This window comes from Lolium perenne, chromosome 3 (assembly GCF_019359855.2).
Source record: "Lolium perenne isolate Kyuss_39 chromosome 3, Kyuss_2.0, whole genome shotgun sequence".
Taxonomy (NCBI): Eukaryota; Viridiplantae; Streptophyta; class Magnoliopsida; order Poales; family Poaceae; genus Lolium; species Lolium perenne.
In genome coordinates, this window is record NC_067246.2 from 96322016 (window position 1) to 96394104 (window position 72089).

General features: G+C 41.9%; 1 long non-coding RNA gene across 1 annotated transcript; it reads right to left on the reverse strand.

Annotated features, from left to right (window-relative positions):
• Window positions 1-10092: 10092 nt before the first annotated feature.
• On the reverse strand, window positions 10093-13929 carry LOC139837549 (uncharacterized). Its single transcript, XR_011754054.1, has 3 exons — window positions 13570-13929; window positions 11745-11804; window positions 10093-10662 (listed from the first exon to the last, which is right to left on the reverse strand). It is a non-coding gene; the product is annotated as an uncharacterized lncRNA (long non-coding RNA).
• Window positions 13930-72089: the final 58160 nt, after the last annotated feature.

A 72089-nucleotide genomic window follows, 5' to 3' on the forward strand; every position in this document is an offset into this window, starting at 1 on the left:
ATCACCAACAAACCAGCTTATGTGCTTCTTCTCTTCTCTGCTATATTTGACCTACTCTTGCAGATCTCTCGACCCCTCTGGATCTTTCTTCTGGCTGCACACGCAGCTTAGGTCTCTCCTCTGTCCTCTACTCGCACACGCAGAAATCAGCACCTTTGCTTCTCCCTCTTCACTGCAAGCCAGAAGCAGCTGCACCTCACCCAACTGCTCCCTTCACCACCACACCGAACTTTGCAAGATTCACCACCACTCCGAACGCTGCAGACGGTTGGCTCCGCACCTCTGCAGCAGCTCACATCAACACTTCTACCTGGGCAGCACTCTACTCCTCTTCCCATCTGTTGTATTTCCCCTGGATTTTGCGGAACTCCACCTCACTCCACCGAATCACCACAGGCAGCCCGTAGCACACACCATCACTGCCTCTAGCTCTGATACCATGTAGGCTTTTGGGGAAATTGTGGACGGGTTGATCAGACCCCTTCAGGTCCTCCACACCCTCATATATATATATAGCTGAACTAGGTACATGTTAACTAGTACAGTGGAATACTCTAGAATCTGGTAGGACACTAGCCTAGACTACAACATTCACTGGAATGCTCCAGGCACTCCTAGGACAGCACGAATATACTATTACTCCTTGGAATATTCGGGGCTCTCCTAGGTCAGTCTCCAACAGTATCCAAGTTAAACAGGATGCCGGAAAAAGGATGCTAATGCAGTATATGAGAAACCATCATTCCACTTCCTAAAATTGAATGATACTTCCGCCATAGGAGGCATCTATTTCTTAGAATCATTGGAAGCATTCTGCTGCAAAAGTGCCATCTTGATGCTCTGAGAAAAGTTTTTTGGGTCACAAGAAATATTGAGAACATAAATTCTGTTTACCAAGTTACCTGCCAAGACCCAATTATCATTATAATAATATTCTACATCCGCTCTTTATGCTTTCTGATAGTCTAATCAATCATTCCGGATAAATCAGCACAAATACAAACAGATTCTACATCCGCAGCTACAGCTCAAGCATGAAATATACATGTATGGTTGCCGTTTTAATATACAATCAATTTAACAAGAAATTTAGCATATACCATACAAAAAAACAGATATACATGGCCAATGTTTGTTACATGCTGCTGAAAAAACTCCCCAAACTATCTGTTAATTCAAAACATGTGTTAATATTCAAGTGAAATCTTCAGTTTTTGTTTCCTAATTTTTATCTTCTTCAAGCCTCACAATTCCATTCATACTTATGCAGAGTGCGGTCTATTTTCTCACTATTCTAATTTATCTAAGAAGCAAACAAGCACTGTCAACATGTTTTGAATACACACACCCACTTTTGCTGACAATTTTTTTGCATCTCTCATACTAATGGAATAATAAATCTCCGAAAAAAGAACTTTGCTTCTCTTACAACCGAGAATTGCTTCGAGGCCCAGTCCTAGAATGATTCCTTAATCGATTCATCTAGACGTTGACACCAAATTGGCTGGATAAAATTCAACTTCACAGTTGGTTGCTCTTGGTTTTCATCCCTCTGTATTATTAGAATCAGGTCTTATCTGAAGCCCACAAAAAGAACGAATTTTACCTGCTAGTTCATGGGGCTAATTCGCCTAATTCCAGGCAGTAGGGGATATTTTAGGCAAAAATTTGAGAAACCTCGATCACTGTAATCTTACTCGCCATGTTACTACAATGCCTGAAATACTTCTCCACAATTAAATACCGATTACGCACCTGTTGTTCCATTACCCCGGTGATGGTGGCTAATCGGAGAGAGGTGTAGCGGCATCTGAAGTCAAGGCATCGGAACTTCCGCTACCTCCGGGAAATCTGGCGCTGCCGCTGCTTCTAGAGCTCGCAGACTCGACGCTCCGGCTTGGCTGGTGCACTCATCCCGTCTGGTTTGCATCTGGTTGGTTGATCCAAGGCGAATCTAGGCATGGACAGTCTATGCTGGAGGGAGAATAGAGCTGTGGAATCAGAGAACACGCGGCGCTCGGCCCGTTTCGAACCGAGAAAACAGAGGTCGAGATCTGACCTGTACGAACTGAGTGAAACCTTGGGAGCGGCCATGGACCTGCATCGCCGGCGGCGTCGGGATCTAGAAGGAGAATCTGCTCTCGCCTCGGGACCATTTTGAACTGGTCGCTCAGGTCTCTGTCCAATAGCCCACGTCGGATGTGGGCCACCACCGTATACATACGAGCAGGACGCGTTGTGTATACGGCTTGCGGCTCGTATAGTCGAAATTGTCGGTCAAACCTTGCAGCACGTGGGCCCGGCGCGCGAATCTTACAGCGGCACGGATGGAGGCTGATATCAACAACGCTCCAGATCAGCTGCGCGAACGCATTTTCGCTCCGCTTCGTACAATTGGGCCTTGGGCCGAATGGCCGATCCTGTCGCTGTATTTCCCAGGCATCCGACCTGCAACCGTGAGATGGACGAGGAACGAACCACATTGATTGATGTCACTCTGCAGTTGTTGTCAATAGGTCAGAGGATCTCATTCCAACTTTGGGCCTATAGGCCTTTTCCTAGTGGTGTGAGTTGTGTAATGTTTTGGACGTAATCTCCAGAAAGTCGACCAGCTTGAAGTGTGTTGAAAGGCTAAAGGAAGAGAGCATTGTTATACTATGTGCGCTCCATATGTTGGTAACACGACCCGTTCGGATGAAAGAATCATCTAAGGATTTCTCACCGGCAAGTACATCTTGTTTTGCACGAATTATATGAAGGTCGATAAAATCTATTGGCCTGCCCATTAATAAGCACTTAGTAGGCTTGAAGAAATAGGTACATGTGAATATTGATACATCGAACAGACACAAGGACTTAAATAGAGCGCACAAAGCGGTGTTACAATCTTTACTATTAAATGGGAGTTGGTTGTTTGACACTCAACGCACTTTGGTGGTCGTCATTAAAACAATCCGGACCATCCAATCTAATCTCACGGTCTGGGCTTAACATCCACCGACGTGCACCATCCCTCAAATTACTTACCAAAATCTCCCTAATTGTCATTAATCTACTTACCAAAATCTCCCTAATTATCATTATTAATCTTTCCTAAATCTATCTCTTTGAGACTAAACACGGTATCATATCAAATCTCCCATGAGGACTCGCCGCACCACCGGATAGCAGGATCCGGATTGCCCATCTCCGCTTGCGCCGGTTCACTGCCTCCATATATTCCGTGCGCTGGCGACCTGACAAGGCATCCGAGGTGTGCCGCCTCCCCTCCAATTCCAAACCCATGCCACATCTCCCTCTTCCCTACCCTCGTGTCGTATCGCCACTGCGGCGGAGGTACAAGCTCGCCCGAGTAGAGAGATGGTTGGTCTGGGTTCCGGATTGATGAGGACACACACTATGCATCTGTGTCTGTGTGCACGGCCAGGTAGAAGGCGAGCAGCGGTGCAGGCGGCTGTGATGTTTGTGGCATCGACACTATGCTAACTGGTGGCTGTGCATTCTGGAGGTTGAGTCTGGGAGCAGGCTGTCCTCCAAGGTGAGACCATCCATCCCTATATTTGAGCATTTTATAAGTATTGAGTTTGCTATTCCGAATTCTGATACAAAAACGAGGGCGTGGCTTTTTGTTTCTATTGGGAATTGGGAGCGCATCATTTAGTGGCCCGGATATGGGCTGCTTCTACATAGCGAGCCATAGGCGGAATAGATGTGCATCCGTGTGAATTTTGTATTAGCTCGCTTCACCTAATCAAGATTTGGATTAATATATTAGGTGTTCTGTTTTGATCTGTTGTAAGTTTACAGGGTCATCAAATTTGGGCTCCTCCTCGGGGTTTGCCAAAAGAAATCGCATACTACGTATATTCTCTTGAAGAAGCTATGAGATGGGATGAGAAGGTTGATCTAGGCACATTTTTCTTATGATTTTTCAGAAATTATTCATTAGAATGATTGACATAACTATTGATCCAAGTCCCCATTTAGATTATGGCAGGTGTTTGTTTCCTTATTTGCATTGCCATTACCAAAAAGTTGGTGGTGATGCACTTCTTTGTGTTGGTATTGCATATCCAGAAGCTTATACTGATGAAATAGTTGTCTATTTTTTTGCATGGGAACGAGAACAAGATCTAGATCGTAGGAAATGGTGATGCTCTATGTATCTATGAACAGGTGTTTCAATCTAGACTTGTGCTATTATCTCCGGAAGCTGCCACTGATGATGATTATGTTACAGTTTTTGCTGTCATTGTACATGAGGTATTCGTGTAGAAGTTCTCAATTTTCCATTTCAATCTGGAGTATTATATGATCCTATATTTTTCTGAAGTTAGCTGTACGTTAGATGTTAACTAATTATTTATGCAGTATTTCCACTACTGGACTAAGAATATCTTTACAACACCATTACACTGGATTTATCTTTTGTTTAATATTGCCTTTACAAAACAACACCATTTGGGTGCTTTGTTGCTCTTTATGGTCTATATGTTCAAGCCAGTTGAGATGGTGCTGCTATTTTCTTCTTCTCCTATATGGTGGCGTTTTTTTATATCATTGAGGCATCTTACTATTTTGCAGTATTTTGTGATAGCCGTGGATGGTTCTGGGTTGTGAGCAGCTGCCAACGTCTCAGATGATGACGATGAGTCAGATTACTTCATGTTGCAAGCTGAACGCCTAAAAGAAGGTTTGTACCCTCTCCGTGCTGGTTAAGATTTGCTTCAGTAGTTCAGCTTTACTGCAGTTGGGTTGTTTGTGTTATCGGTTGCATTCTTTTTGTCTCGGTGATTTTTCTTGTATTTCCATCTAATCATCTCAAGGTAATTATTGATGCTTTAGTACAAGCTGCTTGTCTACCAGGTTTATGTATGCTTCGTAGCTGCTGAATAAATACTACTAGCAAACAACAACATCAGAATTGTTCTACGACTATAGGTACTACTCCCTCCTAAATTTCCGATGGTTATTATGGATTGGAGGGGTACAGTATTGGCATTAACCAAGATGATATTTCAAAAGAACAGTTGTATGAGATCTGCAAGGTACCCTACTATTGTTTATTGATCTGCCATTTTGTTGTGACATAGTATTAACATACTGAAACCTCCAGTTTATGAGACGAGGGACTCATCCAATTCATTCAAAACTTCTCTGCGAGGTTGCCGATGAAACTGATCTTCTCTGCGAATGTGTTCTTCATTTAGGCGATGGCGGGACCGTCATTTTAGTTACATAATATATAATGTTGAATTCCTCTCCAAGGTTGGCCAGATTTTGGTAGGTTTGTTGAATGACCAATACTTGTTCAACCATCTGAAAAGAAAGAATAATACTCCATGATACTACTCCTTCCGTCCAAAAATAAGTGGCTCATTTTTTCTAGAAACGGATGTATCCACGCACTAAAAACATGTCTGAATACAACCATATCTAGACAAAGTGAGACACTTATTTAATGACGGAAGTAGTATCTAATAAAAAAATTGGTCTCCTCCCTTAGGTTAAGTTCTAGCTCTAACACCCTAAGTTTGTTGAAATAACTTTGTGCTATGTCATTGCCACAGCCACACGATACATCGATACATCGATAGATAAGATGCATATGATTAAGCAATTGTAATGGTATGGATATGGAATTGGTACTTTACATATCTTGATTTGGTACTAGGTACTGATGCCTTTGTGTAGATCAAGGAAAGGAGGTAGTGATTTTTGGCAGTGAAGTTCCAATCGAGGAAAGAACATAGAGAGAACATGAAATGACACGGAAGTTGGTGTCGTTCATGGAGAATTCCTATGTGTAAATGATGGCTTTGATAAGATTCCATTATAACTTCAATGCTTGACATATCACACATTTTGTATACTAATAAGTGAGCAACATTTTATTATACATATTTTGTAACTGTTCTCTAAATGTTAGTGAGTTTTGTAAGAAAACACTATAAATAATATGTGTCAATCATAGTATGGTTTGGTGCTTTCTATCCACATGATGTCCAGTCATTTTTTTATTAAGTTATATTCTATCTAAAGTAGAATTTATTGTCTTAGAAGTTAGAATATACTATGTCTACATATCTTTTGACTGAGCCGTAGCAACGCACGGGCATTCAACTAGTACTTATAAGTGATCAATTCTTAGTTGAAGAAGCATAGAAGAATGATCAAGAATTTTCTCGCAAATTCTAGGCCTCAAAGAGGACACACCAGATCACAAAAGAGCACAACAACAAGCTCGCAGTTTGGTTTATAGAGGTAATTATAATGAAACCGGGTATGGGTTTAGATATGTGTCATGGATACCCAACAAATGATTTACCCGTGTGCCTCCATGGAGAGGGCGCCCTCCTCCTAGTGTTTATCCCTTGTTTCCTTGCATTCTTAATTTCTCATTGATTTTCCCTATTATTTGGCCTATTACATTTTACTCTCTCTATAATCTTTCCCAACTCTTTTTTTACTTATATTTTCCTTTCTATCTTGAAAAGTTTTATTATATTTCATTTTGTATGAATATTTTTTCCTCATATGGCTAAATGTTATTTTAAAATTCATAAAAGAATCAACTCCAGAATATAAGAATATTTCATTTAAAATACACGACTCTTTTATTTTAAAGTGTATGAGCATTTTCTTTTTTATGAACTCATATTTGATAATATATATATTAAATAAAAAATAGCTTAGTTTTCAAGTTTTATACAAGAATAAATTCCATACCTATTAGTGCGTGGTCTTGTCTTTCTCTCGTTATCTCCCCCTCTCACCTTTACATTTTCCTCTTATTTCTTTTCTGGGCTGAATTTGTAGGCCATCTCTCCCCTTCTATATTTCTTTTTCTGTTTTTCTTCTTGGGCTGAATTTCTCTAGCTCATTCCACTGTACCCTAGCCGTTGTCCTTTCGGCCTTCCTGAACGTGAGCATAAGGTTATGTTGCTTTGTGTTTTTTCTTTTTGTGAAATACGGTACAATCAACGATGCTTACACATACAGCCACACACTCATCCACTCATCCCTATGAATGCACGTACGCACATCCTACCCCTACGGTCACCTTCGAGAGAGTGCGTCCAAGAAACTTGTTCTGGTGAGTCTTGAGACTGAGGAAGGCACCACAGGCGCCTCACTATGGACGGAAACGTCCCCTCCCACTGAAGAATATTCCGTATTTATGAGACATCAAAGTGTTAAATCTAGGATTTGAACTCCGGTGAGCTAGGGGCGCCACTGCCCTCCCAACCATCCAACCACAGGTTGGTTTTCTCACAACTAGGAAAAGGCTTATCCCCGACGCACCAAAATCAGTTATCCCCGGCGCACTAGCGCCCGCCGGTGGGAACGAGCCGGTGGTAATGTCTTATTGCCGGCGCACCAGCACGTGCGCCGGTGGTAACACGAGTTATTGTCGGTGCACCAGCCTGGTGCGCCAGTGGTATTTTTTCCAGGATTTAAAAAAGGTCCGATCTAGATCTGGATCTAGATCTAGGTCAAGTTCTAGTTCGTGATTGTGGCACCTACATCACCGTGGTCGGCGTCGTCACCATGGTTGTCGCCGTGGCCGTGTCCATATGAGTGAAAGGAGATGGCCGTCGGAGTGAGGGGAGGTCGCCGGAGAACTTGCTGGAGGGACGCCACCGGAGGCTGAAGCTCATCGGAGGGAGGCCGGCCAGCCGGAGGTAGAAGCTCGTCGGAGGGAGGTCGAGGAGGTGGTCGCCGATGAGTATCTTGAGAAGGTTCTTGTCGGTGGGAGATGAAGAAGGTAGAAGAGGAGAAGGGAAAGTAGAGGGAGGAGAAGAGAAGGTGGCCGGAGGAGGAGGAGGAGAGGAGAAGTGAAGCAGGGGAGGAGGAGGAGGAGGAGGAGAAGTGAAGGAGGAGAGGAGAAGTGGAAGAGGGGTAGGAGGAGGAGCCGGCCGAGTTGTGCCTATATAGCATTGCTTACCGCTGACGCACCTAGATGGAACATTATATGCCGACTGAAGGACCAGGGGGTTTAGGGATTGAAGTTTTAGAGTTAAAAAATAGATGTCTCCTTAGTAAATGGTTGTTTAAATTAATAAACGAAGATGGGGTATGGTAGGAATTATTGCGAAACAAGTGAAAGAGCAAAGTCTAAACCCCGTTTTGTGTGTATGATGACAACACTCGAATAATCTCACCGTGTGCTTTGAGTATCTTTTCTAGATTTGCAAGTGCACGGTGACCTTGCCAGACACGTCAAGATCGGAGGACTGAAGCGTAGTTTATAGGTTTTCTGGTTTTGTGTGTGTTTCGCGAGGTGACATGGTTGGAGAGAAAAAGGGGAGAAAACCAGTTTTTGCCAGGCCGGTACTACCGGTACCAGTAGCGGTAGTACCGCTACCCCTACTGGTACCGCCCACGGTACCGCTCTGAGTTCTGCGCCTGATTTGCCCCACAGTACGAGTTACGGTACCGCTGCGGTACCTGGAGCGGTAGTACCGCTTGCGAGCGGTAGTACCGCTCACGGTACCGCTCAAGTACCGTAACGAGTTACGGCAGTACCGCTTCGGTACCGCTGTGGTACCGCTTTGAGTCCAGTAAGGTTTGGACCCCATTGCGGTACCTCAAGCGGTACCGCGAGCGGTAGTACCGCTCCGTGTCCACGTGGACCAGATCTGTGGGATTTCGAACTCAGAGCGGTAGTACCGCTTACCCCAAGCGGTAGTACCGCTTAGGCAAAAACTGGACATAACGTTTGGATTTGGGGGAGCCTATTTAAAGGGCCCTTCTTCCCCAACACGATTTTATCTCTCCTCTCTCTCTCTCCTCCATTGTTGCTGAGCTTAATCCTTGAGGATCTCCCCAACCATCCAACCAATCTTGCCCAAATTTTGAGGAGTGGTGGAGGAGACCCCGATCTATAGTTCTACCAAGAGAGATTTCACCAATTTGTTGTAGTCCTTAGTGGATCTTGGTGTTAGGGTTTCTATGGTGGGATCTTGGAGAAAGTGCTCCTATGGAGGCTAGCTTGGTGTTGTACTAGCTCCATAGGGTGTTGGGAGCCTCCTTGTGGTGTGGAGCTCGCCCCAACCTTGTGAAGGAATCACCGCCTCGACCGGTGACATAGTGGAGAAGGGGGAGCCCCTTTGTGGAGCTCTCTCGAGGAAGAAGGTGAGGCCTTCCTTCGTGGTGTGGCCACCTAGCCTCTTGTGTGAGGCTAGAACCTCCTCAACGCAGACGTACTCCCTTTTGTGGGAGGAACTGCGGGAAACAAACCTCGCTTCGTCTCCGCGCCATCCGGTTGTCCCGCTCCTTACTCTTACTATCTTGTTTGTTTCCTTTGCTTGTTGCACTTGTCTTGGATCATTGTAGGAACACCACCATCGCTAAAGCTATCACCTTTACCTTCCGCACCGCTGATGTCTACGCACGCTTCTATTCCTGTAGACAGTGTTGGACCTCCAAGAGCAGATGTTTGTAGAACAGCAGCAAGTTTCCCTTAAGTGAATCACCCAAGGTTTATCGAACTCAGGGAGGTAGAGGTCAAATATATCCCTCTCAAGCAACCCTGCAATTAAGATACAAGAAGTCTCTTGTGTCCCCAACACACCTAATACACTTGTCAGATGTATAGGCGCACTAGTTCGGCGAAGAGATAGTAAGATGCAAGTGATATGGATGAATATGAGTGGTAATAACGGCGCCAGAAAATAGCTTGCTGGCGTGCAGTTTGACGTGGGAGTTAGAAATCTTTGTGGTATAGATAGTGGTAATATTGCAGGAAGTAAAGATGCAGTAGAACAGTAAATAAACGGTGTTTGCAGTATTTGGAAACAAGGCCTAGGGATCATAGTTTCACTAGTGGACACTCTCAACATTGATCACATAACTGAATAAATAAATGCTACTTTCTCTACACTCTCTTGTTGGATGACAAACAACATTCATTGTGTAGGGCTACAACAGCTCCCTCAAGCCGGAGTTAACAAGCTCCACAACATTCGGAATTCATATTTAAGTAACCTTTAGAGTGCATGATAGACCATTGCAATTATACCGAGTACTAACATAGCATGCACACTGTCACCGTCAGGCTATGAAAGGGGGAATAGATCACATCAATACTATCATAGTAATAGTTAACTCCATAATCTACAAGAGATTACAATCATAACCTACATCAAGTACTACATGATGCACACACTGTCAACATTACATCATGGAGGAGGAATAGAGTACTTTAATAACATCACTAGAGTAGCACATAGATCGGTGGTGATACAAAGCTCATCATATGAATCTCAATCATGTAAGGCAGCTTATGAGATCATTGTATTGAAGTACATGGGAGAGAGATTAACCACATAGCTACCGGTACAGCCCATAGCCCCGGGGGAGAATGTAGCACCCTACCTTTTAATAAAGGTAAGATACCTGTGTATAGTGCTATTCCCGGGATCACTGATAGCACACACATTACAAAATATAGTAATCACTGCAATAGTATCAAATTACTACATCGTTGATCCAGAGGGTACAATAAAACCTTACCAATTGCATAGTCACATGGACTAGCTCAGAATAAACACAACGAAAAGTAAATCAGCAATGAGCCTTCATCATCTTCATGTGCCACAGGCAGTCATGTTGGAATGTAGACTCGAGATCCTACCACGTACTTCTCCTCAGAAAATCCTGCACGTTTGAATATGCAGCCCCACGAATGGAGGTCAGTACAATGATGTACTGGCAAATGACACTTATATGGTGGCAGTTTTGGGCATGACTATCTACATGATATTTGGCAAGTGGAGTTTAGGCAAATTTGCATAAAGCCAATTTTATCCTACATTTTATTTTAAAACAAAACTTTTGTAAAACTTGTAATGTTGTCATAAACAGTATCATGGTTACATCTCCCATGTACTATCCGACAGTTGCTACTCAAATTTTAACTCATTAAGAAAAAGTGATGAGATTCCTCCGTACATTCCCTGCCTAGAAAGCTCAAATTGTCCATAACCGGGGACACGGCTAAGATCTTAGGTTTAACTCTCGAGAGGTTGTGCACTTTCACCTTACGACCCACCCTTCCCAAGAGAAGAAATGAGACAAGATCTTTCAGAAGGAGGCTTCAACCATAACCAGCTAGACCCGTTCCCGTTTGGTTGCAAGCCACATCATCATGTCTAGCAACAAGTTTGACCTCACAACTTACTTAATCCCGGCAGAGCCCATAATACCATAAGGCTGCACTGGAAGCTATCTAAACATGGACGACATATTAATCTCTTTAATCCTGAGTGGCCATCCGCAAGTGCACCCTCAGGCGACGACAACCACGAAGTGGCCCTGAGTAGCCACTCAACTTATGCGTACCCTCAGGCGACGACAACCACAATGTGGCCCTGAGTAGCCACGTACCCTCAGGCGAAGACAACCATAATGTGGCCCTGAGTAGTCACGTACCCTCAGGCGATGACAACCACAATGCGGCCCTGAGTAGCCGCCCACCAAGCAATTACCAATCCACCCAGGTGTTTCATTTAGGGTTATTAATTTTAATTCCCAATACTCACAATCCAAATTGATCAAAACAGCAGTGGCACTTTGTTATTGCTAGGCAAACTAAGAATCCTAGCAAGGGTTCATGGTGACTACACACTACTGGGATTGTTAAGCATAGCATAACTTTCGAAATCAAAATCCTACCATGCATACTAGTTTGAAAAACACTAATGCATGTATAAAATAAGTAGGATTTGAATGTCACTTGCCTTTTGGTAGTTGAAGCGCGTTCACTTCTCTTAATCGAATTACGTGCCTCTCCGTACAAACTATAACATAGAATATAGCACAACATAAACACACCATTCAACAACAACATCATCATAATCAAACAAGACAACAATCGGAAATCGCTCTATGGTACTAAGGTGTGGCATGAGGTTTGGCTTGCAGAATATGACTGTGAGAGTTTGGATGGCAAGATATATGATTAGAAAGAATTGGATAATCTAAGATATAAATGAAGAATATTTATGCTTTGCGAAGGCATGAAAAGAATTTGGAACAACTCATGTGAATTGAATCACATAAGTGAAAAATAGTGCAACACAAATACTATTGAATAAGTGTGACAACAATTACTCAAAATAGTATAAATTACACATAGGCTTGGATATGGATTTGTGATATATGGAATTACTCAATTAACTCATTTGTAAATTGAATAGTTTTAAACTAAGTTAAAGGAGTAAATGAAAAACAATTTAGATAGACATGATATTGATTCAAGATAGAGTGTCTAGTGGTATTGGTGTGTGGATGTGATCATAAATTTCACCTTCACAGAAGAATCATGTTGAGAAATAATTATAGAAATCGATAATGGATATATACTCAAATTCTCATATTTGAATTTGAATATTTGCAAAATAATTCAATTATTTTGGACGGTGGTGCCATTGGATGGAGTACTGTAAAACAAGACTTATGCAATTGGGTTCACTCCAAAATCATTTTTCAAACTCAGGTTATGAACAGACTAGTGATTTAAACGAATTTGAATGCACCAAGTTTGTGCACATAACAACTCTGATGTTTTCTATTTTCATGATGTTCTGCATGTTCTAAGGATTCCAGAGACTACAAATTTGTTAAATTTGGACCAGTAGATTATTTGTCAAAGGGATCAACTATAATGATTTGTAGACTTTAAGTTATGCCAAAACTACTCAAATAACTCATTTGAAAGTTCAATAGTTCAAACTAAGTGGAAGGATTGAATGGCATGAGGTTGTATAGGCATGAATGATATCGGGGTTTGGTTTACGGAGCCTAATGAATAACAAAGGTTTATCACATATGATATGAGGTAGAGTATTTCCACCCTACTAAAGCAAGGTAGAATCTAAACTAGGACATATCGCACTTTACTCAAATAACTCAATTGTTATTTAAATAACATGAACTAGACAGCCAGGGGTAAGCTATGTATTATCTATGAATATGATGAAGAGTTATAACTGGTCTGAAAGATAGATATGATCATAAGAATCATTTTGGCTAAAGGAACTATGTTAAAACCAGTTATAGGACTACACATTTCGCGAAAAGTTATTAGAAGAAGTTTTCCGGATGGAAGAACTTTCTACACGGAAGTTGTACAGAATTCCATTACAGGCGTATCGCCAAAAGAATCTTTCGGATAAAGTTTGTAGGATTTATTTTACAGACGATGTTGCGGATTAAAGGGATACCGCGAGAATAAAGTGGGCGAAACTGCCACGTAATATGTCTAGGATAATCTACGTGATTTGCCGATTCCGACGGTATATGGTTTGTCGAAATCCGACGGATAGAACTTAAGATATGAATTTTACGAAACTAAACCTAAGTGGTTACAGTTTTAATGGTGTACGAAAAGTTGTCCGATCAAGTTGCTCGGATGGAAAAACTTTCTACATGAAAGTTGTAGAGGATCTAATTACAAACTTAACGGAAGAACCACTATTCTAAACGGAAGTGTAGATCTAAAGAAATAAAATTGTGATGTTACTAAAAATAATCTACGTAAAAGAGCGAAAATAGATTATTTACCGGGTAAGGGATGCGTCGAGTCGTGGCGTTTCCCAAATAGCGTTGTGGATGTTGCGTCGCGAAATAGCTGCGTCGCGAGTGTGCGCACCAAGGCAGCGGGAGAGAAGCAGCATTGGACGCATGTGTTTGTGCGAGGAGAGAGGAGGCGCCGGCCTGATGTACGGATTTGGGCTGCCCCTTGGAACCTTTATATAGGCTGTAGATTGGAGTAAATTTTCTGAGGAAAGCGATATGGGATTAATAAGGAAAGAAAAGGAATAGGGGGCTGATGCGTGCGTGCTGCGCCTGGGTGGTGCCGCGCGTTGGGCCGGGGCGGCCTGGGCGATTGGCCGTGGCGGCCTGTGCTGGCCTGGCCGGCCTCGCGCGTGAGCGTGGGCGCTGGCCTGGGCTGGCCAGCCACGCACGCCACATTTTTTTTTTGATTTTTGAAATTGTATATATATTTTGGAGGGTTAAAAATTATCAGAAAAATGCAAATAATATACTTTTGGATTCGTTATGAAAAATAATTTAATATGAGAATAAGTTTGGGACAAAAATATAAACTTTGAAAAATCAAAATTTGACAAACGCTTATATGTGGCTATAGTGCCTTTTAGGGTTTAAATTTTCTCAAATAAAATATTTTATAATCTTCAAAAACCTCAGAACAAAATGGAGTATGGTTGGAAAATCTTTCAAAAACAATAATTTATGAAAATTTCTCTACGGTATTGTTTTCTAAAACACCAATCCATTAAATATATGAAAACCTTGAAAACCAAGATAAGTTTAGTTTTGAAAATATTTTGAAACCAAAAGTATTTAAACACTATCTTGGGATTAACTTGTAAATAAATTTAAAAAGTTTTAATTCTTTGTTTATTTTTAATCAAGTTCAAAAAATCAAGCAATAAATTTATTTTTATTTCACATTCCAAAATTTGAAAAATTTCGGGATGTGACAGACTACCACCCTTAAAAGAAATCTCGTCCTCGAGATTGGAGAAAGGCGAGAAAGAAAAGGTTTTAGGTTCAGGTCTTCTAATAGGTTCATACTCACTATTGCTTCTTTTTCAAACATCTCCGAGGATATTTCGAAAGTTAACCTTGGGCTTTGAAAACTTGACACTAAACCGTATGCAGTCATACCATCAACTGTATCCATTCTTATGGGGGTACTCATTCCATGGGTATTATCTTTTACTTGAGTACTCTCATGGGGAACTCCTTGTGATTCCTTCTCGAAATACCATCTCGTGCGGCATTTGATGTAAAACCATAATCCAAGGGTACGGCTTCTACCACCCTTAAAAGATACTTTTGTTAGGTAGTCTTAGGTCTTGGGTTTAGGCTAAGCTCATCTTGGATATGACTTGACACATCCGAGGATATGACTTGACAACAGGTCATATTTGAAAAACATCTAGGGTTTCTGAGTTAATATCCAATAGGCGAATGTTTATTCACATATAGTGAACCACATATAATTTCAAGGTGACTTGACTAGGATTGTCCTCATGGATGGGTTTTTCTAAACCTTATGGGTTGGATGTTGAACTACTTTTGATACTAATGGGTCACTCCTTGGGGTCAATCAGAAAGCCAATATGAGAGCACTTCAAGGCATCCTTCATTTTCTTACTTGAAGTCTTCCACTATTTCCATCTAGTAGTTGGGTGTTCATTCTCACCGTAGTCCTACGGTTGGCAGAACTTGCCTACTATAAGGTCATAATATCTATTCACCCTATGGTTCAGGCTTAACAGCGACGTCTCTCTTGTAGGTACATGTCTCTAGATTTACCATTCCTCATACAAGAGTAAATAATATGAGTAGTCGTCATGGGGGCCAATCCATGTCGCACCCAATCATTTTCTTGTTTTCAGTTTGGTATATCTCGTATTCTAACTCTTGGTCAACCTCACAAGTTTGATAAAACTTACATGGAATGATTGAATCAATGTTTCGATCCCCATTATTGAATTGTTTTGAAAACACCTCTATCGATTCTTAACTACGGTTTTGCGTATCTCCCACTCTATGCATCTTCATCTTGATAGGAAACATCAAAGTTGGTTTCACTAATGATGTCTTCATGGCGAGTTGCCGAGAAAACATTATCTGGGTTGGGTATAGATGAGAAAAGATAGAAAGGTCTAAAGAAGATTTCCTACCCAAACACATCAGATCATGGCAAAAACATCTTACAAACAACATCTAACAAGCATCAAGCAATATGTTTCACACAAACAAACTAGCATGGTCATACCTCAATTTGTTAAGATCAATACTTTGTAATGCTAGCGTTGTTTTAATAAAAGGGAGTAATGGTGGTCTGGTATTTTTCTGCTTTGGATGTTTCAAGTTTCTATTCTACTCCTTCGGTGTACCTTCATGTGTTGCGTAGTCTGCATCGAAGTCTTTCTTCCAGTTCTTCATTGGTCTCCCATACAACACTTCCAGCAAGGTCGACGAATGTCACCTGAAGCAGCAGTCCCTCACTTCAGGCAGAGGGTCATCATCGGTCCTTGTTGATAGTTTTGATAAGGTGGTCATCTAAAGTGAGAGGAAAACAATTTTGAAGATGATATAGATGAGAATACAAGAGGTTCACAAAGCAAACATCTTTTTAATTGAAATAGGATTAGAAATTTTTTCATCCTAGGGTCTTCCTATTTCTAATCCAAACCTAGGGTCTCGATTCTACAGGCAACACTATGCTCTGATACCATTCTGTAGCACCCTACCTTTTAATAAAGGTAAGATACCTGTGTATAGTGCTATTCCCGGGATCACTGATAGCACACACATTACAAAATATAGTAATCATTGCAATAGTATCAAATTACTACATCGTTGATCCAGAGGGTACAATAAAACCTTACCAATTGCATAGTCACATGGACTAGCTCAGAATAAACACAGCGAAAAGTAAATCAGCAATGAGCCTTCATCATCTTCATGTGCCACAGGCAGTCATGTTGGAATGTAGACTCAAGATCCTACCACGTACTTCTCCTCATAAAATCCTGCACGTTTGAATATGCAGCCCCACGAATGGAGGTCAGTACAATGATGTACTGGCAAATGACACTTATATGGTGGCAGTTTTGGGCATGACTATCTACATGATATTTGGCAAGTGGAGTTTAGGCAAATTTGCATAAAGCCAATTTTATCCTATATTTTATTTTAAAACAAAACTTTTGTAAAACTTGTAATGTTGTCATAAACAGTATCATGGTTACATCTCCCATGTACTATCCGACAGTTGCTACTCAAATTTTAACTCATTAAGAAAAAGTGATGAGATTCCTCCGTACATTCCCTGCCTAGAAAGCTCAAATTGTCCATAACCGGGGACACGGCTAAGATCTTAGGTTTAACTCTCGAGAGGTTGTGCACTTTCACCTTACGACCCACCCTTCCCAAGAGAAGAAATGAGACAAGATCTTTCAGAAGGAGGCTTCAACCATAACCAGCTAGACCCGTTCCCGTTTGGTTGCAAGCCACATCATCATGTCTAGCAACAAGTTTGACCTCACAACTTACTTAATCCCGGCAGAGCCCATAATACCATAAGGCTGCACTGGAAGCTATCTAAACATGGACGACATATTAATCTCTTTAATCCTGAGTGGTCATCCGCAAGTGCACCCTCAGGCGACGACAACCACAAAGTGGCCCTGAGTAGCCACTCAACTTATGCGTACCCTCAGGCGACGACAACCACAATGTGGCCCTGAGTAGCCACGTACCCTCAGGCGACGACAACCACAATGTGGCCCTGAGTAGTCACGTACCCTCAGACGATGACAACCACAATGCGGCCCTGAGTAGCCGCCCACCAAGCAATTACCAATCCACCCAGGTGTTTCATTTAGGGTTATTAATTTTAATTCCCAATACTCACAATCCAAATTGATCAAAACAGCAGTGGCACTTTGTTATTGCTAGGCAAACTAAGAATCCTAGCAAGGGTTCATGGTGACTACACACTACTGGGATTGTTAAGCATAGCATAACTTTCGAAATCAAAATCCTACCATGCATACTAGTTTGAAAAACACTAATGCATGTATAAAATAAGTAGGATTTGAATGTCACTTGCCTTTTGGTATTTGAAGCGCGTTCACTTCTCTTAATCGAATTACGTGCCTCTCCGTTTAAACTATAACATAAAATATAGCACAACATAAACACACCATTCAACAACAACATCATCATAATCAAACAAGACAACAATCGGAAATCGCTCTATGGTACTAAGGTGTGGTATGAGGTTTGGCTTGCAGAATATGGCTGTGAGAGTTTGGATGGCAAGATATATGATTAGAAAGAATTGGATAATCTAAGATATAAATGAAGAATATTTATGCTTTGCGAAGGCATGAAAAGAATTTGGAACAACTCATGTGAATTGAATCACATAAGTGACAAATAGTGCAACACAAATACTATTGAATAAGTGTGACAACAATTACTCAAAATAGTATAAATTACACATAGGCTTGGATATGGATTTGTGATATATGGAATTACTCAATTAACTCATTTGTAAATTGAATAGTTTTAAACTAAGTTAAAGGAGTAAATGAAAAACAATTTAGATAGACACGATATTGATTCAAGATAGAGTGTCTAGTGGTATTGGTGTGTGGATGTGATCATAAATTTCACCTTCACAGAAGAATCATGTTGAGAAATGATTATAGAAATCGATAATGGATATATACTCAAATTCTCATATTTGAATTTGAATATTTGCAAAATAATTTAATTATTTTGGACGGTGGTGCCATTGGATGGAGTACTGTAAAACAAGACTTATGCAATTGGGTTCACTCCAAAATCATTTTTCAAACTCAGGTTATGAACAGACTAGTGATTTAAACGAATTTGAATGCACCAAGTTTGTGCACATAACAACTCTGATGTTTTCTATTTTCATGATGTTCTGCATGTTCTAAGGATTCCAGAGACTACAAATTTGTTAAATTTGGACCAGTAGATTATTTGTCAAAGGGATCAACTATAATGATTTGTAGACTTTAAGTTATGCCAAAACTACTCAAATAACTCATTTGAAAGTTCAATAGTTCAAACTAAGTGGAAGGATTGAATGGCATGAGGTTGTATAGGCATGAATGATATCGGAGTTTGGTTTACGGAGCCTAATGGATAACAAAGGTTTATCACATGTGATATGAGGTAGAGTATCTCCACCCTACTAAAGCAAGGTAGAATCTAAACTAGGACATGTCACACTTTACTCAAATAACTCAATTGTTATTTAAATAACATGAACTAGACAACCAGGGGTAAGCTATGCATTATCTATGAATATGATGAAGAGTTATAACTGGTCTGAAAGATGGATATGATCATAAGAATCATTTTGGCTAAAGGAACTATGTTAAAACCAGTTATAGGACTACACTTTTCGCGAAAAGTTATTAGAAGAAGTTTTCCGGATAGAAGAACTTTCTACACGGAAGTTGTACAGAATTCCATTACAGGCGTATCGCCAAAAGAATCTTTCGGATAAAGTTTGTAGGATTTATTTTACAGACGATGTTGCGGATTAACGGGATACCGCGAGAATAAAGTGGGCGAAACTGCCACGCAATATGTCTAAGATGATCTACGTGATTTGCCGATTCCGACGGTATATGGTTTGTCGAAATCCGACGGATAAAACTTAACATATGAATTTTACAAAACTAAACCTAAGTGGTTACAGTTTTAATGGTGTACGAAAAGTTGTCCGATCAAGTTGCTCGGATGGAAAAACTTCCTACATGAAAGTTGTAGAGGATCTAATTACAAGCTTAACGGAAGAACCACTATTCTAAACGAAAGTGTAGATCTAAAGAAATAAAATTGCGATGTTACTAAAAATAATCTACGTAAAAGAGCGAAAATAGATTATTTACCGGGTGAGGGATGCGTCGAGTCGCGGCGTTTCCCAAATAGCGTTGTGGATGCTGCGTCGCGAAATAGCTGCGTCGCGAGTGTGCACACCAAGGCAGCGGGAGAGAAGCAGCATTGGACGCATGTGTTTGTGCGAGGAGAGAGGAGGCGCCGGCCTGATGTACGGATTTGGGCTGTCCCTTGGAACCTTTATATAGGCTGTAGATTGGAGCAAATTTTCTGAGGAAAGCGATGTGGGATTAAGGAAAGACTAGCAAAAAAGCCCGTGCGTTGCACCGGGAGAAGATCGAATGATGCTCGAGCTGATTTTTATCAAATATTTTTTAAACTTGAAATTTTAATTAGTCAAAATTCCAATTTTTTTTGACTGGACTCATCTACAATAAAATTTGACATGGGTAATATTTCTTTATGATTTATTTATATTTATGTTTTAGTTAAAGCAGGAGTGTGTCATGGCTTGATGTTTTTTAAGTATCCATCAATTGACCACCATGAATTAAGAACCAACAGATCAATTACTGCTAAACATTTGTGTTACTCTGTTAATATGCCGCTCAAATATCCGGACACATGAACATATTACATTGACTATCGATCAGGAACAGAGCACTAAAAAGATGTAACAGCTGAAACTATCAGTTCTCACCTGCTACGTCTGCAGTCCCATGTGCTACCAAATCTACACAGATATAAGTAAGATGCTTGTAGAATAAAGTATTATCTTGCTATATAGTATAGAGATGTAAGCAGAAACTCTTTTTTGCATGGGGGATAATAATAAATCTTGCTATATAGATCTACAAAATCTGGAAAGTTGCTGATGCCAAATTTATATTGAAGTATTCAATTCAAAGTTTAGACATCATACCTTTTCTGAATTGCAAGAAAATATTAGAGCCCATGCAGTTAATCTGAAATTTATATTTATTCAGAAGAACAGCATGCAGCTGCCAAATCCCCTAGAGTAGACGAATTGTGTGTATGCGGTTACGTCATTGGCTTGGCTTTCGGGCAGGCGCTTGAAGGTCATCAGGTTGACCAGCTTGTGCTCGTTGTAGTCCTTCACAGCGAGCTTGTGGATCACTCGACGAAGGAATCTGATGTCGCAGAGAGCATGTCCTGCTCCTCTTGAGCCGGATGGCAGCCTGGTCAGGCTTCATCGCCGAGAGTACGAACTCCTGTGTTTTCCACCGTTGGGCAGCAGCAGAAGCTAAAGAAAAATTGCACAGGATTTCCTCCAAATCTCCTGGTCTCAGAGGCCACGACTCCCAGCTGCTCGGAGATCTGCCCACGACGACCTTGCCCCTCAATCCCTGTAGATGTGTTGCGTCATCACCCAGCTGCTCGGAGTGTAGCAAACTTCAGTGTCACCGCATTCGGCACACCCTCTACATTATGAAGAGAAGGCATGTGATGAATTAGACTCTTTTTTACCTGTGTTGTACCTGCTGAATCAATCGAAATACTGAGAAAACTCTGCTTCTTCAAGAAAGTTAGTGAGCTTAAATATTGAATCCATAACTGGAGTCTGGACATAGTCTCCTATAATTTCATCAATTTGGTAATTTGCGCGTCATGTAATATAACATTCCAGAACTATTTTGTAAAAGAAAATATAGCAAGATTTCATTGGTAGGCTAGCTTACCTGATCTGCAAAGTTCAACCTGATGCATCCACGTACAGGATCCCTTCGTGCTAGCTCATGTAGCTAAATTCTAATATATATCTCCAGTTCATTTTTATTAAATGTAAGTACGTGATAAATTCAGACATATGTCTCCACTTAAAAGTAAGTACTACATGACAATCAGCTTAGAGAAGAGCCGCATCCTGGAGGGAAATCTACATGGAAAACGAACAAGAAAAAATTCAGGGTTGTCTGATGATGCAACTGAAGCAACCATTTTTTGTTGGCTAAACTTGAGCAATCGCAAACAAGTAAGACTGCTAGCTGCAACGCCTACGTATGCTTGGTACTGCCAAACTTTGCATTGGAAGTGTGTGTAAGTCATACATCATACATGATGAGATAGTTGAAGCAGGTAAGTGACGTGCCTACTGCAGCAGCTAGGACGAACAAGCAGCAACACAATCAGGCCATCGGCACAAAAAGTAGCATGGCGTCATGGAATTCCGTCTTGGATGCGTAGCTAGAGAACCTGCACCGCCCGGATGGTGGCCAATGGCGACTCCAACGGCTGCCCGCTGACCAACTCTCTCTCCGGCAAGGAGCATGGCGAAGGTTATTACAGAGATGCCAAAGATCTGAAATACGGACAGGAAGCAGAGCTAGTCCTGGTCCAACGTCACCATGGTCGACACGAAGATGAAATTGCCCTGCATCATGATGAACCTATTCCACACCCCCATGGTGCCCGAAGAGTAGAGCAGCGCGGCTCGAATCATCCACCATAGTTCTTCTCAATCCCATCTGAAATCATCAAAATTCCAGGCCGTAACATCCTGCAGCTTACTTCAATAAATTCAAGAAAATCCTGTCCGAGCAAAAGATCACCAAGCAATCAATCACGATTGAAATCCTCTTCTAAATCCCATCTGAAATTCTCAAAATTCCAGGCTTTAACAACCTGCAGTTTACTTCAAATAAATCCAAGAAAATCCTCTCCGAGCAGAAGATCACCAAGCAATCAATGACGATTGAAATCCCAAAAATTGAGGAGTAAAATTCCGACCAAGAACTGCTCGGTGGAGGTGGTTCTGGTGGGTAGGCTACAGCGGTGGCATGTGGCGGCGGCGGGTAGTGGATGAACCCTAGAAAGAGAGAGATGGAGGTCGGCCCTCGCACGAAAAAATGTTTCGGCCTGGTGTAGAACGAGGGGTGGGAGCCTGCGGGATAGCTGACTAAGGCGGTGGCACTGCCCGTAAATTCCACAAAAAAACATGGGTAAAAGAAAAACGGACGAAAAATTGGGGAGAAACCTTACTTCCTTTATTAGTAGGTACTAGTACACATACCCGTGCGTTGCAACGGGAGAGAAAAATTTGTCATGTACAATTACAAAGTGACCGAGAAACATACAAGTCTCCAAAAATATTAGTTTCATTTCCTTTTTTTAAATATTGTTTTATTTATCTCGATATATATACATATATTTTTTCTCCGGTCACCTTCTCTTTTCATCTTTCATCTTTCAGGTTAATTTAATTTTTCTTTGTTTTGTTTCTTTTCTATTTAGTTCAAGAATTTCCATGCCAACAAAATTGTTCACTAACAATTGGTGGAACGAGTTATGACAAAATTAAGTAAGGATTTTGGCCGTTGGCAGTGATTCATCTCTGACGACTAAAATGCTTTTCTATTGGTTTGTTGAGCTAGTATAAATAAAACATTGTTTTCTTATCCTGATATGTTCTGTAATGAGTCGAGGAACATGGCATATTACAAAAAATGTATTTACAATCTAGAGAATCTGAGTAAATAAGATTCTTAATATTCTGTAGCTATACATTTTTTAGCAGTTACTCCATGGTATGACGTAATTACAAATATGTAGTGGTATGTACAAGTAAGAACCTAAGACAAATCAGTGACTAACGAAAGGAAAGACAAAAACATGATGAGTGGGTTACGTACCAAGTTAGTCAGTACAGTAGGCTAACTTCAACGAGTGACTTCAACGAGGGTTGGATATTTTGCATTTAGCTGTTGAATCTCCAGCAAGAATGGCCAATCTTCACATACATTTAGCATCCAAGCCATTATCTGGCCTGTTGTTCTTCACCTTTTTAAAAAGTATCAGCTTTTCTCCTGTGCATATTTTGCCAACTTTGAGGAAGTAGATCCACGAGCACTGGTAGCACTTATTTTCTCAGCTGTAATAAAACTAATCGTGTTTGCAATTCTGAAATCTGACGTGCTATTCTTGAGTTTAACTGCTCCACCCAACCCTTGAAATGTGATCTGCACCATTGCCTCGACTGTCAAACTACCAATAATATAGTGTCCTCGCTCCTGAGTGCAAAATCACCTCGCAAAAAGTTACTCTTCTAGTTGATATAATTAATCCTCTGTCTGTCCTCTAATCTGCTTCTCTCCAAAGTTTCGACCAAATGTCTAGTTGGTGTTTGGCAGATTACCTTGTTGCTGATAGAATTACCTCCCAGAGAAATCCTGTGTAAGCCTAACGCCTCTTATGCGGATCTAACTAAAATTCCCACGACCTCTATAGCAGAGGAAATCCCTTCCAGGATAGAATTCGACAGCGCCTCCTCCTGTCCTAGATCTCCTGCCCCTTCAATCGCACGTCCGCGCCTCCACGAGCTCCCAGTGCCGATGCCACCTCGAGCTTTGATTCCCCTTACCCTGAGTTGAGCAGCTGCTAACGGTCAACGCTGCGACCACGTACCACCCCGAGCTGAGGTCCAACAAGCCAGCAGGAGTAAGGCGGGCATTCGCCGGGCTCAGCAATCGCTCTAATTTTCTGACGATTGTTCATTGCTGGCTCTCGGAACGGGACGCATACACACCGATGCGTCAGGCAAGGATGGAGGCGCACACTGCCATGGCCGGCCCTCCATTCGGCGTCCCAGGCGGTCTTGGAGTGGGGGACGACGACGATGAAGTGGCAGGTGGCGGCGACGGCCGGTGGTTTCATCCAATGCTAAAAGATTCCCGATCTGGGATTTTTTTTTTCCAGAGCTATGCCAGGGCCGTTCGTGGGCATGCATCCGTCTTGGATTGAGGTTGCCGCCAGCCTCGACCTCCCTTCGCTGGTAGCGCTCAATGACGGCTGCGCCGCTCCGCTCCCGGCTTGTCGCCGAACGTCGCTGACCGCCATCCGCCGTCATGCGCAAGCAGTCGAGGGCTCGAGGCAGAGGGGATTTCTTGGCCTGTCCAAACGAACCATTACTTGACTTAGCGGTGGCAGTGGGCGTAAATTCAACTGAAAACTAAGGGTAATTTTAAAACGGACGAAAAAATGGGAAGAAACCTTCCTTCCTTTATTAGTAGGTATAGATATATATAGAAAAGGAATAGGGGGCTGATGCGTGCGTGCTGCGCCTGGGTGGTGCCGCGCGTTGGGCCGGGGCGGCCTGGGCGATTGGCCGTGGCGGCCTGTGCTGGCCTGGCCGGCCTCGCGCGTGAGCGTGGGCGCTGGCTTGGGCTGGCCAGCCACGCACGCCACATTTTTTTTTTGTTTTTGATTTTTGAAATTGTATATATATTTTGGAGGGTTAAAAATTATCAGAAAAATGCAAATAATATACTGTTGGATTCGTTATGAAAAATAATTTAATATGAGAATAAGTTTGGGACAAAAATATAAACTTTGAAAAATCAAAATTTGAGAAACGCTTATATGTGGCTATAGTGCCTTTTAGGGTTTAAAATTTCTCAAATAAAATATTTTATAAACTTCAAAAACCTCAGAACAAAATGGAGTATGGTTGGAAAATCTTTCAAAAACAATAATTTATGAAAATTTCTCTACGGTACTGTTTTCTAAAACACCAATCCATTAAATATTTGAAAACCTTGAAACCAAGATAAGTTTAGTTTTGAAAATATTTTGAAACCAAAAGTATTTAAACACTATCTTGGGACTAACTTGTAAATAAATTTAAAAGTTTTAATTATTTGTTTATTTTCAATCAAGTTCAAAAGATCAAGCAATAAATTTATTTTTATTTCACATTCCAAAATTTGAAAAATTTCGGGATGTGACAGAGAACTACTCCCTCCTCATCATAGGAGACAGCAGCGTCGATGAAGATGGCAGTGGTATCGATGGAGATGCCTTCCGGGGGCACTTCCCCGTCCCGGCGGCGTGCCGGAACAGAGACTTCTGTCCCCCGAATCTTGGCTTCGCGATGGCGACGGCTCTGAAACTTTTCTCGTCTCGTGGATTATTCTTTTAGGGTTTTCGCGACAGAGTCCTTAAGTAGGCGGAAGGGCAGCCTCGGAGGGGCCCTGGTGGGGCCACACAATAGGGGGCACGCCCCACCCCTTGGCCGCGCCGCCCTGGCGTGTGGGGCCCCCTGGCTCCCCTCTGGTCTCTCTCCGGTGTTCTGGAAGCTTCGTGGAAAAATAAGATACTGGGCGTTGATTTCGTCCAATTCCGAGAATATTTCCTTACTAGGATTTCTGAAACAAAAAACAGCAGAAAACAGGAACTGGCACTGCGGCATCTTGTTAATAGGTTAGTTCCGGAAAATGCATCAAAACGATATAAAGTGTGAACAAAACATGTAAGTATTGTCATAAAACTAGCATGGAACATAAGAAATTATAGATACGTTTGAGACGTATCAGCATCCCCAAGCTTAGTTCCTACTCGCCCTCGAGTAGGTAAACGATAAAAAAGAATAATTTCTGAAGTGACATGCTACCAACATAATCTTGATCCAATAATGATGTAAAGCATATGAACTGAGATCAAATCACTCAAAACAAATGTCTATATTGATATAAGAGATGATAATGCAAGAGTTAAACAAGCTAGAAGTTTTCATGAACTATTGCTTTAAAGACATGAAACCGTACAAAGTTCATTAAAGATGTTTTAAGTATCCAGCATAGAAGTTCTATCCTTCATTCCAAGCATCAAGTAAATTTTCACAACATAGAAGGATTCAGTCAAGTAAAAATAAACATGAACGTCATGAATCAACTGTTTCGAAGCTTACTCAACCGGTGAGCGCAAGCATTTGGCATTGGCACCAGGATGTTATGGCAAAAAGAACGTTAATGGGGGTTTGGAAGGCCAATGAAAGAAAGTCTCACAAAGCTATAAGTGATCATTAGACAAGAGGAAGTCTTATAATCGAAGCTATGCAAGGAGTAGTGATTGCCATGCAACGGATGCACATAGAGCTATATGTGTATGAAAGCTCTCCAATGGAACTAGTGGGGGTGCATCCAACTTGGTTGCTCACGAAGACCTAGAGCACTTTTGAGGAAGCTCATCATTGGAATATACAACCCAAGTTCTGTAGTGTAAATTCCCCACATAGTTATACTAGTAAATCATGAAAACTCTCTCACATGGAGTATAGGTGCTAAACATGAGCATAAATGATGACTATGAATACTGCAGGTGCTAAAACATGAGCACAAGTGTGGATAAAAGATAGTAATGCTGCCCCCTTTTTCTTTCTTTCTTCTTTCTCTCTTTTTTTTCTTTTTTTTTCTTTTTTTTTCTATTTTTTCCTTTTTCTGTTTCTCTTTTCGATGGCCTCCATGGCTCTTTTCACTTTTAGGGGCAACATCCTAATATGACAACACACTTTTTGGTACAAATAACTCATAATGAATAAAACATGATGTATAAAACTGTATGCCTCTGCCAGTGTAGCAGGATGTGCAATGATCTAGCGTAACATGTGTAAACCACACATTAGCTGTATAGAATCATGCAAAGCAATGTATAAATAATAAACGACAACAAGTCATGTAATATAAAATGGAAGTTGCATGGCAATATATCTCGGAACAGCTATGGAAATGTTGTGGGTAGGTAGGTATGGTGGCTGTTTTGAGGAGATGTATGGGCTTATGTGTAGGAGAACAAGAGAAAGTCCTCCCACGGGTTTGGATGTACTGGTGAAGTATGCACAATTCTCAATGTGAGAAAAAGGCAATGCACAGTACCGAAGAGGCTAGCAAATTTGGATGGTGGAAGTGCCGAAAACCGTAGCTTAACATTAGTCAAAAAGAACTCACAAGCTTATTGCAAACAACTAGCAGGTTCATCATTAAGAGCATGATTAAAATTCACTCCAAGGAGGGCCGTTCACGGCGGCAAAAGTACCCCGCTAGCTCCCTCGATCTTCAACACAACTTAGTTATTACGATGAACTCTTAGACATGGAAAGCTATCAAGTCCAACTACGCCTTCAACTATTTTAAGTAGAGTTTGTAGTACGGCACAAGCTTAAAGACAACAATCCACTACTAATTTTAACTTATTTAAACCGCAAGCTTTACCATCTAAATACCTCAAAACGTTTGCAAAGAATCAAGTTAACAAAGCTCAATGATCTACAAGATTATGCATGTGTTTCATTATACCACTACCACATGCAACATTTTCTGTTTCCAACCATATAACAATGAACGAAGCAGTTTCAATCTTCGCCATGAACACTAAAAGTAAAGCTAAGAACACATGTGTTCATATGCAACAGCGGAGCGTATCTCTCTCCCACACAAGTATGAATTTATTCAGAGAATGAAAATAACAAAACGAAAATAAAAGCACACAGACGCTCCAAGTAAAGCACATAAGATGTGACGGAATAAAAATATAGTTTCAATAGAAGAAACCTGATAAATTGTTGATGAAGAAGGGGATGCCTTGGGCATCCCCAAGCTTAGACGCTTGAGTCTTCTTGAAATATGCAGGGATGAACCACGGGGGCATCCCCAAGCTTAGAGTTTTCACTCTCCTTGATCATATTGTATCATCCTCCTCTCTTGATCCTTGAAAACTTCCTCCACACCAAACTCAAAACAAACTCATTAGAGGGTTAGTTCATAATCAAAAATTCACATGTTCAGAGGTGACATAATCATTCTTAATACTTCTGGACATTGCACAAAGCTACTGAAAGTTAATTGTCAACACCCGGATTTTTAAGTCCGGATGCCTATTATGTCCTTCATCGCAATCCCAGGAATAATGTTGTTGCGAGACATAACAGTTGATATCCTAAGTCATCATTCATTACAAGCCATAATCGTCTTACGAAAGTAGATCACATGATCCAATATTACAACCATAGTTGATCTATTGATCAACGAACATCACAAATATTACACAAAGCGGAAGCTTAGTAGTAGTAGTGGACTATCTAGTTCCACAGGCCAACGCTTGACGTTAGAAGAGCTCCTAGTTGTTGTAACCGTCCTGCTGGCCGTCATCTTCGTACTTCTGCTCCTCTTCATAGTCTGGCCATTGGAATAGCCAGGGACACAGCCGTGAGTACTTTCAAAGTATTCGCAAACTAATACTAAGGTAAAAACACTATTTTACTAAAGAGGGTTCTAAGCTCTAAGTTTGTTTGCATAAAGCCAATTTTAGTTCACAAGCATTTAGTAAAAGACTCAACATTTGCTAACTAACTCAAGTGGGAACATTAGTGTCATTCCCACAACTCAGTTGTGATTCAGGTCAAGTCACCATTCACCATTCAACCTTTTCAAGAATCTGACACCGGAAACTGTATGGCCTTTCCAACCGTCCGCAACCGTGGACACGGCTATTCGAATAGGTTTACACTCTGCAGAGGTTGCACACTTGTGCCACAACATTTGATTACATCCGTCGGGGATAACCCCGAATCAACCATAACCTTTCACTTATACATCCTAGTATAGTCTCCTCTCCCCATGAGCTTGGCCTCCCAGTGAAGACAAACCGTCAGCCTGGGAACTGCACAGGGCTTGGCCGGAAAATTCACCTCAATTCACATCATTTCACTTTCAACGGAGGCAGCCTCGGCATAACCCCTATGATGCTTGTTCAGAGGGAACCCATACTAAGACACATAAACTTCCAGTTAAGCCCTACCCATAATCAGGTATTGTGGGGGTACTCAAAAATTGGAAAGGTATCGCATCCAAACCAATATCAGTTTTTAATAAAAAATCACCATCTTCTCCAAGTCATATTCACCTTTCAAAAATCATTCAAAACACTTCACTTCACTAAGTTCCCATCTAGAGTAGTCAAGTTTTAGTTGTTAGCAATAGCACTAATCATGAGGGGTGCTAACTTAGCTTTGCTTCTTCTAGGCTAGTTTGGTACTCTTGTGCTATTCTAGACCAAGTGAAACATGAATCAAAAAGGTAACTTTGATAAATCAAAAGCAGTAAAACTTGCATAGTAAAAACTTGGGATAGGACCACTAAGCATAAGGTAAAAGAGGGTGATGCATTGCTCTTGAAGAGCTTTGCACTTTGCAAGTGTATTAGCTTGCCTTGGTTGTTGTACTGATCAAATTGGTCTTCTTCTCCTTGGAAGTAGGCCTCCTCCTCCTCTTGATACTCCTCCGTACTAGCGTCTAAAATATGAATACGAGGTACAATCACCACACCAATCTTAAGTACTATACTAAGCACACATAAGTCACACAAGCTAGGCTATCATCATATATTACTATTAAGTTGGTGGATTTGTTTTCTTATTTAAGAAAAATAATTTCCTCTCATACTAATTAAGGTGCTTCTTTTCCTTCTTTAGAGAAATAAATTCCTCTCATTATCTTATTAAGATTTAATTTCTTTCATGAATAATATATGACCTAGGTTGACCAAAGTCAACCTCTTCATACTTATCATTTAATAAAATGATTTAAATGAGGTGGAGCACCTCATACACTTTAATCCTAACATGGTGATGATTTAATATCATCAAACAAATCATATGAGAACTAAATGACCAGAGTCTCTATCTCATATTGAAATGTTTGTGACAAGATTTAAATGAGAGAAAAACTCCCATAAGATTTATAAATAGTTTTGGACAATATCTTTGACTAGAAATAGCCAAATAGTCCTCTAATTAAACTAGGCCATGATCATTCAAAGTAAGCATGGCATATTTTTGCAGAAACAATTAGTGCAAGTGAAATGTGGGTTATATGAGTTGGAATCAACTCAAAATCATTTTTGGTTGATTTTTAACAAATGTTTGAAGTCACAAAAGTCCCTGCCTTGTTTATTTTGCTAGTTTAATTCTACAACAGATCTAGGGTTCAAACCAGTGGCATTGTGTAGATAAAACTCTAAGCTTTCCATCAATACAAATTTCATAAATTTTGGCCCAGTGGTTTTGAAGCTATGCAATTTTCAAAACAGCATCAGCAAGCAAAACTGAAAAGATTTGATTTATTTGAATTCAAACGGTGGGCTCGCGCGGGAAAGGTTATTGGGCCTAATTGGTTTAAACGGCCCACAGGCTAGCCCACCACGCATCGGTGACACGCGGGCTGCCTGACAGGTGAGGGGCCACCTGTCAGCGGGACTTAGAAGGGCGAAGCGGTACGCGCAATGCGAGCCGTGCGATTAGAACGAGATCGCACGGTCGAGGGAGGTCTTCTTCTCCGGCGAGAAGGGAGTGCACTAGCGGCGCAGGTGGGGGGTCGACGGCTTACCGGAGGCGCGGCGAGGGTCGTCAACGTGCGGCGGCGACGTTGTCGAGGCAGAGGAAGCAGATGGTAGCAGTTGCGTTGTCTGGGGTGGCCTCCTTCTCCGGCGATTGTTGGCGATGAAGCGCGGCAGCGATCTTGCGATTAGAGCTCTCCGGTGGCTAATCGAGCAAGGTGAGGTGGCTAGGCGAGTCAGTGGGAGGAGGGGAAGTGCGAGGCGTGCTTGATTTGAGGAGAGGGGCGCTCCTTTTATAGCTGCGGGAGGTGACCGTGGTGCGGCGGAGGTGGCGATCATGGTGACGCGTCTACAACGACGATGATGGACTGGCGATGACACAGGCGTGCAGGCGATGCCATGGCGGTGACGCAGGGCTTGACGGCGGTGAAAACCATGCACAGGGGAGGACGGGAGAGTGACGCGAGCTCGCAGTACCCGCGGCGGAGGACGTCGACGAGGTCGTCGGCTACAGCGTTCCCGCGGGCCAATGGCGATGTCTGGGCAGTTCCTGGTGACGTTGCGGAGCTGGTGGCGCAGAGGAGAGAGGTCGAGGTGACGCAGGTGAGTGGGGCAAGGCGTGCTCTGGGCGTGTTCGTGGCGGTCGCTGTGCGCGCTCTGGCACGTGTGTGCGCGTCACTGGCACGTCTGGGCGCGTCGCGTTCTGGCGCGTCCAGTGCACCGTTGCGTCGACGAGCATGTCTAGCATGCTCAGGATGTTGAGAGGGAGTGAGTTGGCAAGGTGGTGCATGGCTGAGATGAGCAGAGAGAGAGATGGCATGATCATGTCCATGCCATGCCACGGCATGGCATGTCCTGGTCAAAATGGTGACGACTCACAGTACCATTCCTTGTCTGGTGTGTTTGGAAAAGTGCAGAGGGGTCAAGGGAGTACCAAGGATGACCTAGGGTTGAAGAGGAATGCCAAAATCTGCTGGACAAAGCAAGGTCACTTGTTGACAGGTTTGTGCTCACCAGGTGTTTGTTTAAATGGCCGCAAGAACAAAACTTTCAAATTTTGAAATGATTTTTGGTGGAGTGTAAAGATATAATATTTGCAGTAGAATGGTGGTGGTTTGGGTCAATTTGGAGTTGGTTTGCAAAATCACAAAATGGCATATGATCTAACATATGTCTCAAAGTCTCAACTTTGCTAGCTTGCCATTTGAAATAGAGAAAGAATTTGGGGTGGTGGTTGTGGGCAAAGTAGTTCTCCTTGATGTTGTCTTGGATGAGGTGCAAAGTTTGGGCAAAGTCTCGAAAGGAAATCTCTCAATAACAGGGCCCAAAGTAGGTACCAGATTAAAATTGGCACAAGTGACCATATTGCATGCAACTTGGAAATTGAATTTGATTTTGATTTGATTTGAGTTTCTTTGATTAAAAAAGTGTTTAAAAGGGTTTAGTAACCATTTACAACCAATGGTGCAAGCCAAAGTGGTCTAGGTTAAGAATTTGAAAAAATGGCATAAGCCATATGGGTGTGTTGAGATGAATTTTATCTTTTCTTTTCTAATTTCTTTTTCCTTGTATTTGGATGATCCAAAGATCAAGGTTAAGGTTTGGGGTAAGTGTAATCACACAAGCACATATCATGGTAAATTGCACACTCAAGTAATAAACAAAGTGATCTATATGCATAGCACTATATGATGAGAAAAAGTTTTTGTTGGTTCTCAAATTTGGGCTTTTGGAACTCTCTCTTTCTTCTTTATTGAAAAGTTGGGATGTTACAAACCCTTCCCCCTTACAAAAGATCTCGTCCCGAGATCTAAAGAAAATTAGGTACTAAAGAGATCTGGGTATTCCTTCTTCATGTCCTCTTCGCGCTCCCAAGTGGCTTCGTCTTCAGTGTGATTGCTCCACTGAATCTTCAGGAACTTGATACTCCTGGTGCGGGTGGTCCTGAAAGCTTCTTCAAGGATGCGAATAGGCACTTCACGGTATGTCAAGTCTGTGTTGATATCCACCGAGCGGTGATCGATGTTCTTGAATACTTCGGTCTTCTCCAGCACTTCTAGGCACTTCCGAAGTAGCGAGATGTGAAACACATTGTGCACAGCGGACATTTCTTCCGGTAGTTCAAGCTGATATGAAACTTCTCCTTGGCAACTCAGAACTTTGAAGGGTTCGACATATCTGGGGTCAAGCTTTCCTTTCAGCTGGAATCTCTGCATTCCTTTAAGGGGCGACACTTTAAGATAGACAAAGTCCCCGATCTCGAAGGTCATCTCTCGGCATCTCTTGTCGGCGTAACTCTTCTGTCTTGATTGAGCGGTCTTGAGGTACTCGCGGATCTTGTGCACCTTCTCTTCAGCTTCTCGGAGAACATCTGGTCCAAAAACTTGGCTCTCTCCGACTTCCGACCAATTCAGGGGGGTATGGCACTTCCTTCCATACAGGGCTTCAAAGGGGGCCATTTGCAAGCTGGCTTGATAACTGTTGTTGTACGAGAATTCTGCGTAAGGCAGGCAGTCTTCCCACTTGGATCCATACTCCAGGACAGAAGCTCTCAACATGTCTTCGAGTATCTGGTTGACTCTCTCGGTCTGTCCGTCAGTCTGCGGGTGATATGCCATGCTGAAATTCAGCCGGGTTCCAAGTCCTTCATGTACTTTCTGCCAGAATCTTGAGGTGAATTGTGATCCTCTATCTGACACAATTGACTTCAGGGTTCCGTGCAGGGCGACTATTCTGGAGATGTACAACTCAGCTAACTTGGGGCCTTGGTATGTGGTCTTGACGGCGATAAAATGGGCTACCTTGGTCAATCTGTCTACCACTACCCAGATGGAATCATTTCCTTTGCTTGATTTGGGCAGTCCAGTGATAAAATCCATTCCTACCGAGTCCCACTTCCATTCCGGAATCTGCAGGGGCTGTAGCAGTCCTGCGGGTCGCTGATGTTCTTCCTTGACTCTCTGACAGATATCACACTTGGCGATGTAGCTTCCGATCTCTCGCTTCATTCCGTACCACCAAAATTGTTCCTTCAAATCTTGATACATCTTGGTACCTCCAGGGTGGATGGAATACAAGGTGTCATGAGCTTCCTTCAGAATGACTTGCTTCAACTCTGAATCTGATGGCACACATAGGCGTCCGTTGTACCAAAGTACTCCTTCTTCATCTTCAGTGAATCCCGGTGCCTTTCCTGCAGCTATCTGACTCTTGATTCCGTCAATGCTGGCATTTCCCTTCTGGGCTTCCTTGATTTGACTCATCAAAGTAGGTTGAAGTTTGATGCTGGCTAGGTATCCTTCGCTAACTAGCTCTAGTCTGAACTGCTCAAACTCTTGATACAAACTAGGCTGTTCTATGGCGATCATGGAGTTTAACTGCATTGGCTGTCTACTCAGAGCATCCGCTACCACATTGGCCTTGTCGGGGTGATAGTGAATTTCCATATCATAGTCCTTAATCAACTCTATCCATCTGCGCTGCCTCATATTCAGCTCTTTCTGGGTGAAGATATACTTCAAGCTCTTGTGATCTGAATAGATCTCGCATCGATTACCCATGAGGTAATGACGCCAAACTTTCAAAGCTAAGACTACGGCTGCTAACTCCAGGTCATGTGTGGGGTAGTTCTGCTCATGCTGCTTCAGTTGTCTTGACAGGTATGATATCACCTTTCCTTCTTGCATCAACACACAGCCAAGACCAATCTTGGATGCGTCACAATAGACGTCAAATGGCTTGGTGATATCGGGCATGATCAGGATTGGGGTTGTGGTTAATCGGTGCTTGAGTTGTTGGAAACTTTCTTTGCACTTGTCGGTCCAGTCAAACTTCTTGTCCTTCTTCAACAGCTGGGTCATTGGCCTTGCGATGCTGGAAAATCCTTCAACGAACCTGCGGTAATATCCCGCTAATCCGAGAAATGCACGGACTTCAGTCTGAGTGGTTGGGGCTTTCCATTCCTCAACGGTTTTGATTTTTGCGGGATCTACGGCAATTCCTCCTGCAGACAAGATGTGTCCCAGGAATCCTACCTCCTTCAACCAAAACTCGCACTTGCTGAACTTGGCATACAACTTGTGCTGTCTAAGGGTTTCTAGGATAACTTCCAAATGCTATTCATGTTCTTCTTCGGATTTGGAATAGATAAGGATGTCGTCGATGAAGACAACGACAAACTTATCCAAAAAGTTCATGAAGATCTTATTCATGAGGTTCATGAAGTAAGCGGGGGCATTGGTTAATCCAAACGACATGACATTGTACTCATACAACCCATATCTGGTGGTGAAGGCAGTCTTCGGGATATCCGTTGCACGGATCTTCAGCTGATGATAACCAGTCCTAAGATCAATCTTAGAGAACACTTTGGCACCGATCAACTGGTCAAACAGGTCTTCTATCTTCGGCAAGGGGTACTTGTTCTTGATGGTGACATCGTTAAGCTTACGGTAATCCGTACATAAACGAGTGGCACCGTCTTTCTTATCGACAAACAAAACTGGGGATCTCCAAGGCGACGCACTCGGTTGAATCAGACCTTTGTACAGCATATCATCCAGTTGTTTCTTCAGTTCCACTAATTCTGCGGGGTTCATGCTATAGGCTCTCTGAGCTATAGGTCCTGTTCCAGGGATTAACTCGATGATAAACTCGATATCCCGATCTGGGGGCATACCGGGTAGATCATCCGGAAACACATCAGGGTATCGACAGACGACCCTGATTTGATCCAAAGTTGGCTTGGCTAAACTCTGGTTACAGGTGAATTTTCTGGGCAGTCTTTCAGACACATGTTCTACTACCACTCCGGTGCTACTAGTCATGGTGATGGCCTTCTCGGCACAATCAATCAATCCATGATGTTTCGACATCCAGTCCATACCAAGCACTACTTCCAAACCTTTGGCTCCCAGTACAATCAAATTTGCATAAAAATCTATCTCATGAATTCTGATGGGTACATCTTTGCAAAATTTTCTAGCTTTGGTTGTTGATCCGGGTATTTGAACTATCATGACATGCTTCAAACTGATTGGTTGAATTTTACTAGTGCATGCAAAATCTTCAGTAACAAACGAACGCGATGCTCCAGAATCAAACAACACTCTGGCAGGTACTGAGTTAACAGAAAACATACCCAGCACGACATCGGGTGCTTCCTGGGCTTCCTCGGCGTTCATGTGAAAGAGGCGGCCGGTGCAGTTGTTGGGGTTGTTGGGGGTGAACTTCTTGCCGGTGGATACTCGGCGTTGCTGCTGAGCTGGTGCAGCGGTGTTGGCGGCATTCTTGGCTAACCTTTTGGGGCACTCATTTGAGTAGTGTCCCACAACTCCACACTCGTAACAGGTGATGGTGGATTTGTCCTTGGGGGTGACGGGGATGGCATTGCTCCCGGTCCTTGGAGCGGTGTTGGTGTTGCTGTTGTTGTTGTTGGGGGCTCTTGGCGGAGCGGGGTTGAAATTGTTGTTGTGGTGGTTGTTGTAGTTGCTGTTGTTGTGGTGGCCTCCTGGCCTGGGGTTTCCTCCACTCTGGTTTTGAAAACCCGGACGTGACATAGGTGCATTGGGCTTGTTGTTCCTTGGGGCAAAGTCTCCGCTTGAGCTGGGGCGATACCTTGGGGTATTGCTGGGCCCACTCTGATGCATCATGCAACGCTTGCGGTTCTCATTGGCTTGGTGAAGTTTGCCTTCCATCTGGATGGCGGAATCCACCAGGGCTTCAAGGTCAGCAAAGGGGATATTGACTAAGACTGTCTGCATCTCATCATGCAGACCATTCAGGAACCTCTCCTTTCTCTTCTCAGTGGTGTCAGTTTCATCGGGGGCGTACCTTGACAGGCTGAGGAACCTGTCGCGGTATTCTACCACCGACATTCTGCCTTGCTTCAGTTCGCGGAACTCATCCCGCATCTTCTTTATCAAACCCGGGGGCACATGATACTTGCTAAACTTGAGCTTGAAATCTGCCCAAGTCATGATCTGTCCGGCGTTCATAGCACGGGTGCTTGTCCACCAAGCTCTTGCGGGTCCTGCTAAGTAGTGCGTGGCAAACAGCACTTTCTCATTCTCGTCCAGTCCAACCACTTCTAGGTTGTTTTCCATAGTCTGGAGCCAATCATCGGCGTCGAGGGGTTCTTCAGTCTTGCTGAAAACTGGTGGGTTGGTGTTTTGGAAGTTTTTGAGCTTTGACCCTGGGTGATCATGGTTCCCATGGCCATGGTTGTTGTTGGCAAGCTGTTGGAGTGCTGCTATGTTGGCCTGTCGTTCTGCTCATTCAGCTTCTCTATCTTCTAGCATGATTTGCAGCATCTGCATCATGGCATCTTGATTCGTGCTACGGGTTCGAGGGGCCATCTGAATATGGAAATAGATCATGAGATGAGAGGGAAATTTCTATGGCTTATTTTGAGTAAGTTCAAGAAGTTTAAAACTTAAATTCTTTGGATGATAACACAAACACACATTCATTCATTCATTCAACATATATTACAGACTACACCCAATGGTTTTAAGAACCATTTCACTCGCGCTACGATACAGTGGGACGGGATACAACTCACACCTACATAAGTGAACTAGTGCATCTACTCTTCATCATCATCCACATCGATCGGGATGATTCCATCCTCTCCGGCCTCCAGAAACTCGTAGTCCTCCTCCTCGGTGAACTCATCCTCCTCGAAGTCGTCGTCGTCACTCAGGAGGGCTTCTCCCCCTGAAGGTCTTCACCTTCTTCTTCCATCTCCTTCAGCTGGTCCTCTTGGGCCTTGACAGTGGCCTCCAAGGATGCTATCTTGGCGCGAAGGCGCGTGATGGTAGCGTCCTTCTTGGCACGCTGCAGGCGGAGGTTCTTGCGGTCCTTGTTGAGCATCTTGATTGCATCGGCATGATTTGCCAGTGCGAGGTGAGTCTGGTTGGCGTAGGCGCGGGCGTTGTCCAGATCCTGCTGAGTGTGGTACAGCATGAAGTCTAGGTGATCCACGTGGTGCCTCAACTGGGGGTGCAACGGCAGATCCACAGGTTCTCCAGCGGTGTTACGCCTTGCGAGATGCGCAAAGCGTTCCTCCTGAAGGGCTGTCACATTCTGACCGCACAAACGAGCAAGTGCTTCCTGAAGAGCACGTGCAAGTCCGTCGAGCCAGTTGCTTTCCCTGAAGGAGAAGAGGATCCTCTCGGAGGTGGGAGGCTCCATCTTGCCCCTCAAGTCAGCGGTGATGATCCACTGCAGCTCCCCTCCGGGCTGGTCGTTGATCTCAACTCCGTGGAACTCGGGGTGCGGGCGTCCGAGAAAGTCCGACAGGGCATCCAGGTCCTGCTCGAAGATCAGACATCCGCCATTCCCCAACTGGTAAAACTTGGTGTTGTTGGGCTCCATCTGAAAGTGGAAAGGATGAGTAAGTTAGAGAGGTGAACAAGTGTGGCAAAATTTTAAGTATATTCATAAGGAAGAGCATGGCTTTTTATTTCAACAAGATTTCAAAGAGAAGAAAGTGGCTAAGTTTTTCAAAAATATTCACTTTATTTGTTTTTTTTTGAACTCAAGTTTTTCAGAACGTCCATTCTAACTAGGGTCTCCTAAGGTCAAACAATGGCTCTGATACCAACTTGTCAACACCCGGATTTTTAAGTCCGGATGCCTATTATGTCCTTCATCGCAATCCCATGAATAATGTTGTTGCGAGACATAACAGTTGATATCCTAAGTCATCATTCATTACAAGCCATAATCGTCTTACGAAAGTAGATCACATGATCCAATATTACAGCCATAGTTGATCTATTGATCAACGAACATCACAAATATTACACAAAGCGGAAGCTTAGTAGTAGTAGTGGACTATCTAGTTCCACAGGCCAACGCTTGACGTTAGAAGAGCTCCTAGTTGTTGTAATCGTCCTGCTGGCCGTCATCTTCGTACTGCTGCTCCTCTTCATAGTCTGGCCATTGGAATAGCCAGGGACACAGCCGTGAGTACTTTCAAAGTACTCGCAAACTAATACTAAGGTAAAAACACTATTTTACTAAAGAGGGTTCTAAGCTCTAAGTTTGTTTGCATAAAGCCAATTTTAGTTCACAAGCATTTAGTAAAAGACTCAACATTTTCTAACTAACTCAGGTGGGAACATTAGTGTCATTCCCACAACTCAGTTGTGATTCAGGTCAAGTCACCATTCACCATTCAAACTTTTCAAGAATCTGACACCGGAAACTGTATGGCCTTTTGCTTGCGCACAGTTGATGTGGGCGTAGTAGCTTCCTTGTGATGTTGGGCACCCCAAGAGGAAGGTATGATGTGTACAGCAGCAAGTTTTCCCTCAGTAAGAAACCAAGGTTTATCGAACCAGTAGGAGCCAAGAAGCACGTTGAAGGTTGATGGCGGCGAGATGTAGTGCGGCGCAACACCAGAGATTCCGGCGCCAACGTGGAACCTGCACAACACAACCAAAGTACTTTGCCCCAACGAAACAGTGAGGTTGTCAATCTCACCGGCTTGCTGTAACAAAGGATTAGATGTATAGTGTGGATGATGATTGTTTGCAGAGAACAGTAAAACAAGTATTGGCAAGAGATTGTATTCGATGTAAAAGAATGGACCGGGGTCCACAGTTCACTAGAGGTGTCTCTCCCATAAGAAATAGCATATTGGGTAAACAAATTACAGTTGGGCAATTGACAAATAGAGAGGGCATGACAATGCACATACATGACATGATGAGTATTGTGAGATTCAATTGGGCATTACAACAAAGTACATAGACCGCTATCCAGCATGCATCTATGCCTAAAAAGTCCACTTTCAGGTTATCATCCGAACCCCTTCCGGTATTAAGTTGTAAACAACAGACAATTGCATTAAGTATGGTGCGTAATGTAATCAATAACTACATCCTCGGACATAGCATCAATGTTTTATCCCTAGTGGCAACAGCACATCCACAACCTTAGAACTTTCTGTCACATCGTCCTGCATTTAATGGAGGCATGAACCCACTATCGAGCATAAATACTCCCTCTTGGAGTTACAAGCAATGACTTGGCTAGAGCCTCTACTAGCAACGGAGAGCATGCAAGATCATAAACAACACATAGATAATAGATTGATAATCAACATAACATAGTATTCTCTATCCATCGGATCCCAACAAACGCACATGTAGCTTTACAGATAGATGATCTTGATCATGATAGGCAGCTCACAAGATCAGACAATGATAGCACAATGAGGATAAGACAACCATCTAGCTACTGCTATGGACCCATAGTCCAGGGGTGAACTACTCACACATCAATCCGGAGGCGACCATGGCGGTGTAGAGTCCTCCGGGAGATGATTCCCCTCTCCGGCAGGGTGCCAGAGGCGATCTCCTGAATCCCCCGAGATGGGATTGGCGGCGGCGGCGTCTCAGTAAGGTTTTCCGTATCGTGGCTCTCGGTACTGGGGGTTTCGCGACGAAGGCTTTAAGTAGGCGGAGGAGATAGGTCAGGGGGCCACCCGAGGGCCCCACACACCAGGGCCGCGCGGCCAAGACCTGGGCCGCGCCGCCCTGTTGTGGCGGTGCCTCGTGGCCCCACTTCCTTTCCCCCTCGGTCTTCTGGAAGCTTCGTGCAAAAATAGGACCCTGGGCGTTGATTTCGTCCAATTCCGAGAATATTTCCTTACTAGGATTTCTGAAACCAAAAACAGCAGAAAACAGCAACTGGCTCTTCGGCATCTCGTTAATAGGTTAGTGCCGGAAAATGCATAAATATGACATAAAATGTGTATAAAACATGTGAGTATCATCATAAAAGTAGCATGGAACATAAGAAATTATAGATACGTTTGAGACGTATCAAGCATCCCCAAGCTTAGTTCCTACTCGTCCCGAGTAGGTAAACGATAACAAAGATAATTTCTTAGTGACAATGCTACCAACATAATCTTGATCAATACTATTGTAAGCACATGTAATGAATGCAGCGATTTGAAACAATGGTAAATGACATGAGTAAACAATTGAATCATAAAGCAAAGACTTTTCATGAATAGTACTTCAAGACAAGCATCAATAAGTCTTGCATAAGAGTTAACTCATAAAGCAATAATTCAAAGTAGAGGTATTGAAGCAACACAAAGGAAGATTAAGTTTCAGCGGTTGCTTTCAACTTGTAACATGTATATCTCATGGATATTGTCAATGTAAAGTAATATAACAAGTGCAATATACAAGTATGTAGGAATCAATGCACAGTTCACACAAGTGTTTGCTTCTTGAGGTAGAGAGAGATAGGTGAACTGACTCAACATAAAAGTAAAAGAAAGGTCCTTCAAAGAGGAAAGCATTGATTGCTATATTTGTGCTAGAGCTTTGGTTTTTAAAACAAGAAACAATTTTGTCAACGGTAGTAATAAAGCATATGAGTTATGTAAATTATATCCTACAAGTTGCAAGCCTCATGCATAGTGTACTAATAGTGCCCGCACCTTGTCCTAATTAGCTTGGATTACCGGGATTATCATCGCAATGCACATGTTTTAACCAAGTGTCACAAAGGGGTACCTCTATGCCGCATGTACAAAGGTCTAAGGAGAAAGCTCGCATTGGATTTCTCGCTTTTGATTATTCTCAACTTAGACATCCATACCGGGACAACATAGACAACAGATAATGGACTCCTCTTTAATGCATAAGCATCTAGCAACAGTTAATGTTCTCATATGAGATTGAGGATATATGTCCAAAACTGAAACTTCCACCATGGATCATGGCTTTAGTTAGCGGCCCAATGTTCTTCTCTAACAATATGCATGCTCTAACCATTAAATGAGTGGTAAATCTCCCTTTCTTCAGACAAGACGAACATGCATAGCAACTCACATGATATTCAACAAAGAGTAGTTGATGGCGTCCCCAGGAACATGGTTATCGCACAACAAGCAACTTAATAAGAGATAAAGTGCATAAGTACATATTCAATACCACAATAGTTTTTAAGCTATTTGTCCCATGAGCTATATATTGCAAAGATAAAGAATGGAAATTTTAAAGGTAGCACTCAAGCAATTTACTTTGGAATGGCGGAGAAATACCATGTGGTAGGTAGGTATGGTGGACACAAATGGCATAGTGGTTGGCTCAAGGATTTTGGATGCATGAGAAGTATTCCCTCTCGATACAAGGTTTAGGCTAGCAAGGTTTATTTGAAACAAACACAAGGATGAAGCGGTGCAGCAAAACTCACATAAAAGACATATTGTAAACATTATAAGACTCTACACCGTCTTCCTTGTTGTTCAAACTCAATACTAGAAATTATCTAAACCTTAGAGAAACCAAACATGCAAATCAGATTTTAGCATGCTCTATGTATTTCTTCATTAATAGGTGCAAAGTATATGATGCAAGAGCTTAAACATGAGCACAACAATTGCCAAGTATCACATTATTCAAGATATTATACCAATTACCACATATATCATTTTCCAATTCCAACCATATAACAATTTAACGAAGAAGAAACTTTCGCCATGAATACTATGAGTAAAGCTAAGGACATATTTGTCCATATGCAACAGCGGAGCGTGTCTCTCTCCCACACAATGAATGCTAGGATCCATTTTATTCAAACAAAACAAAAACAAAAACAAACAAACGCTCCAAGTAAAGTACATAAGATGTGATGGAATAAAAATATAGTTTTAGGGGAGGAACCTGATAATGTTGTCGATGAAGAAGGGGATGCCTTCAGCATCCCCAAGCTTAGAAGCTTGAGTCTTCTTGATATATGCAGGGGTGAACCACCGGGGCATCCCCAAGCTTAGAGCTTTCACTCTCCTTGATAATGTTGTATCATCCTCCTCTCTTGATCCTTGAAAACTTCCTCCACACCAAACTCAAAGCAACTCATTAGAGGGTTAGTGCATAATCAAAATTCACATATTCAGAGGTGACACAATCATTCTTTACACTTCTGGACATTGCACAAAGCTACTGAAAGTCAATGGAATCGAAAAATCCATCAAGCATGGTAAAACAGGCAATGCAAAATAAAAGGCAGAATCTGTCAAAATAGAACAGTTCGTAAATACGTATTTTTAACATGCACCAGACTTGCTCAGATGAGAAAACTTAAAACTAATGAAAGTTGCGTACATATCTGAGGATCACTCACGTAAATTGGCATAATTTGCTGAGTTACCTACAGAGAATTAGACCCAGATTCGTGACAGCAAAGAAATATGTTTCTGCGCAGTAATCCAAATCTAGTATCATCCTTCTATTAGAGACTTTACTTGGCACAACAATGCAATAGAACTAAGATAAGGAGAGGTTGCTACAGTAGTAAACAAATTCCAAGACTCAAATGTAAAACAAAAAGTACTGTAGTAAAAACATGGGTTGTCTCCCATAAGCGCTTTTCTTTAACGCCTTTCAGCTAGGCGCAGAAAGTGTGTATCAAGTATTATCAAGAGATGAAGCATCAACATCATAATTTGTTCTAATAATAGAATCAAAAGGTAACTTCATTATCTTTCTAGGGAAGTGTTCCATACCTTTCTTGAGAGGAAATTGATATTTAATATTACCTTCCTTCATATCAATGATAGCACCAACAGTTCGAAGAAAAGGTCTTCCCAATATAATGGGACAAGATGCATTGCATTCAATATCCAAGACAACAAAATCAACGGGGACAAGGTTATTGTTAACCATAATACGAATATTATCAACTTTCCCCAAAGGTTTCTTCATAGAGTTATCAGCAAGATTAACATCCAAATAACAATTTTTCAATGGTGGCAAGTCAAGCATATTATAGATTTTCTTAGGCATAACGGAAATACTTGCACCAAGATCACATAAAGCATTACAACCAAAATCATTGACCTTCATTTTAATGATGGGCTCCCAACCATCCTCTAGTTTCCTAGGAATAGAAGTTTCGCGTTCTAGTTTCTCTTCTCTAGCTTTTATGAGAGCATTTGTAATATGTTTCGTGAAAGCCAAATTTATAGCACTAGCATTAGGACTCTTAGCAAGTTTTTGTAAGAACTTTATAACTTCAGAGATATGACAATCATCAAAATCCAAACCATTATAATCTAAGGCAATGGGATCATTATCCCCAATGTTGGAAAAAATTTCAGCAGTTTTATCACAGTTTCAAATAGCTTTAGCAGTTTCAGGCATTTTTTCGCGCTTTGCATTAGAAGTGGAAACATTGCCTACACCAATTCTTTTACCATTATTAGTAGGAGGTGCAGCAACATGTGTAGCATTAGCATTGCTAGTGGTGGTAATAGTCCAAACTTCAGCTACATTATTCTCTTTGGCTAGTTTTTCATTTTCTTCTCTTTCCCAATATCCCTATTAGGCATAACTTTCAATTTCAAAAGATCAACATCAGCAGCAAGACTATCAACTTTAGAAGCAAGTATATCAATTTTCCCAAGCTTTTCTTCAACAGATTTGTTAAAAGCAGTTTGTATACTAATAAATTCTTTAAGCATGGCTTCAAGTCCAGGGGGTGTATTCCTATTATTTTTGTAAGAATTCCCATAAGAATTACCATAACCGTTACCACTATTATAAGGATATGGCCTATAGTTGTTACTAGAATTGTTCCGATAAGCATTGTTGTTGAAATTATTATTTTTAATGAAGTTGACATCAACATGTTCTTCTTGGGCAACCAATGAAGCTAATGGAACATTATTAGGATCAAAATTTGTCCTATCATTCACAAGCATAGACATAATAGCATCAATCTTATCACTCAAGAAAGAGGTTTCTTCGACAGAATTTACCTTCTTACCTTGTGGAGCTCTTTCCGTGTGCCATTCAGAGTAATTAATCATCATATTATCAAGAAGCTTTGTTGCTTCACCAAGAGTGATGGACATAAAGGTACCTCCAGCAGCTGAATCCAATAGGTTCCGTGAAGAAAAATTCAGTCCTGCATAAAAGGTTTGGATGATCATCCAAGTAGTCAGTCCATGGGTTGGGCAATTTTTAACCAAAGATTTCATTCTTTCCCATGCTTGTGCAACATGCTCAGTATCCAATTGTTTAAAATTCATTATGCTACTCCTCAAAGATATAATTTTAGCAGGGGGATAATATCTACCAATAAAAGCATCCTTGCATTTAGTCCATGAATCAATACTATTCTTAGGCAGAGATAGCAACCAATCTTTAGCTCTTCCTCTTAGTGAGAAAGGGAACAATTTTAATTTTATTATGTCACCATCTACATCTTTATACTTTTGCATTTCACAAAGTTTAACAAAATTATTGAGATGGGCAGCAGCATCATCAGAACTAACACCAGAAAATTGCTCTCGCATAACAAGATTCAGTAAAGCAGGTTTAATTTCAAAGAATTCTGCTGTAGTAGCAGGTGGAGCAATAGGTGTGCATAAGAAATCATTATTATTTGTGGTTGTGAAGTCACACAACTTAGTATTTTCAGGAGTATTCATTTTAGCAATAGTAAATAAAGCAAACTAGATAAAGTAAATGCAAGTAACTAATTTTTTTTGTGTTTTTAATATAGCTAACAAGATAGTAAATAAAGTAAAACTAGCAACTAATTTTTTTTTGTGTTCTGTTTTAGTGCAGCAAACAAAGTAGTAAATAAAATAAAACAAGACAAAAACAAAGTAAAGAGATTGGATTGTGAAGACTCCCCTTGCAGCGTGTCTTGATCTCCCCGGCAACGGCGCCAGAAAATTAGCTGCTTGCGCAGAGTTGATGTGGGCGTAGTAGCTTCCTTGTGATGTTGAGCACCCCAAGAGGAAGGTATGATGTGTACAGCAGCAAGTTTTCCCTCAGTAAGAAACCAAGGTTTATCGAACCAGTAGGAGCCAAGAAGCACGTTGAAGGTTGATGGCGGCGAGATGTAGTGCGGCGCAACACCCGAGATTCCGGCGCCAACGTGGAACCTGCACAACACAACCAAAGTACTTTGCCCCAACGAAACAGTGAGGTTGTCAATCTCACCGGCTTGCTGTAACAAAGGATTATATGTATAGTGTGGATGATGATTGTTTGCAGAGAACAGTAAAACAAGTATTGCAGTAGATTGTATTCGATGTAAAAGAATGGACCGGGGTCCACAGTTCACTAGAGGTGTCTCTCCCATAAGAAATAGCATATTGGGTAAACAAATTACAGTTGGGCAATTGACAAATAGAGAGGGCATGACAATGCACATACATGACATGATGAGTATTGTGAGATTCAATTGGAAATTACGACAAAGTACATAGACCGCGATCCAGCATGCATCTATGCCTAAAAAGTCCACTTTCAGGTTATCATCCGAACCCCTTCCGGTATTAAGTTGTAAACAACAGACAATTGCATTAAGTATGGTGCGTAATGTAAGCAATAACTACATCCTCGGACATAGCATCAATGTTTTATCCCTAGTGGCAACAGCACATCCACAACCTTAGAACTTTCTGTCAATGTCCCAGATTTAATGGAGGCATGAACCCACTATCGAGCATAAATACTCCCTCTTGGAGTTACAAGCAATGACTTGGCCAGAGCCTCTACTAGCAACGGAGAGCATGCAAGATCATAAACAACACATAGATAATAGATTGATAATCAACATAACATAGTATTATCTATCCATCGGATCCCAACAAACGCACATGTAGCTTTACAGATAGATGATCTTGATCATGATAGGCAGCTCACAAGATCAGACAATGATAGCACAATGAGGAGAAGACAACCATCTAGCTACTGCTATGGACCCATAGTCCAGGGGTGAACTACTCACACATCAATCCGGAGGCGACCATGGCGGTGTAGAGTCCTCCGGGAGATGATTCCCCTCTCCGGCAGGGTGCCGGAGGCGATCTCCTGAATCCCCCGAGATGGGATTGGCGGCGGCGGCGTCTCAGTAAGGTTTTCCGTATCGTGGCTCTCGGTACTGGGGGTTTCGCGACGAAGGCTTTAAGTAGGCGGAGGAGATAGGTCAGGGGGCCACCCGAGGGCCCCACACACCAGGGCCACGCGGCCAAGACCTGGGCCGCACCGCCCTGTTGTGGCGGCGCCTCGTGGCCCCACTTCCTTTCCCCCTCGGTCTTCTGGAAGCTTCGTGCAAAAATAGGACCCTGGGCGTTGATTTCGTCCAATTCCGAGAATATTTCCTTACTAGGATTTCTGAAACCAAAAACAGCAGAAAAACAAGAATCGGCTCTTCGGCATCTCGTTAATAGGTTAGTGCCGGAAAATGCATAAATATGACATATAATGTGTATAAAACATGTGAGTATTATCATAAAAGTAGCATGGAACATAAGAAATTATAGATACGTTTGAGACGTATCACCTTTCCAACCGTCCGTAACCGTGGACACGGCTATTCGAATAGGTTTACACTCTGCAGAGGTTGCACACTTGTGCCACAACATTTGATTACATCCGTCGGGGATAACCCCGAATCATCGTAACTCGGTACGCGGATCATCAACCATAACCTTTCACTTATACATCCTAGTATAGGCACGTCTCCCCATGAGCTTGGCCTCCCAGTGAAGACAAACCGTCAGCCTGGGAACTGCACAGGGCTTGGCCGGACAATTCACCTCAATTCACATCATTTCGCTTTCAACGGAGGCAGCTGATAACCCACAAGTATAGGGGATCGCAGCAGTCTTCGAGGGTAGTATTACCCAATTTATTGATTCGACACAAGGGGAGACAAAGAATACTTGGAAGCCTTAACAGCGGAGTTGTCAATTCAGCTGCACCTGGAAACAGACTTGCTCGCAAGAGTTTATCAGTAGGAACAGTTTTATAGAAGTAGCAGTAGTGAAATAACAGCAGCAGAGTAGCAGAAACAGCAATAGTAATTATAGTAAACAGCAGGATTAAAAATACTGTAGGCACAGGGATGGATAACGGGCGTTGCATGGATGAGAGAAACTCATGTAACAATCATAGCAGGGCATTTGCAGATAATAATAAAACGGTGTCGAAGTACAAAGCAATCAATAGGCATGTGTTCCAATTATAGTCGTACGTGCTCGCAATGAGAAACTTGCACAACATCTTTTGTCCTACCAGCCGGTGGCAGCCGGGCCTCAAGGGAATCTACTGGATATTAAGGTACTCCTTTTAATAGAGTACCGGAGCAAAGCATTAACACTTCGTGAACACATGTGATCCTCACGTCACTACCATCCCCTCCGGTTGTCCCAATTCTTGTCACTTCGGGGCCATTGGTTCCGGACAGCGACATGTGTATACAACTTGCATGTAAGACCATAAACAATGAATATCATGATGAAATAATAACATGTTCAGATCTGAGATCATGGCACTCGGGCCCTAGTGACAAGCATTAAGCATAACAAGTTGCAACAATATCATCAAAGTACCAATTACGGACACTAGGCACTATGCCCTAACAATCTAATGCTATTACATGACCAATCTCATCCAATCCCTACCATCCCCTTCAGCCTACAGCGAGGGAATTACTCACACATGGATGGGGGAAACATTGCTGGTTGGTGGAGAGGCGTCGGTGGTGATGGCGGTGATGATCTCCTCCAATTCCCCGTCCCGGCGGAGTGCCAGAACGGAGACTTCTGGCTCCTGCGACGGAGTTTCGCGATGTGGCGGCGTTCTGGAGGCTTTCTGGCGACTTCGACTTCTCCCCCTGCGTTTTTAGGTCGAGGGCGATAAATAGTCCGAAGGAGGGCGTCGGAGGCCGGCCGAGGGGGCCACACCACACGGCCGCGCGGGCCCCCCTACGCCGCGCCGCCTCATGGTGTGGGGCCCTCGGGCCTCCACCTTACTTGTCCTTCTGGCTCCGTCAGTATTCTGGGAAAATAGGGCCTTCTGCATAAATTCCGAGGATTTTCCCGAAAGTTGGATTTCTGCACAAAAACGAGACACCAGAACAGTTCTGCTGAAAACAGCGTTAGTCCGTGTTAGTTGCATCCAAAATACACAAATTAGAGGCAAAACAATAGCAAAAGTGTTCGGGAAAGTAGATACGTTTTGGACGTATCAACTCCCCCCAAGCTTAGCTTATTGCTTGTCCTCAAGCAATTCAGTTAACAACTGAGCGATAAAAGAACTTTCACGAACACATTTGCTCATATGATGTATATATTCTCATGCTATGGCTAATACTTAAGCAGTTCATAATAAGGTACATGCCAATAAGATCATTTAACAGCTATGTCAATCATGTATATAAGCAGGATTGCAATGTTCATAAGAAAATATGATAAAGTGGTATCTCGCTTGCCTGTATTCGAACAGCAAAACATAAATGCCCAGGCACCTCTGAAGTTCATAGAAAGACTAGAAATAGAGATTGTCAAAGATAAAAGCATCAAAGTTATACCACAATTAATAATATTTTGAGACAAGCATATTATACTAAGAATGACAGTTGTGCTCTCAAGAAAGTGCTCAAAGAAAGGATGGAGACACAACATAAACGTAAAAGATTGACCCTTCACAGAGGGAAGCACGGATTAACATGCGCTAGAGCTTTTCATTTTTAAAGCAGGAGTAAAATTATTTTGAGAGGTGTTTGTTGTTGTCAACGAATGGTAATGGGTACACCAACTACCTTGCCAACCGGACTTTCAAGAGCGGCTCCCATGAATTATTTGCATGTTTATGTGGCACTCCTTCCAACCTTTCTTACACAAACCATGGCTAACCGAATCCTCGGGTGCCTGCCAACAATCACATACCATGAAGGAGTGCCTTTTTATTTTAGTTTTATTATGATGATGACACTCCCCCCAACCTTTGCTTACACAAGCCATGGCTAACCGAATCCTTCGGGTGCCGTCCATCAATCACAAACCATGGAGGAGTGTCTATTTAAGTTAATTATTTTGGGACTGGGAATCCCATTGCCAGCTCTTTTTGCAAAATTATTGGATAAGCGGATGTGCCACTAGTCCATATGAGAGTCCGTCAAAAGTAAATGACAAGGTTGAAAGCTAAACACCACATACTTCCTCATGAGCTATGAAACATAAACACAAATTGAGAAGCATTTTGAAGGTTTTAAAGGTAGCGCATGAGAATTTACTTGGAATGGTTTGAAATGCCATGCATAGGTATTTATGGTGGACACTTTTGAACAACTTGGTTTTCAGGTGTTTGGAAGCACGAGCAGCGTTCCCGCTCAGTACCAATGAAGGCTAGCAATAGACTGGGGAGCGACAAATCAAGAGAGCAGTAACTGTCATAATCATGCTTGCGGCAAAATAAATTAACGGAGGCATATAAGTGATACAAGAACTCTAAAGTAAATTAAATCATCGAGGCTTAGTTGACTTTTGTTCAGTCATATGCATGCGTGAGCATGTGCCAAGTCGATATAAATGAATTATTCAGAGGAGGATACCACAATGTCATATCTATTTATGAATAAAACAATGCAAGCAAACATCCATGACATGCTACTCATATTAATAAATTGGAGCTAAACATGAGAGATCATGAACTACTAGACTTTCTCAAATGACATATACCTCACATTAACCAACTAATCATGCTCACATGGATGAGTATATGTACAAAAATGAAAACAAATAGAGTTTATACCAGCCTCTCACCACAATCCAATTGTCGTAGATCGTCATTATTGCCTTTCACTTGTGTAGCTTGAATAATATGAAATGAAAACCACGCTCCAGCCACCGAAGACCATTGAACTCAAAATGAACTTTACAAACCAAAGAAGAACAGCAAATATTTTTGGTGTTTTCGATTTTTGAAACAAGCACAAAAGAAAACAAGCAAACAAAGCAAAATCTTTTTGGGTTTTCTTATAGCAACTAGTAATAGCAAATAAAGCGAAATAAATGCAAGAAACCAAGACAAACAAATGGTGAAGAGAAACAACAGAAATATTTTTGGTCTTTTTGTGTTCTGGGAAAGAAACAAAGCAAAAACAAGAAATAGCAAACTAGAAAAATCACATAAACACAAAGCAGCAGAAATTCGTCAAACTTGACAGCAGTACAGAAATCAATTTTTACAAAAATATTCCATTGCTCAGCTCGAAAAGTGTTCAACTAATGAAAGTTAGATAACAACCTGGGGAGCATGCAAAAAAAATTGGCTTCGCAAAATAACGTTCTGGCTGTTTTTGAGAATTTTTATGGTGACAGCCCAGAATCTGTTTTCAGGCAGCACTTCCCCAAATATCATCTCCCTCTCATTAGAAAACCACTCAAAGAAACTAAACAAGTATATACAAGTATCCAGCAACCATAATATGCAAAGAATGAGTGATGCTGGTATACCTCCCCCCAAGCTTAGGCTTTTGGCCCAAGTGGAGATCAACCCCAGCGAGGGTCAGGGTTCCACGCCGGTGGATCGTACATGGCGTAGTCATAGTAGGGCCACTGTGCAGAAGAAGAACGTGGAGGCTCCACATGTCCAAAATGTTGATGCGAAGAACTTGCTGCATCGGATGAGTCGAGGGGTTCCTCGGCCTCCTCCGTGTTGTCTCTTGCATGATGGCCTCCTCCCTCTATGTGTGCATTCAGTGCACCTTCTGTGACTGACCAATCATTCCTGGAATCAAGGTTAGATAGAACAGGCGCATGCAATTTTACTAGTTTTTCAGTTTTCTTAGTTAATCTCCAATTTTTCTTATAAAAAGTCATCTTTTACAGCAGGTTACCCAAGTTAGATGAATTAGAAACAAATTCATGTTTAATCATTGAAGCTATGTCAAGTTTCTCTACGGAGAAAGGAATATCAAGATGGTGAGGTTCTACACCATGCATAGCTAATAAACGAGATGCGATGAGACCTCCACAAATTCCTCCCTTCTCACGGTTAGTAGCAAGTCTATAGGCTATCAAAGCACCCAAGTTATAAGTCCTATCACCTTGTAATGCAGCAGCTAAGAAGGCTAAATCCGGGATAGATAACTTACTTCCATTCCTTCTGGCAAGAACGCACTTGGTAATGAAATAAGCAAAGTAACGAATGGCTGGGAGTTGAATACTACTAATTTTACCACTATCCTCTGAGAAGCTCCTTCCATGACAAATCATCTTGTAGAGATTCGAGAGCTCTTGCGGCGATCCCCTCATCTTCTCGCACGACCCCCATTGCGGCACTTTAATGGCTGCACAAAAATCACTGAATGGAAAGTTGATAGCTTTATTATAAATCTTATACTGAACCGTGGGGTTAGACCGCGACCAATTGAACTTAAAGTCCTGCACAACAGACATAGTTAATTTTGCATATTGGCTTGGCTCTCCATCAACAAAATTGCTCAACCCTGCACGAAGAATTAGACTTTGAACATCTTCCAATATTCCTGCGCTTCTCATGAAATCTGCGCACGGGTAGTAAGAGGGGTATACTCCCTCTTCGCGATTCACTCTCATGACTTGTTGTACCTCCAATTCTTGTTGATTCAATTGATATCTATTCCACTCCATTTTCTGAAATTTTTCAACAATCGATATAAAACTTGATTTGGTGACATATAATCAAGGGGAACTACTATAGGAACTTGCTAGAGTACTAATCATGCATCAAAACTAGTTTATTCAACTTAGAACAAGCATGCAAGCTCACCATACATGTTACCTACAGCAGCAAAATAATCAAGATATACTCAACCAAACGAAATTCTATTTGGATCATTGGAGGAGTCACATACCAAGGAGCAAATGTGCCAAATTTCAGCAGGAAATCTGGGCTGAGCAAAGAGATCGAAAAATCCTGAGCTCTTGAGCAAAAACGTGAGTGAGAGAAAGCTGGTTCGAGTTTTTTCGGGAGAGAGAAGATTCTAGGAGAAAGAGATGACAAAGTGGGGCAAGGAGGGGCCCACACCACAGGGTGGCGCGCCCCCCTCCTTGGCCGCGCCGGCTGGTGGGGTGGCCCCCTGGGGTGCCCCACTGGTCATCCTCTGGTGCTCCCAGGTGCCTCGTCGAAAAATAGGACCAACGGTATAATTTTTGTGAATTTTTGAAAACTTTGAAAAATGCACATTTCTGGGTATTAAGTTTATTATTACTGGCCAGGAAATTTTTTGAAATCTCTAATTAACTAAGGAACTTTGCAAATCAAAAGTGCTACAGCAAGTAGAACAAGTGGAGGAAGAAAGAGATGTTGTTTACCCCTCTATGCATATAAAAAGTATTTGTTAACAAGGTTGATCAAGTCTTGCCACCAAATAAATTTTACATAACATATGAAGAAATAAACCTCAAATCAATCATGTTACCTTTTATTGAATTGATATGGATCCAATCATAAGAGTTTGATATTCTTCTTTAGACTCATATATAGGACAATCAATAGTTCCAATTTTGATAGTTCTCACATTAGAGATAGTATTAACTCCACATGCTTTCTCAATCCTCTTGGGAAAATAAACGGTATGCTCCTTATCATCAACATTAAAAGTAACCTTTCCTTTATTGCAATCAATAACAGCCCCTGCGGTGTTAAGAAAAGGTCTCCCAAGAATAATAGACATATTATCATCTTCAGGCATTTCCAACACAACAAAATCAGTTAATATCAAGCAGTTAGTAGTCACTTGAACAGGAACATCCTCACATATACCAACAGGAATAGCAGTAGATTTATCAGCCATTTGCAAAGATATATCAGTAGGTATCAACTTATCTAGATAAAGTCTCTTATAAAGAGAAAAAGGCATAACACTAACACCGGCTCCCAAGTCACATAAAGCAGTTTTAACATAATTATTCTTAATAGAACAAGGAATAGTAGGTATACCTGGGTCGCCCAACTTCTTTGGAACTTTGCCATTGAAAGAGTAATTAGCAAGCATGGTGGAAATTTCCTCATTGGGGATTTTCCTTTTGTTAGTAACAATATCTTTCATATACTTTGAATAAGGAGGCAATTTAATAGCATCAGTCAAAGGGATTTGCAAGAATAAAGGTTTCATCCTATCACAGAATTTATTATAGTGTTCTTCTTCCTTTGATTTTAGTTTCTTAGCAGGAAAAGGCATTTGCTTTTGCACCCAAGGTTCTCTTTCATTACCATGTTTCTTAGCAATAAAATCTTCTTTAGTATACTTTTTATTTTTAGCATGCTTTTCAGGTTCATCTTCAACTTCTTCTTTATCAGAAGCGTCATTCTTATCATTATCATTACCATTATCATGTTCATTACCGCTGTCAGTTTCAGCATCGGAAATAGAAATACTATTAGGATCATTAACAGGTTCAGAGGATTCTACAATATTTTTATGTTTCTTATTCTTTTTCTTAGAAGGAGCACTAGGTTCAATTCGTTGAGAATCTTGTTCAATTCTTTTGGGATGCCCTTCAGGATATAGAGGATCCTGGGTAGAGACACCGCCTCTAGTTGTTACTTCATAAGCATGTTTCTCTTTAGAATTATTTTTTAACAAGTCATTTTGCACTTTAGTGAGTTGATCAATTTGAGTTTGAACCATTTGAAAATGTTTAACAAGCATCTTAACATCATTGGAGGTTCTCTCCACAATATCATGCAAATTGCTAATAGCTTGAGAATTTTCCATTAGATGATTCTCTACTCTCATATTAAAATTTTCTTGCTTAACAATATAATTATCAAACTCATCTAAGCATTGAGCAGGAGGTTTTGAATACGGAATATCTTCCCTAGTAAAGCGTTGAAGGGAGTTTACCTCGATCATGGATGAAGGGGGAATTGTCTCACATATATCTTCTATGGGAGGTAGATTCTTCACATCTTCGGATTTAATACCTTTCTCCTTGAGAGACTTCTTGGCTTCCCTCATATCTTCATCATTCAATTCAATTAAACCCCTCTTCTTCAATATTGGCGTTGGAGTTGATTCAGGTGTAGTCCAATCATCATAATTCTGGCTTATTCTAGCCAATAATTCTTCACTTAAATGCCTGGAGTTCTTTTCCTGAAAACACAATCAGCACAACTATCCAAATATGCTCTAGATTCAATGGTTAGTCCACTATAAAATATATCAAGTAGATCATTCTTTTCTAAATCATGTCCAGGTCGAGCTCTGATAAGAGAACAAAATCTTGTCCAAGCCTCAGGCAATTTCTCTTCATCTCCCTGGTCAAACCTATAAATTTTCTGTAAAGCAATATGCTGAGCACTAGCAGGAAAGTATTTTCGAAAGAAAACATCACGCAAATCAGTTGGATTTTTAATAGAACCAGGAGGCAAATTATTATACCAAGTTTTAGCATCATCCTTTAATGAGAAAGGAACAATTTTAGCGACAAAGTAAGTACGCATCTTGACATCATCAGAAAATAAGCTACTCATAGAAGAAAGCTCAATCATGTGTTCTACAGCACTTTCTTTTTCAGTACCACAAAAGGGTGTTTTCTCTACAATAGCTATATGAGATAAATCAAGAGAAAAATCATAATCTTTATCCTTAATGCATATAGGAGATGTGGCAAATTCAGGATCAGGAGATAACTTATGTCTAACAGTATATTGTGCGAGAAACTTTTTAATTTTTCTTGCATCAGTAATGGAATTGCATTTATCAATAAAATCATCATTAAGCTCCACATAATCTTCATCAGGATCATCACTAGAATAATCAAGTTCAGGTGAACTAACAGGTGTAGTAGCATTAGGAGTTTCAGCATTTTCAATTTGTCTAGACCTAGCAATTGTAGCATCTAGAAAAGATCCCAATGAACCACTATCATCAAGCACAGCAGAAACATTATCAATATTATGAGAGTTTTCAGATTCAGCAGAAGTACCAGCAAGTGAAGCTTGCGGCGGTGAAACAAGTTGACTTATCACAGATGGTGAATCAAGTGTAGCAGAGGTACTCAGAGTTGTACCTTTTCTTGTAGTGGATGGTAATATGGCGACTTTAGGATCGCGAGATTTACCCATGATGGAGAATTTGCAGCGAACAATATCAATCCAAGTGAACTTCCAAATAAAGCTATGCTCCCCGGCAACGGCGCCAGAAAACAGTCTTGATAACCCACAAGTATAGGGGATCGCAGCAGTCTTCGAGGGTAGTATTACCCAATTTATTGATTCGACACAAGGGGAGACAAAGAATACTTGGAAGCCTTAACAGCGGAGTTGTTAATTCAGCTGCACCTGGAAACAGACTTGCTCGCAAGAGTTTATCAGTAGTAACAGTTTTATAGCAGTAGCAGTAGTGAAATAACAGCAGCAGAGTAGCAGAAACAGCAGTAGTAATTATAGTAAACAACAGGATTAAAAATACTGTAGGCACAGGGATGGATAACGGGCGTTGCATGGATGAGAGAAACTCATGTAATAATCATAGCAGGGCATTTGCAGATAATAATAAAATGGTGTCGAAGTACAAAGCAATCAATAGGCATGTGTTCCAATTATAGTCGTACGTGCTCGCAATGAGAAACTTGCACAACATCTTTTGTCCTACCAGCCGGTGGCAGCCGGGCCTCAAGGGAATCTACTGGATATTAAGGTACTCCTTTTAATAGAGTACCGGAGCAAAGCATTAACACTCCGTGAACACATGTGATCCTCACGTCACTACCATCCCCTTCGGTTGTCCCAATTCTTGTCACTTCGGGGCCATTGGTTTCGGACAGCGACATGTGTATACAACTTGCAGGTAAGACCATAAACAATCAATATCATGATGAAATAATAACATGTTCAGATCTGAGATCATGGCACTCGGGCCCTAGTGACAAGCATTAAGCATAACAAGTTGCAACAATATCATCAAAGTACCAATTACGTACACTAGGCACTATGCCCTAACAATCTAATGCTATTACATGACCAATCTCATCCAATCCCTACCATCCCCTTCAGCCTACATCGAGGGAATTACTCACACATGGATGGGGGAAACATTGCTGGTTGGTGGAGAGGCGTCGGTGGTGATGGCGGTGATGATCTCCTCCAATTCCCCGTCCTGGCGGAGTGCCAGAACGGAGACTTCTGGCTCCTGCGACGGAGTTTCGCGATGTGGCGGCGTTCTGGAGGCTTTCTGGCGACTTCGACTTCTCCCCCTACGTTTTTAGGTCGAGGGCGATAAATAGTCCGAAGGAGGGCGTCGGAGGCCGGCCGAGGGGGCCACACCACACGGCCGCGCCGCCTCATGGTGTGGGGCCCTCGGGCCTCCACCTTACTTGTCCTTCTGGCTCCGTCAGTATTCTGGGAAAATAGGGCCTTCTGCATAAATTCCGAGGATTTTCCCGAAAGTTGGATTTCTGCACAAAAATGAGACACCAGAACAGTTCTACTGAAAACAGCGTTAGTCCGTGTTAGTTGCATCCAAAATACACAAATTAGAGGCAAAACAATAGCAAAAGTGTTCGGGAAAGTAGATACGTTTTGGACGTATCAGCAGCCTCGGCATAACCCCTATGATGCTTGTTCAGAGGGAACCCATACTAAGACACATAAACTTCCAGTTAAGCCCTACCCATAATCAGGTATTGTGGGGGTACTCAAAAATTGGAAAGGTATCGCATCCAAACCAATATCAGTTTTTAATAAAAAATCACCATCTTCTCCAAGTCATATTCACCTTTCAAAAATCATTCAAAACACTTCACTTCACTAAGTTCCCATCTAGAGTAGTCAAGTTTTAGTTGTTAGCAATAGCACTAATCATGAGGGGTGCTAACTTAGCTTTGCTTCTTCTAGGCTAGTTTGGTACTCTTGTGCTATTCTAGACCAAGTGAAACATGAATCAAAAAGGTAACTTTGATAAATCAAAAGCAGTAAAACTTGCATAGTAAAAACTTGGGATAGGACCACTAAGCATAAGATAAAAGAGGGTGATGCATTTCTCTTGAAGAGCTTTGCACTTTGCAAGTGTATTAGCTTGCCTTGGTTATTGTACTGATCAAATTGGTCTTCTTCTCCTTGGAAGTAGGCCTCCTCCTCCTCTTGATACTCCTCCGTACTAGCGTCTAAAATACGAATACGAGGTACAATCACCACACCAATCTTAAGTACTATACTAAGCACACATAAGTCACACAAGCTAGGCTATCATCATACATTACTATTAAGTTGGTGGATTTGTTTTCTTATTTAAGAAAAATAATTTACTCTCATACTAATTAAGGTGCTTCTTTTCCTTCTTTAGAGAAATAAATTCCTCTCATTATCTTATTAAGATTTAATTTCTTTCATGAATAATATATGACCTAGGTTGACCAAAGTCAACCTCTTCATACTTATCATTTAAGAAAATGATTTAAATGAGGTGGAGCACCTCATACACATTAATCCTAACATGGTGATGATTTAATATTATCAAACAAATCATATGAGAACTAAATGACCAGAGTCTCTATCTCATATTGAAATGTTTGTGACAAGATTTAAATGAGAGAAAAACTCCCATAAGATTTATAAATAGTTTTGGACAATATCTTTGACTAGAAATAGCCAAATAGTCCTCTAATTAAACTAGGCCATGATCATTCAAAGTAAGCATGGCATATTTTTGCAGAAACAATTAGTGCAAGTGAAATGTGGGTTATATGAGTTGGAATCAACTCAAAAGCATTTTTGGTTGATTTTTAACAAATGTTTGAAGTCAAAAAAGTCCCTGCCTTGTTTATTTTGCTACTTTAATTCTACAACAGATCTAGGGTTCAAACCTGTGGCATTGTGTAGATAAAACTCTAAGCTTTCCATCAATACAAATTTCATAAATTTTGGCCCAGTGGTTTTGAAGCTATGCAATTTTGAAAACAGCATCAGCAAGCAAAACTGAAAAGATTTGATTTATTTGAATTCAAACGGTGGGCTCGCGCGGGAAAGGTTATTGGGCCTAATTGGTTTAAACGGCCCACAGGCTAGCCCACCACGCATCGGTGACACGCGGGCTGCCTGACAGGTGAGGGGCCACCTGTCAGCGGGACTTAGAAGGGCGAAGCGGTACGCGCAATGCGAGCCGTGCGATTAGAACGAGATCGCACGGTCGAGGGAGATCTTCTTCTCCTGCGAGAAGGGAGCGCACTAGCGGCGCAGGTGGGGGGTTGACGGCTTACCGGCGGTGCGGCGAGGGTCGTCGACATGCGGCGGCGACGTTGTCGAGGCAGATGAAGCAGATGGTAGCAGTTGCGTTGTCTGGGGCGGCCTCCTTCTCCGGCGATCGTTGGCGATGAAGCGCGGCAGCGATCTTGCGATTGGAGCTCTCCGGTGGCTAATCGAGCAAGGCGAGGTGGCTAGGCGAGTCAGTGGGAGGAGGGGAAGTGCGAGGCGTGCTTGATTTGAGGAGAGGGGCGCTCCTTTTATAGCTGCGGGAGGTGACCGTGGTGCTGCGGAGGTGGCGATCATGGCGACGCGTCTACAGCGACGATGATGGACTGGCGATGACGCACGCGTGCAGGCGATGCCATGGCGGTGACGCAGGGCTTGACGGCGGTGAAAACCATGCACAGGGGAGGATGGGAGAGTGACGCGAGCTCGCAGTACCCGCGGCGGAGGACGTTGACGAGGTCGTCGGCTACAGCGTTCCCGCGGGCCAATGGCGATGTCTGGGCGGTTCCTGGTGACGTTGCGGAGCTGGTGGCGCAGAGGAGAGAGGTCGAGGTGACGCAGGCAAGTGGGGCAAGGTGTGCTCTGGGCGTGTCCGTGGCGGTCGCCGTGCGCGCTCTGGCGCGTGTGTGCGCGTCACTGGCACGTCTGGGCGCGTCGCGTTCTGGCGCGTCCAGTGCACCGTTGCGTCGACGACCATGTCTAGCATGCTCAGGATGTTGAGAGGGAGTGAGTTGGCAAGGTGGTGCATGGCTGAGATGAGCAGAGAGAGATGGCATGATCATGTCCATGCCATGCCACGACATGGCATGTCCTGGTCAAAATGGTGACGACTCACAGTACCATTCCTTGTCTGGTGTGTTTGGCAAAGTGCAGAGGGGTCAAGGGAGTACCAAGGATGACCTAGGGTAGAAGAGGAATGCCAAAATCTGTTGGACAAAGCAATGTCACTTGTTGACAGGTTTGTGCTCACCAGGTGTTTGTTTAAATGGCCGCAAGAATAAAACTTTCAAATTTTGAAATGATTTTTGGTGGAGTGTAAAGATATAATATTTGCAGTAGAATGGTGGTGGTTTGGGTCAATCTGGAGTTGGTTTGCAAACTCACAAAATGGCATATGATCTAACATATGTCTCAAAGTCTCAACTTTGCTAGCTTGCCATTTGAAATAGAGAAATAATTTGGGGTGGTGGTTTTGGGAAAAGTTGTTCTCCTTGATGTTGTCTTGGATGAGGTGCAAAGTTTGGGCAAAGTCTAGAAAGGAAATCTCTCAATAACAGGGCCCAAAGTAGGTACCAGATTAAAGTTGGCACAAGTGACCATATTGCATGCAACTTGGAAATTGAATTTGATTTTGATTTGATTTGAGTTTCTTTGATTCCAAAAGTGTTTAAAAGGGTTTAGTAACCATTTACAACCAATGGTGCAAGCCAAAGTGGTCTAGGTTAAGAATTTGCAAAAATGGCATAAGCCATATGGGTGTGTTGAGATGAATTTTATCTTTTCTTTTCTAATTTCTTTGTCCTTGTATTTGGATGATCCAAAGATCAAGGTTAAGGTTTGGTGGTAAGTGTAATCACACAAGCACATATCATGGTCAATTGCACACTCAAGTAATAAACAAAGTGATCTATATGCATAGCACTATATGATGAGAAAAAGTTTTTGTTGGTTCTCAAATTTGGGCTTTTGGAACTCTGTATTTCTTCTTTATTGAAAAGTTGGGATGTTACATTAATGGAACAAAGAAATCCATCAAACATAGCAAAACAGGCAATGCGAAATAAAATGCAGAATCTGTCAAAACAGAACAGTCCGTAAAGACGAATTTCTCTGGGGCACTTAACTTGCTCAGATGAAAATGCTCAAATTGAATGAAATTTGCGTACATATCTGAGGATCACTCACATAAATTGGCAGAATTTTCTGAGTTACCTATAGACGGGGCTACTCAATTTCGTGACAGCAAGAAATCTGTTTCTGCGCAGTAATCCAAATCTAGTATCAACCCTACTATCAAAGACTTTACTTGGCACAACAATGCAATAAAATAAAGATAAGGAGAGGTTGCTACAGTAGTAACAACTTCCAAGACACAAATATAAAACAAAATTGCTGTAGTAAAATAAAAACATGGGTTATCTCCCAAGAAGTGCTTTCTTTTATAGCCATTAAGATGAGCTCAGTAATTTTAATGATGCACTCGCAAGAAATGAGAGTTTTAGCAAAAGAGAGCATCAAGAAGCAAATTCGAAACACATTTAAGTCTAACCCACTTCCTATGAAAAGGAATCTTGTAAATAAACAAGTCAATGAAGAACAAAGTGAGTAGCATAGGAAAACAAGACAAGCGCAACTTCAAGATTTTCAGCAAAAAGAGATGTGTTTTAGTAACATGAAAATCCCTACAACCATATTGTCCTCTCTCATAATAATTTCCAGTAGGATCATGAACAAACTCAACAATATAACTATCACATAAAGCATTCTTATCATGAGTCTCATGCATAAAATAATTACTACTTCCAACATAAGCATAGTTATTCTTATTAATTGTAGTGGGAGCAAATTCAACAAAGTAGCTATCATTATTATTCTCATCATCAAATATAGGAGGCATAGTATAATCATAATAAACTTTATCCTCCATAGTACGTGGCACCAAATACCACTATCATTATAATCATCATAAATGGGAGGCAAAGTATCATCAAAGTAAATTTTCTCCTCCATGCTTGGGGGACTAAAAATATCATGCTCATCAAAACCAGCTTCCCCAAGTTTAAATTCTTCCATAGCATTATCAATAATAGTATTCATACTAATAACATTGCTACTAGCATGCAAATAAGGTTCCATAGGTTTTTTAATTTTCGCATCAAACAATCCATATCTTAACTCAGGAAATAGATTAAAAAGCTCACAGTTGTTTTCCATTATGCCTAACTAGTGTAAACAAGATACAAAAAGATGCAATTGCAGGATCTAAAGGAAATAGCTTCGAGCACTCACACACAAGCAACAATGCTAGGAAATAGCTTAGTAGTCGGAGGATGTGAATACCTTTTACCTTACCTCCCCGGCAACGGCGCCAGAAAATACTTTTGATGGCGGTTGACGGGGCTTGATGGAGTGTCTTGATTCCTCCCCGGCAACGGCGCCAGAAAATAGCTTGATGTGTACGCACGGTTCTATTCCTGTAGACAGTGTTGGGCCTCCAAGAGCAGAGGTTTGTAGAACAGCAGCAAGTTTCCCTTAAGTGAATCACCCAAGGTTTATCGAACTCAGGGAGGTAGAGGTCAAAGATATCCCTCTCAAGCAACCCTGCAATTAAGATACAAGAAGTCTCTTGTGTCCCCAACACACCTAATACACTTGTCAGATGTATAGGCGCACTAGTTCGGCGAAGAGATAATAAGATGCAAGTGATATGGATGAATATGAGTGGTAATAACGGCGCCAGAAAATAGCTTGCTAGCGTGCAGTTTGTCGTGGGAGTTAGAAATCTTTGTGGTATAGATAGTGGTAATATTGCAGGAAGTAAAGATGCAGTAGAACAGTAAATAAACGGTGTTTGAAATATTTGGAAACAAGGCCTAGGGATCATACTTTCACTAGTGGACACTCTCAACATTGATCACATAACTGAATAAATAAATGCTACTTTCTCTAGACTCTCTTGTTGGATGAAAAACACCATTCATTGTGTAGGGCTACAAGAGCTCCCTGAAGCCGGAGTTAACAAGCTCCACAACATTCGGAATTCATATTTAATTAACCTTTAGAGTGCATGATAGACCATTGCAATTATACCGAGTACTAACATAGCATGCACACTGTCATCGTCAGGCTATGAAAGGGGGAATAGATCACATCAATACTATCATAGTAATAGTTAACTCCATAATCTACAAGAGATTACAATCATAACCTACACCAAGTACTACATGATGCACACACTGTCAACATTACATCATGGAGGAGAAATAGAGTACTTTAATAACATCACTAGAGTAGCACATAGATTGGTAGTGATACAAAGCTCATCATATGAATCTCAATCATGTAAGGCAGCTCATGAGATCATTGTATTGAAGTACATGGGAGAGAGATTAACCACATAGGTACCGGTACAGCCCTTAGCCCCGGGGGAGAACTACTCCCTCCTCATCATAGGAGACAGCAGCGTCGATGAAGATGGCGGTGGTGTCGATGGAGATGCCTTCCGGGGACACTTCCCCGTCCCGGCGGCGTGCCGGAACAGAGACTTCTGTCCCCCGAATCTTGGCTTCGCGATGGCGGCGGCTCTGGAACTTTTTCTCGTCTCGTGGATTATTCTTTTAGGGTTTTCGCGACGGAGTCCTTAAGTAGGCGGAAGGGCAGCCTCGGAGGGGCCCTGGTGGGGCCACACAATAGGGGGGCGCGCCCCACCCCTTGGCCGCGCCGCCATGGCGTGTGGGCCCCCTGGCTCCCCTCTGGTCTCTATCCGGTGTTCTGGAAGCTTCGTGGAATAATAAGATACTGGACATTGATTTCGTCCAATTCCGAGAATATTTCCTTACTAGGATTTCTGAAACCAAAAACAGCAGAAAACAGGAACTGGCACTGCGGCATCTTGTTAATAGGTTAGTTCCAGAAAATGCATCAAAACGATATAAAGTGTGAACAAAACATGTAAGTGTTGTCATAAAACTAGCATGGAACATAAGAAATTATAGATACGTTTGAGACGTATCAACCGCTAAAACTGAAAAATACTAAAACTTGACGTAGTGTCCATTCACCCCCCTCTTGTTTGCTACGATCCATTCAGTTGGTATCAGAGCGAGGTTTTCTTGCTTGGGCTTTACCGCCTAAGAAATGGCCGAACAAGAGACGGTTGTGAATGGGTCACCTTCCCTTGTGCCACCCGCTCCATCATCTCCCATCGATAGCACAATGGCTACGTTGGATGACCTCAAGAAATTGGAGTCATCCATCGTTAACCCGCTCCATCATCTCTCGTCGATAGCACCCCTATCGTTGATTCTAAGGCAAGTGCCGAGGATCCCCCACCAAAAGTTGACCAATTTCCTCTTGTTGATTTTGTCATGCAATCGACAAAAGATCCACAAAAGGAAGGGCTTGGGGAGTCCGGCACTTCAACAAAGGGGAAGGATGAGACACCAGTTGTGGAACGTCTAGGGAGTAATCATGCGGTGCCACCACCAAGTGATTACACCATAAACGTTCCAATACCTATGCCACATATCTTGTCACACGGTTCACCACCGCTACTTGAATCAAATAGCTTTGAAAATTGGCAATTCTTAATGCGTTCCCATGTGCGCAGCGCATCCACCGAGCCTTGGCGCATCATCGAGGAGGGCTACTCACCACGAGACCCAAAGAGCTTGACAAGAAGAGAAGCGGTGGATGACCAACTCAACGCCACCGCTATCAACATGATTCATATGGCCGTTGCTTGTGACAGTAAAGCACACGTCCGTTGGGAACCCCGAGAGGAAGGTATGATGAGTATAGCAGCGAGTTTTCCCTTAGTAAGAAACCAAGGTTATCGAACCAGTAGGAGATGAAGACCACGTGAAGGTTGTTGGTGGAGGAGTGTAGTGCGGCGCAACACCAGGGATTCCGGTGCCAATGTGGAACCTGCACAACACAATCAAAATACTTTTCCCCAACTTAACAGTGAGGTTGTCAATCTCACCGGCTTGCTGAAAACAAAGGATTAAACGTATGGTGTGGAAAATGATGTTTGCTTGTAGAAAACAAAAGAGAACAATGATTGCAGTAGGTTGTATTTCAGATGTAAAAGAATGGACCGGGGTCCACAGTTCAGTAGTGGTGTCTCTCCAATAAGATAAATAACATGTTGGGTAAACAAATTACAGTTGGGCAATTGACAAATAGAGAGGGCATAACAATGCACATACATATCATGATGACTACTATGAGATTTACTTAGGGCATTACGACAAAGAACATAGACCGCCATCCAGCATGCATCTATGCCTAAAAAGTCCACCTTCGGGTTAGCATCCGCACCCCTTCCAGTATTAAGTTGCAAACAACAGACAATTGCATTAAGTACTGTGCGTAATGTAAACAATACAAATATCCTTAGACAAAGCATTGATGTTTTATCCCTAGTGGCAACAGCACATCCACAACCTTAGGGGTTGCTGTCACTCCCCCAGATTCAATGGAGACATGAACCCACTATCTAGCATAAATACTCCCTCTTGGAGTTACAAGTATCAACTTGGCCAGAGCTTCTACTAGCAACGGAGAGCATGCAAGATCATAAACAACACATATATGATAGATCGATAATCAACTTGACATAGTATTCCATATTCATCGGATCCCAACAAACACAACATGTAGCATTACAATAAGATGATCTTGATCATGATAGGCAGCTCACAATATCTAAACATGATGGCACAAGAGGAGAAGACAACCATCTAGCTACTGCTATGTACCCATAGTCCAAGGATGAACTACTCATGCATCAGTCCGGAGGCGGGCATGGTGATGTAGAGCCCTCCGGTGATGATTCCCCTCTCCGGCAGGGTGCCGGAGGAGATCTTCTGAACCCCCCGAGTCAGGGTTGACGGCGGCGGCGTCTCTGCAACTCTTCTAGTATTTTGGCTCTCGGTGCTAGGGTTCTCGCGGACGAAGGAATAAATAGGCGAAGGGGCAGAGTCGGGGGAGCCAGGGGGCTCCCTCACCACATGTCGGCGCGGGGGGGGGGGGGCTGCTTGTGATGGTAAAGCACACGTTCGTTGGGAACCCCAAGAGGAAGGTGTGATGCGTAGAGCAACAAGTTTTCCCTCAGTAAGAAACCAAGGTTATCGAACCAGTAGGAGATGAAGGCCACGTGAAGGTTGTTGGTGGATGAGTGTAGTGCGGCGCAACACCAGGGATTCCGGCGCCAACGTGGAACTTGCACAACACAATCAAAATACTTTGCCCCAACTTAACAGTGAGGTTGTCAATCTCACCGGCTTGCTGTAAACAAAGGATTAAACGTATGGTGTGGACAATGATGTTTTTTTGCAAAGAACAGCAGAGAACAATGATTACAATAGATTGTATTTCAGATGTAAAAGAATGGACCGGGGTCCACAGTTCACTAGTGGTGTCTCTCCAATAAGATAAATAGCATGTTGGGTGAACAAATTACAGTTGGGCAATTGACAAATAGAGAGAGCATAACAATGCATATACATATCATGATGACTACTATGAGATTTACTTAGGGCATTACGACAAAGAACATAGACCGCTATCCAGCATGCATCTATGCCTAAAAGGTCCACCTTCGGGTTAGCATCCGCACCCCTTCCAGTATTAAGTTGCAAACAACAGACGATTGCATTAAGTACTGTGCGTAATGTAAACAATACAAATATCCTTAGACAAAGCATTGATGTTTTATCCCTAGTGGCAACAGCACATCCACAACCTTAGAACTTTACATCCGTCCCAGATTCAATGGAGGCATGAACCCACTATCGAGCATAAATACTCCCTCTTGGAGTTACAAGTATGAACATGGCCAGAGCCTCTACTAGCAACGGAGAGCATGCAAGATCATAAACAACACATATATGACAGATCAATAATCAACTTGACATAGTATTCCATATTCATTGGATCCCAACAAACACAACATGTAGCATTACAATAAGATGATCTTGATCATGATAGGCAGCTCACAAGATCTAAACATGATAGCACAAGAGGAAAAGACAACCATCTAGCTAATGCTATGGACCCATAGTCCAAGGATGAACTACTCACGCATCAGTCTGGAGGCGGGCCTGGTGGTGTAGAGCCCTCCGGTGATGTTTCCCCTCTCGGCAGGGTGCCGGAGGCGATCTTCAGAATCCCCCGAGATGGGATTGGCGGCGACGGCGTCCCAGTAACTTTTCTCGTATCGTGGCTCTCGGTATTAGGGTTTTCGTGACGGAGAGATTATATAGGCGAAGGGGCAGAGTCGGGGGACGCTCGAGGAGCCCACCCCATAGGGTGGCGCGGCCAGGGGTGGGGCCGCGCCCCCTAGGGTGTGGCCGCCTCGTCGCCCCTCTTCGTCTCCTCTTCGGACTTCTGGAAGGCTCCATGGAAAATAAGACCATGGGCTTTTGTTTCGTCCAATTCCGAGAATATTTCCCATGTAGGATTTCTGAAACCAAAAACAGCAGAAAACAGGAACTGACGCTTCAGCATCTTGTTAATAGGTTAGTGCCGGAAAATGCATCAAAATGATATAAAGTGTATATAAAACATGTGAGTATTGTCATCAAACTAGCATGGAACATAAGAAATTATAGATACGTTTGAGACGTATCAGGGCCCCACTGCCACGCCGCCATATGGTGTGGGCCCCCTGCTAGCCTTCCTCGACTCTTCTTCGGTCTTCTGGAACCCTCCGTGGAAAATAGGGCCGTGGGCTTTTGTTTCGTCCAATTCCGAGAATATTTGTAAACTAACTTTTCTGAAATCAAAATCAGCAGAAAACAGGAACTGGCACTGTGGCATCTTGTTAATAGGTTAGTCCCAGAAAATGTATAAAAACATTATTAAGTGTGAATAAAACATGTAGGTATTGTCATAAAACTAGCACAGAACATAAGAAATTATAGATACGTTGGAGACGTATCAAGCATCCCCAAGCTTAGTTCCTACTTGCCCTCGAGTAGGTAAACGATAAAAAGAATAATTTCTGAAGTGACATGCTACCAACATAATCTTGATCAATACTATTGTAAAGCATATGAGATGAATGAAGTGACTCAATGCAATGGTCTATAGTTTGCTAACAAAAAGGTAATGACTAAACAACTGAATCATATAGCAAAAACTTTTCATGAATAGTACTTTCAAGACAAGCATCAAAAAGTCTTGCATAAGAGTTAACTCATAAAGCAATATATTCTTAATGAAAGGTTTTGAAGCAACACAAAGGAAGATTTAAGTTTCAGCAATTGCTTTCAACTTTTAACATGTATATCTCATGGATAATTGTCAACACAAAGTAATATGATGAGTGCAATAAGCAAGCATGTAAGAATCAATGCACACAGTTGACACAGGTGTTTGCTTCTAAGATAGAAAGAAATAGGTAAACTGACTCAATCATAAAGTAAAAGAAAGGCCCTTCGCAGAGGGAAGCAGGGATTAAATCATGTGCTAGAGCTTTTCAAGTTTTGAAATCATAAAGAGAGCATAAAAATAAAGTTTTTGAGAGGTGTTTGTTGTTATCAACGAATGGTAGTGGGCACTCTAACCCCTTGTCAAACAGACTTTCAAAGAGCGGCTCCCATGAAGGACGTTATCTCTACCAGCAAGGTAGATCATCCCTCTTCTGTTTTGTTTACACATGCATTTTAGTTTTATTTATAGATGACACTCCTCCCAACCTTTTTCTTTCACAAGCCATGGCTAACCGAATCCTCGGGTGCCTTTCTACATTTCACATACCAGGGAGGAGTGTCTATTGCAAAATTAAGTTGCTTACTGATGAATCAGGGCAAAACATGTGAAGAGAATTATTAATGAAAGTTAATTAGTTGGGGTTGGGCACCCCGTTGCGAGCTCTTTTGCAAAATTATTGGATAAGCGGATGTATATGCCACTAGTCCATTGGTGAAAGTCTGCCCAACAAGATTGAAAGATAAAACACCACATACTTCCTCATGAGCTATAAAACATTGGCACAAATAAGGAGTAATAAAGTTTTGAATTGTTTAAAGGTAGCACATGAAGTATCTACTTGGAATGGCAGAAAAATACCATGTAGTAGGTAGTTATGGTGGACACAAATGGCATAGGTTTTGGCTCAAGGTTTTGGATGCACGAGAAGCATTCCCTCTCAGTAAAAGGCTTTGGCTAGCAAGGTTGTTTGAAGCAAACACAAGCATAAACCGGTACAGCAAAACTTACATAAGATCATTTTGCAAGCATTATAAGACTCTACACTGTCTTCCTTGTTGCTCAAACACTTTTAACAGAAAATATCTAGACCTTAGAGAGACCGATCATGCAAACCAAATTTCAACAAGCTCTACGGTAGTTCTCCACTAATAGGCTTAAACTAAATGATGCAAGAGCTTAAACATGATCTACTTGAGAGCTCAAAACAATTGCCAAGTATCAAATTATTCAAAACAATATACCAACTACCACATGAAGCATTTTCTGTTTCCAACCAAATAACAATAAGTGCAGCTGCTTTCAGCTTTCGCCATAAACATTAAAAGTAAAACGAAGAACACAAGTGTTCAAATGAAAAAGCGGAGCGTGTCTCACTCCCACACAAGGATGCTAGGATCCGATTTATTAAGAAAACAAAAATAACAAACGAGAATAAAAGCACACGGACGCTCCAAGTAAAGCACATAAGATGTGACGGAATTAAAATATAGTTTCACTAGAGCTGACCTGATAAGTTGTTGATGAAGAAGGGGATGCCTTGGGCATCCCCAAGCTTAGACGCTTGAGTCTTCTTGAAATATGCAGGGATGAACCACGGGGGCATCCCCAAGCTTAGACTTTTCACTCTTCTTGATCACATTGTATCATCCTCCTCTCTTGATCCTTGAAAACTTCCTTCACACCAAACTCAAAGCAATCTCATTAGAGGGTTAGTGCATAATCAAAAATTCACATGTTCAGCAAGGACACAATCATTCCCAACACTTCTGGACATTACCCAAGGCTAGTGAAATTTAATGGAGCAAAGAAATCCACTAAACACAGTAAAAGAGGCAATGCGAAATAAAAGGCAGAATCTGTCAAAAACAGAACAGTCCATAAAGACGAATTTTTTCGAGGCACTTAACATGCTCAGATGGAAAAGCTCCAGTTGAATGAAATTTTCGTACATATCTGAGGATTACTCATTGAATTTTTTCAGAATTTTTAGATTCTTCTACAGAGAGAAAAATTTAAATTCCTGACAGCTAAAAATCTAGTATCAACTTCATATCAAAAACTTTACTTGGCACAACAATGCAAGAAAATAAAGATACAAAGTTATTGCTACAGTATTAACAAGCACCTTGACTCAAATATAAAACAAAAATTGCAGAAATAAAATGATGGGTTGTCTCCCATAAGCGCTTTTCTTTAACGCCTTTCAGCTAGGCGCAGAAAGTGAAAATCAAGTAACATCAAGAGAAGAAGCATCAACATCATAATTTGTTCTAATAATATAATCAAAAGGAATCTTCATTCTCTTTCTAGGGAAGTGTTCCATACCTTTCTTAAGAGGGAATTGATATTTAATATTTTCTTCTTTCATATCAATAATAGCACCAACGGTTCGAAGAAAGGGTCTTCCCAAAACAATAGGACAAGATGCATTGCATTCAATATCCAAAACAACAAAATCAACGGGGAAAAGGTTATTGTTAACCGTAATGCGAACATTTTCAATTCTCCCCAAAGGTTTCTTTATAAAATTATCAGCAAGATTAACATCCAAATAACAACATTCCAAAGGTGGCAAGTCAAGCATATCATAAAGTTTCTTAGGCATAACAGAAATACTTGCACCAAGATCACATAAAGCATTACAATCAAAATCATCGACCTTCATTTTAATGATGGGCTCCCAACCATCTTCCAACTTCCTAGGGATAGAAGCTTCAAGTTTTAATTTCTCTTCCCTAGCTTTAATGAGAGCATTTGTAATATGTTTTGTAAAGGCCAAGTTTATAGCACTAGCATTAGGACTTCTAACAAGTTTTTCAAAACTATAAAAATCAAAACCATTATGATCTAAAGCAATGGGACCATTGTCCCCAACACTTTGAAAAATTTCAGCACTTTTATCAAAAATAGTTTCAGCAGTTTCAGGCAATTTTGCACGCTTTGTAGTAGAAGTAGAAACATTGCCAACACCAATTATTTTACCATTGATAGTAGGAGGTTTAGCAACATGTGAAGCATCAACATTACTAGTGGTGGTAATAGTCCAAACTCTAGCTATATTATTCTCTTTAGCAAGTTTTTCTCTTTCCCACCTAGCATGCAATTCAGCCATCATTCTAATATTGTAATTAATTCGAACTTGGATAGCATTTGCTGTAGCAAGAATTTTGTTATCTTTAACTTCATTAGGCATAACTTTCAGTTTTAAAAGATCAACATCAAGAGCAAGACTATCAACCTTAGAAGCAAGAACATCAATTTTACCAAACTTTTCCTCAATAGATTTGATAAAAGCAGTTTGTGTATTAATAAATTCTTTAAGCATGAATTCAAAATCAGAGGGTACACTCCTACTATTGTTGTAAGAATTACCATAACCACTACCACTATTAGAAGGATATGGCCTATAGTTGTTGTTACCAAAATTATTCCTATAAGCATTGTTGTTGAAATTATTATTTTTGATGAAGTTCACATCAACATGCTCTTCTTGAGCAACCAATGAAGCTAAAGGAACATTATTAGGATTACCATGAGATTTACCATTAACAAGCATAGACATAATAACATCAATCTTATCACTCAAGGAAGAGGTTTCTTCAACAGAATTTACCTTCTTACCTTGAGGAGTCCTTTCAGTGTGCCATTCAGAGTAGTTGATTGATGACCCACAAGTATAGGGGATCGCAACAGTCTTCGCGGGAAGTAAAACCCAATTTATTGATTCGACACAAGGGGAGACAAAGAATACTTGAAAGCCTTAACAGCGGAGTTGTCAATTCAGCTGCACGTGGAAACAGACTTGCTCGCAAGAGTTTATCAGTAGTAACAGTTTATAGCAGTAGCAGTAGTGAAATAACAGCAGCAGAGTAACAGAGACAACAGTAGTGATTTTAGTAAACAGCAGGATTAAAATACTGTAGGCACAGGGATGGATGACGGGTGTTGCATGGATGAGAGAAACTCATGTAACAATCAAAGCAGGGCATTTGCAGATAATAATAAAACGGTGTCCAAGTACAAAGCAATCCATAGGCATGTGTTCCATATTTAGTCGTACGTGCTCGCAATGAGACACTTGCACAACATCTTTTGTCCTACCAGCCGGTGGCAGCCGGGCCTCTAGGGAATCTACTGGATATTAAGGTACTCCTTTTAATAGAGTACCGGAGCAAAGCATTAACACTCCGTGAACACATGTGATCCTCACGTCACCGCCATCCCCTCCGGTTGTCCCGATTTCTGTCACTTCGGGGCCTTTGGTTCCGGACAACGACATGTGTATACAACTTGCAGGTAAGATCATAAAAAAATGCATATCATGATGAAATAATAACATGTTCAGATCTGAGATCTTGGCACTCGGGCCCTAGTGACAAGCATTAAGCATAACAAGTTGCAACAATATCATCAAAGTACCAATTACGGACACTAGGCACTATGCCCTAACAATCGTATGCTATTGCATGACCAATCTCATCGAATCCCTACCATCCCCTTCAGCCTACAGTGGGGGAATTACTCACACATGGATGGGGGAAACATTGCTGGTCGATGGAGAGGCGTCAGTGGTGAT